Raw genomic sequence first — 72,089 nt, 5'->3', positions numbered from 1 at the left:
CATACTCGGGGACATCCAAGCTCTCCAAATCTATATCAGGGATTTGAATTGCAATGTTGTGTAACATACAGCATATAAGGAAAATCAAAGAGACTTTTGAGGGGGTGTACTGAAGAACCTTGCGGGAGATGTCCAAACATCGGAAACGGCTCTTCAATAAGCCAAAGGTGCGCTCAATCACTAATCGTGTGGCTATGTGGGCCTCGTTGTAGCGCACCTATTTCACTCTGTTGGGGTAAATGACGGGTGTGAACAGCCACGGAAGACAAGAATATCCAGAATCACCTGCATAAAAGAAATAGAGCATTGATATAAACAATCCAAATTACTAAAATCTATAATATACATACAGTATGTGTAAAAATATAAGAGATATTTACCTATGAGGATTCCCTCAGGCATTTGATTCTCCTGGAGCTGATCATATATGGCAGAATTCCGGAGGATGAAGGAATTGTGGTTAGAACCAGGCAATCCAGAGCGGACACTCATTATCCTCAACCTGGTGTCACAGATGACCTGGATATTCAGTGAGTGGATATGCTTCCTGTCCCGGTATGGCTCTTATCTTCCCCTGGGAGGCTGCAACAATATATGCGTGCAATCTATGGCCCCCAATACTCTTGGCAACCCAACAAGATGATAAAACTGGAGCTTGACAGCATGCCACTCCTCAGGTGTATTGGGGAAGTGGACATGATAGACTAGGCATTGGTGCTAGGCATTAAGGACAACCTTCAGATGACGGGAGAAGGTTGTCTGGCTCATACCTATGCCTAGACCTGTCACAGCCTGGAACGATCCAGTTGCCAAAAAATAGAGAATAATGAAATGAAGTGTGTCAATTGAAACCTCTTTTTATAGTGCCCAGTTAAGTTCTCCAGGTGTAAATGATTGCAGTAATTGATTGAATAACTTATGCACCACGCATTACATAACAGACAAATTAATGACAGGTTTTCTGTACTTTTGCGTCATTATACGAGCACAAAGTGGTTTTTAAAAAACTAAAAAATATGGAAGCACCTCCCAGCTGACAAGTTCACCAGCTGAAAATGTATGCAAGCACATCCCACATGACAAGTTAACCAGCTGAAAATCAGCTGTGGGCGATTGATATATGATTGATGAGATTAACTGAATTACTTCTGCGACACACAGTATCTAACATGACAAGTTTACATGATTTTTTCATGTATGCGTCATTGTATGAGCACAAAATTGTTGTTTAGAAGGTAAATGCGTATGGAAGCACCTTCCAGGTGAGTTCACCTGCTGTAAATGCAGGTGTATGCTTGATATTGATTGTGCAATTAACTAAATTACTTATGCGCAATACATGAGTATTTAGCTATAGATAAAATCATTACTCTGGTTTTCTGTTTTTGGTTGGCAGCATCGTGGAGGCTTAAAAGGTCAATGATTATGGTGTTTTCAGACTCCCATATTAAAGAACAATGTGGTTTATTAACAATGCCAAACATGACTTAGAAAGAGAATCCAATTTTGAACATATTTAAATGTAATTAGGGTGCAATAGTTTTCAGTCTCTTGCTATCCTTTGTGGGAAGAGAATGCCATTTTAAAGACATTTTCATGTATTTTGTTTGCAACAGTTTTCATTGTCTTTGCTATCCTTTGTTGGAAAATATTTGCAGAGTTAATTGAGGAATAATGTGGTGTATTAACACCGCCAAACATGACTTAGAACGAGAATGCAATGTTGAACATATTTAAATGTAATTAGCGTGCAACAGTTTTCAGTCTCTCGCTATCCTTAGTGGGAAGGAGAATGCCATTTTAAATGTGTTTTGCATGTATTTGGTATGCAACAGTTTTCATTGTCTTGCTATGCTTTGTTTGAAAATATTTGCAGAGTGAATTGTGGAATAATGTGGTGTTTTAACATTGCCAAACATGACTTAGAAAGACAATGCTATTTAAAAACTTTTCATTGGTTATATTTGTCTTAGCGTCTAAAAAAGATCACAAACCTTTCAAATTTTTCAAACCCATTGATTTCTATGGCATCCGCGGCCTCAGAGGTGGCGGTTTGAACGATAGGTACGCTGTAAGAGGTTCAAATAGAGTAGATTAGGAGGGCGAATGATCAGAATTTCACTGGAATACCACAGTTTTACACTCGAATAACACAAGCATTGATCTGCATCATATTGAGATCGAGGGAGCGTATATTACGTCACACATTTCAACATTGGACGATCTTGACGCTTTGTTAACTATGGCAGATCAATCTAGCGTCAAATTCGATGCGGGATTCCAGCATATTATCAGTTGACGCTTTGATAAATATACCCCTTAGACTTGACTGATGTGTTATTCTATAGCAAAACAACAGAAATGTCTTGTAATTACATGGTGTTTTAATGTCCCTTTAAGTATGATGGAGTTTCCTCTCTGGAGACAGTAGAAAAAAGCACATTTTGTCCAAAGGTTTTACAGCAAAAGCCAACAAAATAAATGTATACTGCAATATTGTTTTATTTTATTTTCACGGTTTCTATGTTATACTAGACAGCTTTTCCACTAAACATCCCTCATCTGTATATCGTTTAGTGAATAGAATCTAATGTTGTAGTGCTTGATGAAAGCGGAGAGTATATTTTAAGTCTTAGTGAATCTAGGTGAGCAGAACAAGACTAGATTCATAGATGCTTGTTAGGCTGCCATGGGGCCTCATAATTAAAGGGAAAGTCTACTCCATAAATTGTATTATTTAAAAAGATAGATAATCCCTTTATTATCCATTCCCCAGTTTTGCATAACCAACACGGTTATATTAATGTACTTTTTTACCTCAGTGATTACATTGTATCTAAGCCTCTGCAGACTGCCCCTTATTTCAGTTCTTTTGACAGACTTGCATTTTAGAAAATTAGTGCTGACTCGTAGGTAATGCCACGTTATCTATATGGCATACATTAACTAGCACTGCCTTGTTATAAAAATGCTTAGAGATAAGAGGCAGCTTTCAAGGGTTTAGAAATTAGCATATGAGACTACCTAGGTTTAGCTTTCAACAAAAAATACCAAGATATCAAAGCAAATTTGATGATCAAAGTAAATTGAAAGTTTTTGTAAAATTGCATGCCCTATCTGAATCATGAAAGTTTAATTTTGACTAGGCTGTCCCTTTAAGGCCAGATCATGTATGAAATTCATTGAGCTTTACCTCACATCACTTTATTGAGCATTACATTAGTGGTTGTTCCTGTTATTAATGTGTTAAGTGCCACAATACTTGATATATCCAAAATGAGGCACTTGCCACTCTAGGCTTCAAACTGCACTCACACTGCACATCCACAAGGATAAATATTGAACTACAACACCCATAATTCCACAGGGTGCAAGCGAGAGGATATCAGTTTGGCCTGACCAGGCCAAAACAATGCTCAATATCCAAAAATCCTGGCACAGGAGTTATTAGAAAATATAGACAAAAATGTTCTATTTGGAAAACAGTAATTACAAGTGCATCACTTTGGAAACATAATTGTTAAATGGGTTAAGTAAAAGTTTGTTATTGTAAAATATTAATATTTCTGGTTTATTAGTGTAATATAGTCTCACTAGATACAATGAGAGACTGGCTTTGCAAAGGTGAAGGGGAGCCTGGCTGTGGGCATTTCAACATCCTAAAGGCATGGTCTTGGCTATTCAACAAAACCTTGATCAAGCAAGGAAAACTGATAATACATTACTGCCCCTGTATCTTGTCTCGCACTTTCAGAGCTGATGAGGTTTTCTGGGTTTCATTTCTTTTAAAACTGTTCTCAAGATTTCTTTTTTTTCATACGTTAGAGTGATCTGTTTATACAGGAATTGTCTTAAATCACAGATTACGAGTTTTGCGCTAAACAGGGTGCGAAACTAACGCCAAAAAAGTTGCGTTATTTCACTTTCCATAGAGCTGCCATTACGAGTAACTGAAAAGCCTACTTGTGTGTGCGATATGGTGACGTTAAGCACCATACCGCACAAAATCCAAGGGCTGCTTTGACGTGCTCATGCACGCTTTCCCCCATAGACATCAATGGGGAGAGAGTGTTAGAAAAAAAACGAACACATGAAGTGAGAATGAAAAATCTCTGTAATGCAAACCCATTGATGTCTATGGTTAAAAAAAAGTTACGTTTAAACCTAACACCCTGTCTAAACCCCTCGTCTAAACACCCCTAATCCGCTGCCCCTGACATCGCTGACACTATAATAAAGTTATTAACCCCTAATCCACTCCCTAGCATACAATAAACTACCAATAGCCCTTAAACAGCTCTTTTACCTGTAACCCCCCAACAGTAAAACCCACCACCCAACCAACCCCCCAAAATAAAAAAAAACTAACTCTAAAAAAAAACCTAAGCTACCTATTGCCCCTAAAGGGGCATTTGTATGGGCATTGCCCTTTAAAGGGCATTCAGCTCTTTTTCATTGCTCTTAAAAAGGCATTCAGCTCTTTTAAAAAAAACAAAGCCCTAATCAAAAAAAAACAAAAAACAAAAAAAGAAATAAAAAGCCCTAACACTAACCCCAGAATATCTACTCATGGTTCCTGAAGTCCAGACATCCATCTCCATCCAGGCAGCGAGAAGTCTTCATCCAGGAGGCGATATCTTCATCCATCCCGGGGGCATCTTCTATCTTCATCCCGGCGGCGGGGAGCGGAGCCATCCTGGAAGCCGAAGACATCCTGCGCAGAGCATCCTCTTCATACAGTCCCCATCGTACACTGAAGTTGAATGCAAGGTAGCCATTTCAAAATGGTGTACCTTGCATTCCTATTGGCTAATTGGATTCTTCAAATTCAAATCAGCCAATAGGATGAGAGCTTCTGAAATCCTATTGGCTGTTCAAATCAGCCAATAGGATTTCAGAAGCTCTCATCCTATTGGTTTGATTTGAATTTAAAGAATCAAATCAGCCAATAGGAATGCAAGGTACACCATTTTGAAACGGCTACCTTGTATTCCACTTCAGTGTACGGCGGGGACCGTATGAAGAGGACTCTCCGCACAGGATGTCATTGGCTTCCAAGATGGATCCGCTCTACGCCACAGGGATAAAGATAGAAGACGCCCCAGGGATAGATGAATATTTTGCCGCCTGGATGAAGACTTCTCGCCGCCTGGCAATAGCAATAATGCAGAAAGCAATAACAATAATGTACATGCTGCTCTGTATAGTGATTTTGAGGATAGACAGCTATATAGAGTATTGCTTCTTTTCCATTGTTACATCCCTTTTGTAATAAAATCTCAAATTCCGCCCCTGGTTTTTGTGATACTGGAGTTTTTTTTTTATAGTGGTTCTATGTGAAGAGAAGTTAACTGTTATTGATTATAACTGCGCTGATCTTGAAACTCATTGATGTGTTATGAGGGGCAGGTTCATATATGTATATAGCATTGTTATGGCAAGTCAGATTTCATACGGTTTATGTCTAGAAAACGTGACTATGACTGTGGAGTGAATTAAATGAATGTTACAATTAATTCAATTATTTATTTATTTTTTTAGACTAAGTAATTGCTTTGTTATAGCAAGTACTGAACATAACAATACTACAGAAGCAATGTAATTGGCTTGTGAAAAGTAGATATGCGCATTAGGCAGTTTTGCTCTCTGCTGAATGCGGAAAATGGTAGCCCCTTAAGGCTTGCGGCTCTATTTTGATCCAAAATTATTCTTGTGAAAGTGAAAAAAACTAAGATCTGGATTTAGTGTATAGCATCAGAAGAATAATTTTGGCTCCGAAATTGGCCGAAAGCTGCAAGAGGCTGTTTTCTTCCACATTCGGCAGTGAACAAAACTGCCTAATGCTCATATCTAGTGACAACTGCCACCAGGTCCATTTATAAACTCTAGTGCTTAAAAATTAAAGGCTAGAAACAGATATGCAACCCTAGAAAACAGTTTGTCACTGTAGTTAATGCGCTTTCTTCTGATACTGAGCAAGAAACATGACATCTGTTTGGTCAACAAAGAGGAAGTTTTTTTCTCTTTGTTAAATATCCTTGTGTTTTTACCATTATTTAAAATCTATTTATTTTAAAATGTTTACTTAGCTACAACTAGACTAAAACGGTTGTGTTTGCAAGTGCCAGAAAGTGATGACAGTACAAAGACCACATTACATCAGCAATCCACAAAAACAAGTTGCACGGATGTGAAAAGCAAGCGTATTATGCTGTATCTAGGGATTTACTTCCTATTTGCTTTCTATAATGAATAGCATTATATAAGATGATTTTTCAAGCCTAAATACGCATTACTTGGGAGCCATCTATTGATATATGTTGCATTATAAGTAGCAAGTTTTAGCTAGATCACATTTCAGTTGTAAACTTAGCAACTGATAATACCAGCAACATTCTCCTTTAAAGGCTCTGAACATATTTAGCAATCCATGGTTTTCCCTTTTTGATATTGGGAAAAAATAAGATGTATGTTAATGTTGAAAAGAAGTTGGTAATGTCAATGTATTGTTCTATGTTAATGTGAAAATTAGAGAAAGATATAAACCTCAATAGAAACACATAATTTTGAAAACTAATAGAAGCACTAGGCTTGTGTTGTCAGCAAGATTTAATGAGGACTATTTGTCATGTGATAGAAAGAATCATGATGAGAGACAGGGGCAAAAGCTATTTAACAAAATACATTAACTTCTTACAAACTTTATAGAATACAGTTTATATCACATTGCAGTTAATTAAAAATGGACAGTAAACACCTGTCTAAACGTAACAGCCAAGTCTAAACATATGTTTTAAATAACAAATCAACATCTGCATGTGTTTTTCAATAGCTAAACTCCACCACCATTTGCCTTATATGGAGGAGACAATAAGCTTGAGTTTGCAGACGACAAGGCTATCCATTGTCATATTGTTAGCATAAAGTGCATTTTCTCTGTAGTTTTCTGGTAAAGCTAATAAGTGAAATACACATAGCAGAAGTTTGAAGTGTGCTTTAACCCCTTTTCCCGCTGTTAGGACATTCCATGCCGTCCTAACTGCGCTTGGCTTTAGCGCCGCTAGGACAGCATGGAACATCCTAGCTCTTTGGCTTGAAGCCATAGCCGCTTCATAAATGGGATCATGAGCTGGAGGACGAGCCTAGCATCATAGTCACTCTCCCCTGACCTAATCCCATCATTGAAATCATGCGATCGCATGAACGATCACGTGATTTAATTTTTTCTTATTTGTTTATAGTTCCGATGTAGACAAATAAGTCCCAGTGGGAAAGGATTAAAAGGTCTGAGAACTAGAAAAGCCACAATTTCCAGAGGTATATTACATGAAAAGGTGGCAAATAAACAATAACAATACATTGCAAAGTTGTTTTACTATGCATAACTAAACATTTTATTCAAGATGTTTACAGTCCCTTTAACAAAAAGCAGTCACAAATCCTCCTTTGAATATTTGTTGTTGTCACTATTAGATGTTAATGCAACAATGTATTTTAATAATGGCTGCATATTTATCAAAATTGATATTGTTATTGTTATTCTTTTTAGTTATGTGTCCTTTTATTGACAAATAAATATAAGAGATCATTGATAAGAGGTATCATTTTAAAATAGTGCTAATTCTTCATTATTTAGAATTCCTGTGAAAAACATCCTACTTTTTCATAAGTTTAAAAGGGGAGAGGAAACACCTTGGGCGCGATCCGATATACGGCATAGTTTTCTGCGCAAGCGAGGGAACCCGCGCCACCCGTAATTTCACCTCGCACATCGGGGTATTACATATACCCCACCGGCAGTTCCTAAAGTGCCGTAAGTTGGATAAACTAGCGATGTCCAGAAATAAGCGTAAATACAAATTTCTGGAGTTGCCAGTGACTTACGGCACTTTAGAAACTGCCGGCGCCTAAGAAAAGTTAAAACATTTTTTTAAATCTCCCGTAACTGTCTAACACGCCTCCCAAAAATAAGCCCGATACGTATACACTTATATCCGCAATCCCCCCTCTCACTCCTAATAATAAATGTATTAACCCCTAGACCGACAACCCCCCACAACGCAATAAGCCTAATTATTAACCCCTAAACCGCCATAGCCCACACCGCAATAAACCTATCCTAGTATTAACCCCTAAACCGCCACTCCTGGAGCCCACCGCCACTTACATTATATGTATTAACCCCTAAACCGCCGCTCCCGGAGCCCACCACCACCTACATTATATGTATTAACCCCTAAACCGCTGCTCCCGGAGCCCACCGCCACCTACATTATATGTATTAACCCCTAAACAGCCGCTCCCGGACCCCGCCGCACCTAAATAAAGTGTTTAACCCCTAAACCGCCGCTCCCGGAGCCCACTGCCACCTACATTATATGTATTTACCCCTAAACCGCCGCTCCCGGAGCCCACCACACCTAAATAAAGTGTTTAACCCCTAAACCGCCGCTCCCGGACCCCGCCGCCACCTACATTAAATTTATTAACCCCTAATCTGACCCCCCTACACTGCCGCCACCTACATTAAATTTATTACCCCCTAAACCTAAGTCTAACCCTAACACCCCCCTAACTTAATTATTATTTAAATAAATCTAAATAATATTACTATTATTAACTAAATTATTCCTATTTAAAACTAAATACTTGCCTATAAAATAAACCCTAAGATAGCTACAATATAATTAATAATTACATTGTAGCTATTTTATGATTTATTTTTATTTTACAGGCAACTTTGTATTTATTTTAACTAGGTACAATAGCTATTAAATAGTTAATAACTATTTAATAGCTACCTAGTTAAAATAATTACAAAATTACCTGTAAAATAAATCCTAACCTAAGTTACAAATACACCTAACACTACACTATCAATAAATTAATTAAAGGTTACAGTCAAGTATAAATTAAACTTTCATTATTCAGATAGGACTTTTAATTTTAATTGACTTTCCAATTTACTTTTATCATCAAATTTGCTTTTTTCTCTTGGTATTCTTAGTTTAAACTAAACATAGTTAGACTCATATGCTAATTTCTAAGCCTTTGAGGGCTGCCTCTTATCACAGGCTTTTTAAATCTCTTTTCAACACAAAGAGACAGAAAGTACACGTGGGCTATATAGATAACACTGTGTTCAGGCACAGAGAGTTATTTAAGATCTAGCACAATACAATGCTAAATTTAAGACAATAGATAATAAACAGTCACAGTCATGTGATCAAGGGGCTGGAAGAAGGTTCCTAGATACAAGGTAATCACAAAGGTAAAAAGTACATTAATATAACTGTGTTGGTTATGCAAAACTGGGGAATGAGTAATAAAGGGATTATCTATCTTTTAAAACAATAACAATTCTATGGTTGACTGTCCCTTTAAATTAATTAACTACAATTATCTAAAATAAAATACAATTAAATTATATAAACTATATTACAAAAAAAACAAACACTAAATTACAGAAAATAAAAAAAATTACAAGAACTTTAAACTAATTACACCTAATCTAAGCCCCCTAATAAAATAAAAAAGCCCCCCAAAATAATAAATGCCCTACCCTATACTAAATTACAAATAGCTCTTAATAGGGCCTTTTGCGGGGCATTGCCCCAAAGTAATCAGCTCTTTTACCTGTAAAAAAAAAGAACAATCCCCCCCCCAACATTAAAACCCACCACCCACACATCCCTACTCTAAAACCCACCCGATCCCCCTTAAAAAATCTGATTGGCTAATTGGATCAGCCAATAGAATTGACCTTGCATTCTATTGGCTGATCCAATCAGCCAATCGGATTGAACTTCAATCCGATTGGCTGATTAAATCAACCAATCGGATTTTCCTACCTTAATTCCGATTGGCTGATAGAATCCTATCAGCCAATCGGAATTCGAGGGACGCCATCTTGGATGACGTCATTTAAAGGAACCATCATTCGTTGTTAGTCCGTTGGCCAGGAAGGATGCTCCGCGCTGGATGTCTTCAAGATGGAGCCGATCCTCATCGGATGGATGAAGATAGAAGATGCCGCTTGGATGAAGATGTCTGCCGGTCCGGATGTCCTCTTCTGCCCGGATAGGATGAAGACTTTTGCCGGTCTGGATGTCCTCTTCTGCCCCATCGGATGAAGACTTCGGCCCGGCTGGGTGAAGACGGCTCAAGGTAGGGTGTTAGGTTAGTTGTTAGGTTTTTTTAAGGGGGGATCGGGTGGGTTTTAGATTAGGGGTGTGTGGGTGGTGGGTTGTAATGTTGGGGGGGATTGTTGTTTTTTTTACAGTTAAAAGAGCTTATTACTTTGGGGCAATGCCCAGCAAAAAGCCCCTTTAAGGGCTATTTTGTAATTTAGTATAGGGTAAGGCATTTTATTATTTAGGGGGCTTAGATTAGGTGTAATTAGTTTAAACTTTTGTAATTTTTTATTATTTTTTGTAATTTAGTGTTTGTTTTTTTGTACTATAGTTTAGTTTATTTAATTGTATTTAATTTTAGATAATTGTAGTTAATTTATTTAATTAATTTATTGATAGTGTAGTGTTAGTTGTATTTGTAACTTAGGTTATGATTTATTTTACAGGTAATTTTGTAATTATTTTAACTAGGTAGCTATTAAATAGTTATTAACTATTTAATAGCTATTGTACCTAGTTAAAATAAATACAAAGTTGCCTGTAAAATAAAAATAAATCATAAAATAGCTACAATGTAATTATTAATTATATTGTAGCTATCTTAGGGTTTATTTTATAGGTAAGTATTTAGTTTTAAATAGGAATAATTTAGTTAATAATAGTTATATTATTTAGATTTATTTAAATAATAATTAAGTTAGGGGGATGTTAGGGTTAGACTTAGGTTTAGGGGTTAATAAATGTAATATAGTGGCGGCGACATTGGGGGCGGGAGATTAGGGGTTAATACATTTAATGTAGGTGGCGGCAGTGTAGGGGGGTCAGATTAGGGGTTAATAAATTTAATGTAGGTGGCGGCGGTGTAGGGGGGTCAGATTCGGGGTTAATAAATTTAATGTAGGTGGTGGCGGGGTCCGGGAGCGGCGGTTTAGGGGTTAAACACTTTATTTAGGTGCGGCGGGGTCCGGGAGCAGCGGTTTAGGGGTTAAACACTTTATTAGTTATTGCGGTGGGGGATTGCGGTTGACAGGTAGATAGACATTGCGCATGCGTTAGGTGTTAGGTTTTTTTTGGAAGGCAGTTTAGGGAGTTACGGTGCTCCCATACTCAGCGCAAGGCCTGCTACGGCTGCATTTTATGGCGAGGTGAAAATGGAGTAAGATTTCTCCATTTTCGCCACGTAAGGCCTTGCGCTGGATATTGGATACCGATTTACGACGCGGTCCCATGTTAGCCTATGGGAGTAAGAATTGCAGGCGACGGGTGAAATATACGGACGTAGGTTGTATGATACGCCGTATATGTGATACCAAACTCGCCGGCTTTTGCGGGTGACGCTGCATATCGGATGGGGCCCCTTGTATCAACCAAGTCTAATCAAGCTTCAAGTGCTCCCTGAAGACTCTACTATTCAGGGAAGTATACAACCTACACTAACCTTCCTATCTCCACTGCTATCCCCTTAAACCCCATAGCATGTAAGCCTATGAGCCCAGCATTTTGCAGTCCACCTTCATAACAGCTGACTACAACAGTGCAAATCTCGGCAGGACCCTCTACCCACTTAATCCCTGTAATTGCTTTTTTATATACCACCTATATTCATAGTGCTGCTGTACCTGTTGGCGCTCTACAAATATCTGATAATAAAATAATAAAGAGTGCCTAGATGCAGCCCAGATCATGATGTCATCAGTGGGTGGAGCTTGGCAGACATTTCAAAATAGCCAGAAACAATATATTCATTTTAAAATAAAAATGTTACTGTTCCTGCTGTCTGATATAGAAAGGGGTGCAGGAGGCTATTTGCAGCTTAATCTAAGGTAAGACTTTAAGATGAATAAGGTGTAGACTATCCCTTAAAATAGAAAAACACTATTTTTTAGATATAATGTAAAGTAAAAATCCAATAGGAAACATTAAGGTGCAGAACTCTTAGGAACAATTGTAACTATTTGTCTCCAAGACAATATTTGATGCAAAAAAATATAAATTACTCCATGTCTAAGGGACAGACTGTAACCTGCTGCCCATAGTCTCTTTTGCACAAGTATTTCCTTATGTAACACCTTACCCTGCTCTCGTTCACCCAGAACAAGTAAGTTTGGGGGGATTTATCTCCACCACCTCAGATACAACCACAACTTTATAACCTGTTCTAAGCAGGCTCCCATGACTAACTCTGCACCGCAAGGACTCAAAAGCAGCCTCCACTGTTTAGTACATAAAGATTAAAGAAAGATAATAATTGAGTAATTATATAAAATGTAATGTGTGATATAATTGATTATGTAGGTGAAGGATACAAATCACTAATGATGATATTGATGATGTCATCTATGAAGTCGTTAATGGTCATTGAAGAAGTGGCACAATTATCTCAGGGGATTGGAGTTATATTTTTGATTTCCTGACTTTAGAACATGAACTTAAACTTTGTAATTAATACAAGCTTTTTAAGTATGAATTCTTTAGAGACTAAGCATTTTACTGAAAAACATAATAACCAGAAGGTTAGTGGCATCAGTAAAACATTTTAACACAAAACACTTCCTTTTCTGGTTTCATATTTGACTCTATTCAAATCAATTAGAAAACCCATTTTCAGGTGTTTTTTAAATTTTTTTTTTACTTTGCACCACGATTATTTGTCATATATTTCCTTTTAAATGTGTAAAGTCCGCCCATTCTCTTGCGTGACCAATCGCGTGAGAGAAGGAACTGTCAATCACCCCGAGTGAGCAAGCTCTCTGTGATTTCTCTCTGTGATTTCTCTTCAACACCGCTGAGGTGGCGAAGAGTAAGAGCAGCAGCGGGGGGATGACAACTGCTTCTTACATTGCATCAAGCAGTGTCCCATGTGCTTACGCTGCTTTGTATATGGAGCCCCTTTGCATTGATTTTAATTTTCCTTCCAAAACTACAACTTCAAAAATAAAGTTAAAATGATTAAAAGGGACAGTCTACACCAGAATTGTTATTGTTTAAAAAGAAAGATAATCCCTTTATTACCCATCCCCAAGTTTTGCACAACCAACACCGTTATATTAATATACTTGACACCTCTGTGATTACCTTGTATCTAAGCCTCTGCAGACTGCCCCTTATTTCAGTTCTTTTGACAGACTTGCATTTTAGCCAATCAGTGCTGACTCCTAGGTAACTCCACGTGCGTGAGCACAATGTTATCTATATGGCACACGTGAACTAACACCCTCTAGTTGTGAAACATTGTCAAAATGCATTCAGATAAGAGGCGGCCTTCAAGGGCTAAAACATTTGCATATGACCTACCTAAGTTTAGCTTTCAACTAAGAATACCGAGAGAACAAAGCACATTTGATGATAATAGTAAATTGGAAAGTTGTTTAAAATGACATGACCTATCTGAATCATGAAAGTTTATTGTTGACTAGATTGTCCCTTTAACTCATAAAATGCTTCTTAGCATCCTGCAATGCAAATATGTGAAGCAGATAAAAAAACATAATTGTTTTTGTTTTTCTGCATAACTGACAGCCTGTATATTGCTGCTAAAAAAATCATTAAGGACTATAGAATTCTTAGCACATGCAGCACATATTATATTTTAGTACGTATCATAAACTAATGAATAACTCATTTAAAGCAACCAAAGCAATACCTACATATCATGTAAATAATATTGTGCAAATAAACAGAACAGTGTTTTGCTGTTTCCTACAATCCTGTTTGTAATTTAACTCAAGATGGTGATTTCAATACTTTATAAGGATACATGATTTAATTAACTTGTGCCCAGGAAGAAACATCTCTATTATATTAAACTAAGCAGTGCTGCCATAACTCATTATATTATGACTTGCTGGTTTTGCAATAAAGTATAGTTATTAAGGCATTCTTATTACACCCTTCCAGAAGCCTAAGTGGCAAATCATAATGCAGTAAAGAGCCAAGATAGAGTAGGACAAGTGGTAAAGTACAGTAAATTAACCATAAAAAAAGAAAAATAAGGGTTAAAAAGGGTGCGTGATCTTAAATCAGGAAAAAGACTGAGTAGGTGGTCCAGTCCACTTATTTTTGTCCCCAAGTTCTAGTCTTTAAATTGGCATCAGCTGGTCACAATGTTTCTTACTTTCTGTAAAAATCTTTTTTATTAGAATTTTAAATTGAAGTAACTATTCAAAGGCAAAAAAGCTAAAATTGTCAAATTAAAGGGACACTAAAGTCAAAATTAAAGGGACACTAAAGTCAAAATTAAAGCGACACTGAACACACATTTTTTCTTTCGTGATTCAGATAGAGCATGCAATTTTAAGCAACTTTCTAATTTACTCCTATCATCAATTTTACTTCGTTCTCTTGTTATCTTTATTCGAAAAAAGAATGCAGCTAAGGTTTTTTTTGGTTCAGGACTCTGGACAGCACTTTTTAATTAGTGGATGAACTTATCCACCAATCAGCAAGAACAACCCAGGTTGTTCACAAAAAATGGTCTGACACCTAAACTTACAATCTTGCATTTCAAATAAAGATAGCAAGAGAATGAAGAAAATCTGATAATAGGAGTAAATTAGAAAGCTGCTTAACATTTTATGCTCTGAATCACGAAAGAAAAAAATTGGCTTCAGTGTCCCTTTAAACTTTCATGATTCAGATAGAGCATACAGAGTTCACAGTGTATACTTATATTAGTCTGTGATTAGTAGATGGCTGTCACATGATACAGGGGACCGGAAAATTGAAATACATTTTGAAATTAGTCCAAAAAAAACCTATGTTCAGTTAAAATTTAGAGTAAGTGCTATTGCAATGTCTTTTATTATACACTTGTTTATGCAAAACTACTGTATTTAAAGGTTCTTTAAACTAAGCATATTAGGGCAAGTCTCAAAAAAATGCTTTTATGTATCAAAAGCTAGTTTATATTTACAAAGAACAGATTAAAGCAATGTATTCAAAAGTATATATAAGCAGCACAAAGCCCAAGCTGAGAGCTCACTTTGTGATGCTACAGCATTCACAAATCATTGTAAAGGAATATTTAACTCATATATGTCAGCAATTAGTCACTCCATTGAATAAAAAGCTATAAAACCATTTATCAGTGTAATTTTGCTAGCACAATTTTCAATCACCTAGATTACGAGATTTGCGCTAAACTAATGCCAAAAAAGTTGCGTTATTTCACCCTCCATAGCGCTCGCCGCTGCCACTACGAGTTACTGAAAAGCCTCCTTGTGCGTGCGATATGGTGGCGTTAAGTTCCATACCACACAAAAGCCAAGGGCTGCTTTGACATGCATGTGCACGCTTTCTCCCATAGACATCAATTGGGAGAGAGTGTTCGAAAAAAACCTGAAGTGCGGAATGAAAATTCTCCGTAACACAACCCCATTGATGACTATGGGAGGAAAAAAAGTTAAGTTTAAACCTAACATCCTAACATAAACCCAAAGTCTAAACACCCCTAATCCGCCACCCCCGACATCGCCAACACCTAAATAAAGTTATTAACCCCCATTCCGCCGCTGCCCGACATCACCGCCACTATAATAAAGTTATTAACCCCTACTCCGCCGCTCCCCGACATCGCCAACACTATAATAAGCCTATTTACCCCTAAACCTCCGGCCTCCCACATGTCCGCAAACAAATAAACCTATTAACCCCTAAACCTCCGGCCTTCCACATTTCCGCCACTAAATAAACCTGTTAACCCCTAAACTGCCGCCCCCCCCCACAAAGCAAAACACTAAATTAAACTATTAACCCCTAACTTTAAATTAAAATTACAATATAACTATATTTAAATAAAAAATAACTTACCTGTGAAATAAAAATAAACCTAACATGAAACTATAAATCAACCTAACCTTATTATTCTAATAAAATAAAAAATACTACCAATTAAAAAATCTAAATTACAAATTTAAAAAAACCTAACACTACGAGAAAAATGTAAAAATCTAAAATTACAAAAATAAACACTAAATTACAGAAAAAAAACTAAGCTTGCAAAAATAATAAACGAAATTATCAAAAATATAAACAATTACACCTAATCTAATAGCCCTATAAAAATAACAAAAAAAAACAAATAAAAACACCCCCTAACCTACAATAAACTACCAATAGCCCTTAGAAGGGCATTGCCCTAAATTAAACATCTCTTTTACCTGTAAAAAAAATACAAAGTCCCCCAACAGTAAAACCCTCCAACCAACCCCCCAAAATAAAAAAACCTAAGTACCCATTGCCCTTAAAAGGGCATTTAGCTCTTTTTCATTGCCCTTAAAAAGGCATTTAGTTCTTTTTCAAAAGCCCAAACCCTAATCTGAAAAAAAAAACACCCCAAACAATGAAAAAAAATACCTGACACTAACTCCAGAATATATACTTACAGTTACTAAAGTCCGGACATCCAGGCCGCGAGAAGTCTTCATCCAGACGGCGACATCTTCATCCATTGCGGGGGCGTCTTCTATCTTGATCCCGGTGGCGTGGAGCGGAGTGGCGAAGACATTCAGCGCGGAGAGTCCTCTTCATATGGTCCCCGCCGTACACTGAAGCTTCAATGCAAGGTAGCCGTTTCAAAATGGTGTACCTTGCATTCCTATTGGCTGATTTGATTCTTCAAATTAAAAGCAGCCAAAAGGATGAGAGCTTCTAAAATCCTATTGGCTGTTCAAAACAGCCAAGAGGATGAGAGCTACTGAAATCCTATTGGCTGATTTGAACAGAGGAATAGAGGACGCTCTGCGCTGGATGCCTTCGCCGCTCCGCTTTGCGCCGGCGGGATGAAGATAGAAGACGCCCCTGCGATGGATGAAGATGTCGCCTCCTGGATGAAGACTTCTCGCTGCCTGGAGGGATTTTTTTTAGATTAGGGTTTGGGCTTTTAAAAAAGAACTAAATGCCCTTTTAAGGGAAATGAAAAAGAGCTGAATTCCCTTTTAAGGGCAATGCCCATACAAATGCCCCTTTAGGGGCAATGGGTAGCTTAGGTTTTTTTAGAGTTAGGTTTTTTATTTTGGGGGGTTGGTTGGGTGGTAGGTTTTACTGTTGGGGGGACTTTATATTTTTTTTTATAGGTAAAAGAGCTGTTTAACTTAGGGCAATGCCCTACAAAAGGCCCTTTTAAGGGCTATTGGTAGTTTATTGTAGGCTAGGGGGTGTTTTTATTTTGGGAGGCTTTTTTATTTTTATAGGGCTATTAGATTAGGTGAAATTGTTTTTATTTTTGATAATTTCGTTTATTATTTTTTGTAAGCTTAGTGTTTTTTATTTTTCATAATTTAGTGTTTATTATTTTTTAATTTTTTTTTCATAGTGTTAGGTTTTTAAAATTTGTAATTTAGATGTTTTAATTGGTAGTATCTTTATTTTATTAGAATAGTAAGGTTAGTTATAGTTTAATGGTAGGTTTATTTTTATTTCACAGGTAAGTTTTTTGTATTTATTTACATATAGTTATATTGTAATTTTAATTTAAAGTTAGGGGGTGTTAGGTTTAGGGGTTAATAGTTTAATTTAGTGTTTTGCGATGTGGGGGGGCGGTGGTTTAGGGGTTAATAGGTTAATTTAGTGGCGGAGATGTGGGAGACCGGAGGTTAGGGGTTAATAGGTTTATTTAGTTGCGGATATGTGGGTGTAACGCTCGTGGGATACTCTATCAGACCAAACTCGGCCAGTAGTCTTGTTATCCCGGCGTCGAGCCGGAATGATAGGGAATATCCCAGAGCAGAGAAAGTTAGTGAGATGAGGAAGGCGGCACTCACCACAGGCAGGAAAGTCCCCAGCGGCAACAGCAGAGCAGTCCAACGATGAACCACTAAAGTGGTCAGGCAGGCAGGGTCTGGCAACAGCAAAGCAGTCCAAGGATAAACCACTAGTATGGTCAGGCAGGCAGGGTTTGGCAACAGTAAAGCAGTTCAAGGATAAACCACTAGTATGGTCAGACAGGCAAGGTTTGGCAACAGTAGAGCAGTCCAGCAGTTTAAGGGTTAAGGCAGGTAGAGTAGTCAGACAGGCTGGTTCAGCAACAGTGATCAATCCAGCAGTGTAAGGGTTAAGGCAGGAAGAGTAGTCAGACAGGCAGGTTCAGCAACCGTAATGAATCCAGCAGTTTAAGGGTTAAGGCAGGTAGAGTAGTCAGGCAAGCAGGTTCAGTAACAATATTAGGCACAAGAAAGAACGATGTGTCACACCCAGGAGCACACAAAGTAACACCTATACTTGGGCAGTGGCAGATTGCTCTAAAAACATTTAAATAGGTGCAGAATTGTGCCACTGAGCTCTGACCGGCATCCGGAGCCGACACTGCCCCTGACAATGAGCAGGGAAGCAGACACCGCGCCCCTAGAAATGGCTAGAGTGACGTGGCATGACAGTGGGAGGCCAGAGGTTTAGGGGTTAATAACTTTATTATAGTGGTGACGATGTCGGGAAATGGCAGAATAGGGATTAATAACTTTATTATAGTGGCGGTGATGTTCGGGGAGCGGCGGAATAGGGCTTAATAATTTTTATTAGTGTCGGCGATGTCGGGAGCGGCAGATTAGGGGTTAATAAATGTATTTAATAGTCGCGATGTGGGTGGGCGGCAAATTAGGAGTTTTAATTAGGTTTAAAGGGCCACTAAACCCAAAATCTTTCTTTCATGATTCAGATAGAGAATAGAAATTTAAACAACATTACAATTTACTTCTATTATTTATTTTGCTTCATTTTTTAGATATCCTTAGTTGAAGAAAAAGCAATGAACATGGTAAGCCAATCACACAAGGCTTCTATGTGCAGCAACCAATCAGCAGCTACTGAGCATATCTAGATATGCTTTTCAGCAAAGAATATCAAGAGAATAAAACAAATTAGATAATATAAGTAAATTAGAAAGATGTTTAAAATTGCATTCTCTTTCTAAATCATGAAAGAAAAAATGTGTGTTTCATGTCCCTTTAATATAGTGTTTGCGAAGCGGAAGGGCGGCGGTTTAGAGGTTAATAGGTAGTTTATGGGTGTTAGTGTACTTTGTAACACTTTAGTTATGCCTTTTGGGAAACATTTTTGTGGGGCAAAACTCATAACTACTGCTTTCAGATGGTGGTATGGATCCTGTCAGTATAGGCTGTAACGCAAGCTTTTTAGCCTCACCGCACAACCTGTAATACGCTATGAAAATCCCACGCAAAAACATTTTTTTGAGTGCAGAATGGACATTGCGTTACAGGCTAACATACTTGCTGTATAGCTATACCGACACGACTCTTAATATGTGTTCCTGGCCATTACACTGGAATTGGCATTTTCTCAGTGTTAAAAGCCTTAACGCAAAACTCGTAATCTACCTGATTGTTTGCAAATTAATAGCACTTTAAGAATGCAGCTCTTGAAAACCTGATGGAATCCATGTTAAATTGCTGTGGACAAGTAATATTAGATGTAAATAAGCTTGTGCTCTGAGCTATCCAATTGCAGTGTAGAATGTTGCAGGGTTAGTATGTCACCACACTTAAAGGGACAGGGAACACTTTGAGACTGTAATATAGAAAGTTTGAATAAATGTAATAAAAACAAATTGCAATATACATTCATTATTTTCTTTGCTCCCTTTCCCAGGCTTCACAATTAGCCAAACGTTGCACCATATCTATGGCTCCAGCTGAGGTTATTATATAACAACTGTAAAACTATAGACAGTTTGCTAGCATTATGGCTAGTCTTGTCTCCTCTAGTAACAAGTCCTGATTGGCTCCTCCAAATAAGACAAATAGTGGGTGGAGTTTGGTGATTGACAAATAATTGCAGCAAACAAGGTGATGATGCATTCATTGCATTTTCAAACTCTCCCAGTGTACTGTCCTCATTAACTGATAACTAGACAGCTAGTTAACAAACCAGACAGAAATTGCTTTGTGTTTATTCCAAACTGATTTTACTTCTGAATAGTTATTTTGTAAAACTGCAATACAATAAGATAAGTTGAAATTACAATATGTAGTTACACGTGGTGCTTGCAATACATACAATAATACATGTTTCTAACACAGAGAGCTTACATTTAATGCTTACAGCAAATAGCAATGCAATTCAAATGTACAATGAGCTCTTAGCAAACAATAACTTACAGGCATATGTATATTTAGAGGCAAATGTTTAAGAGCTGATTTCCATGCTTCTTGAAGCTAAGATGGCTGCTGAGAAACTGAAAGTAAACTTTTTATTAACAACTTTATTAACACTTCGTGTTTTATTCTTGAGAGGAACTAAGCTGTAATTGCAACATGAAACCACCAGATGTCATCAACATGAACATAATAAGCATATAATAGACAGAACACCCAGTATGTTTGTTTATTGCAAGACTGCAGACAAATAGTTTAATTACAAGTTGGTTGCCACCTGTCCCTTAAAATACAGAACACTTATAAGTTACACATGCTGCAGGGTGTGCAGGGAGGAATATGAATAGTGCTGTCCAGAAACACATTACATGTTCCTCCCTGCACACCCTGCAGCATGTGTAACTCATAAGTGTCCAGGAAAACATGGCTGAGGTGGCAACCCTAGTTATGACACCTTTAAGAATAATGGAGGCTCACCAGCCTCACTGGAGGGGCTGAGACAAGCACAGAGGCATTTTACAAAAAAGGCAAAAGAAATCATGAATACATAATGCAATGTTGTATTATTTTTCTTAAAGGTACATACAACCCAAACATTTTCTTTCATGATTTAGGTAGAATATACCATTCCCTTGAGTGCTAATGACGGCTCAGAGCCGGCATTAGCACTCAACTACCTTTTTTGCAATCTGGGGGCCCCCACCCCGGCAATCGGGCCTGCATAGTGACAGGCATTGCCTGGGTTTCCCGTTACGTGTGGTGATGTCACGCACAATAACGTGATGACGTCACTGTGCAACTTTATTTAAAATTGTCAATACAAAGTATAGGGAAAGGGGGCATGCTGCTTAGAACCTGTATCTCAGGGATCTAAGCAGCTACAGACCCACCATTGGAAAGGTAATCGCCTAACCGTTCCAATGGTATACGTCTTGGAGATCTGAGGGAAAAAATAAAAAAGTAAAAATGTTTTTTTTTTAAAGTAGTAAAAAATAGAAAAATATTAAATTCAGCTTAGCACTCAAACGGTTAAACATCTTTCCAATTTATTTCTATTATTTAATTTGCATAATTCCCATAGTATCATTTGTTAAAGGAGCAGCAGTGCACTACTGGTTTCTAACTGAACACATGGGTGAGCCAATTACAATAGGTATATATATGCAGCCACCAATCTGCAGCTAGAACCTAGGTTCTTTGCTGCTTCTGAACTCTCATAGATAAACCTGTCAGCAAAGGATAACAAGAGAAGGAAGCAAACTAAATAATATAAGCAAAATTGAAAGTTTTGTATAATTGTATGCTCTGTCTAAATCATGAAAGAAAAATTTTGGGTTTCATGTCCCTTTAATTAAATATGTTTTATGGGGAGAATGTTGTGTTGAATGCCCCTTTAATTGTTCACTCTTTTGTTTATGTTTTTTTTTTTTACTATGTATGGATGTTGATTTGTATTCTCTTGAGTGCAGAGCTTAACATAACCTAATATGTTTCATATAAGAGAAAAATGCCCCCATGCAAATGGACAAGATACAAAAAAACTCACTGCCTTTAAAGGGATACTAATCCCAAATTTTTTTCTTTCATGTTTCGAATAGAGCATGCAATTTTAAGTAGCTTTCCAATTTACTTCTATTTTCTTAGTTCTCTTGCTATCTTTATTTGAAAAAAACAGGAATAAAAGCTTTGGAGCCGGCCCATGTTAGGTTGAGAACCTGGTCTGTGCTTGCTGATTGGATGGCTAAATGCAGGCACCAATAAGCAAGCCCTATCCAGGGTACTGAACAAAAAATAGGCTGGCTCCAAAGTTTTCATTCCTGCCTTTTCAAATATAGATAGCAAGAGAACAAAGAAAAATTGATAGTTGGAATAAATTAGAAAGTTGCTTAAAATTGCATGCTCTATCTGAATCATGAAAGAAACAAATAGGGTTCAGTATCCCTTTAAGAGTGACTCGTAAAGTAACTTCAAACATATTCCAGGAATCTCCATATTGCTGTACACTATAAAAATACCATATTTTTGTTTCCATGATGTTTCCGATAAATGTAAACTGCGGACAATTTTAAAAAAAATGGTAACAGATATATACATGTCTCTTGTTTCTTAAGTATGTGCCTAAATTTCTTTGAGACATGTGTCACTGGAGTCTAAGTAAAGAAATAATCATTAAATCATTTTCCATTCTAAGCATAGCTATAGCCATCATTAGAGATTTTTCCAAATATGTGGTTTACTTTGTATAATTTTCTGAGTCATTATCGGTTATTGGAACAGATGGTTCAATCTGTTGACACTGGATTCAGAACCTTTCACCTACAGGTCACTACTGAAATCCAGACAAAATCAGCCATGAACATAAATCAATAGGTTAAAATAAAATATTTTGCAGCCATTTAATGATGTGAGCTCAATTAACTATTTTCTCAATATAATTCACATTGTTTTTCAACTTCAGCTTATTGAGAAAAACTAATGGTGATTTATATATCTTTTAGCCATATAATATGCAGAACTTGTCAGTACCTTTCCTTAGTGTAGAAACAGTGCATTGGTGAATAATATTCTTATAAAGACATTAATCATTGAGAACTGTTGTTGTAATATTAATAATAATTTCTATTATTGTTATTATTATTTGTATTGTTATTATTATTATTTGTATACTACTATGATGGATATTTCATAACAAATCTGAAATATTTCAGATACTGCTGTAGTGCAATGATAAATTGGTATTTAATTGTCTAATATATAATTTACTGGAAACTGACTCTCTTCCCTAGATGCACTAAGACAGTTTTACAACTTATCTGCAACCTTTCAGCCAACTTCACCCATCTCTTCCTTTTTAGGCAAGATAAATTACCTTGAGAGAGAGGTTTAATAGGCTTTTTGGTATTAGTGAATCTAGTTTTCATTAGGTTACAATTTGTCTATAATAAAATTGATTTAAATGTTTTTATTTTTTTTAAAGATACAGAAGTTTTCCAAATAGAAATTTATTCAACCAAAGTCAATAATAACTTTGGAAATAATATTATGAACTCAAAATCCTTAATGCAAGTAATTACAATTCAATTAATCTGTAGCTATAATAACTATTAGCAATAGCCACTGATCTATAATAAGTAGTAAAAAAGGTTTCTTCAATGTATTGGCTAATTTTTACAAAATAACCTTCAAACATGCATAAAACACTTTCGGTTAGATAACGAGTTTTGCGTTATGAGTGAAAAAGCTTCATAACGCTGCTTTTTCACTACCGCTGGTATTACGAGTCTTGCAAGTATAGCTGTACCGCACACTTTTTTGGCAGTAACGCAACGTAACTACCGCAGCTTTCAAAAAGTCCTTTTTCAAAGGGACTTCCATAGCGCCGGTATTACGAGTTTGCCTGTCCGGCCAAAAAGTGAGCGGTACAGCCTATAACTACAAGATCCATACCGTGAACTGAAAGTCAGTAGTTATGGCTTTTATGTTACAAATCCATAACATAAAACGCATAACTAAAGTGCTAAAAAGTACACTAACACCCATAAACGACCTATTAACCCCTAAACCGAGGCCCTCCCGCATCGCAAACACTAAAATAAAATTATTAACCCCTAATCTGCCGATCCGGACATCGCCGCCACTAAACACATAAGCATATTAACCCTAAACCGCCGCACTTCCACATCGCAAACACTAGTTAAATATTATTAACCCCTAATCTGCTGTCCCTAACATTGATGCAACTTACATTACTGTTATTAACCCCTAATCTGCTGCCCCCAAAATCGCTGTCACTATACTAAAGTTATTAAACCCTAAACCTAACCCTAAGTGTAACCCTAACACCCCCTAACTTTAATATAGTTAAAATAAATCTAAATAAAAATTACTATCATTAACTAAATAATTCCTATTTAAAATGAAAAACTTACCTATAAACCCTAAGCTAGCTACAATATAACTAATAGTTACATTGTAGCTATCTTAGTTTTTATTTTTATTTCACAGGTAAGTTTGTATTTATTTTAACTAGGTAGACTAGTTAGTAAATAGTTATTAACTATTTACTATCTAGTTAAAATAAATACAAATTTACCTGTAAAATAAAACCTAACCTGTCTTACACTAACACCTAACCTTACACTACAATTAAATAAATTACATTAATTAAATACAATTAACTAAATTACAAAAAAACAAACGCTAAATTACAGAAAATAAAAAAGAAATTATCAAATATTTAAACTAATTACACCTAATCTAATAGCCCTATCAAAATAAAAAAATCCCCCCAAAATAAAAAAATCCCAAGCCTAAACTAAACTGCCAATAGCCCTTAAAAGGGCCTTTTGGGGGGCATTGCCCCAAATAAATCAGTTCTTTTACCTGTAAAAAAAACAAATACAAACAATCCCCCAACAGTAAAACTTACCACACACACAACCAAACCCTCTAAATAAAATCCTAACTAAAAAACCTAAGCTCCCCATTGCCCTGAAAAGGGTATTTGTAAGGGCATTGCTCTTAAAAGGGCATCTAGCTCTTTTTCAGCCCAAATCCTAAGCTAAAAATAAAACCCACCCAATAAACCCTTAAAAAAACCTAACACTAACCCCCGAAAATCCACTTACAGTTTTTGAAGACCGGACATCCATCCTCAAAGAAGCTGGGAGAAGTCTTCATCCAAGCGGCAAGAAGTCCTCAACGAAGCCGAGAGAAGTCTTCATCCAAGCGGAAAGAAGTGATCCTCCAGGCGGGCAGAAGTCTTCATCCAGACGGCATCTTCTATCTTCATCCTTCTGAGCAGAGAGGCTCCATCTTCAAGACATCCGGCGCAGAGCATCCTCTTCATATGGTCCCAGCCATACACTAAACGTTCCTTTAAATGACGTCTTCCAAGATGGCTTCCCTTGAATTCCGATTGGCTGATAGAATTCTATCAGCCAATCGGAATTAAAGGTAAAAAAATCCTATTGGCTGATGCAATCAGCCAATAGGATTGAGCTTGAATCCTATTGGCTGATCCAATTAGCCAATACGATTGAGCTCACATTCTATTGGCTGATTAGAACAGCCAATAGAATGCAAGCTCAATCCTATTGGCTGATTGGATCAGCCAATAGGATTTTTTCAACTTTAATTCTGATTGGCTGATAGAATTCTATCAGCCAATCGGAATTCAAGGGACGCCATCTTTATTCTTTTTATTATACACCTTTATTCTTCAGTAGCAGTTAACAGAAGAGGATGCTCCACGCCGGATGTCTTGAAGATGGAGCCGCTCCGCGTTGGAAGGATGAAGATAGAAGATGCCGTCTGGATGAAGACTTCTGCCTGCCTGGAGGACCACTTCTTTCCACTTGGATGAAGACTTCTCCCGGCTTCATTGAGGACTTCTTGCCACTTGGATGAAGACTTCTCCTGGCTTCGATGTGGATGGATGTCCGGTCTTCAAAAACTGTAAGTGGATCTTCGGGGGTTAGTGTTAGGTTTTTTTAAGGGTTTATTGGGTGGGTTTTATTTTTAGCTTAGGGTTTGGGCTGAAAAATTGCTAAATGCCCTTTTAAGGGCAATGCCCATCCAAATGCCCTTTTCAGGGCAATAGGGAACTTAGGTTTTTTAGATAGGATTTTATTTGGGGGGTTTAGTTGTGTGGGTTTTTTTTACAGGTAAAAGAGCTGATTTCTTTGGGGCAATGCCCCGCAAAAGGCCCTTTTAAGGGCTATTGGCAGTTTAGTTTAGGCTAGGGTTTTTTTTTTATTTTCGGGGGCTTTTTTATTTTGATAGGGCTATTAGATTAGGTGTAATTAGTTTAAATATTTGATAATTTCTTTTTTATTTTGTGTAATTTAGTGTTTGTTTGTTTTTGTAATTTAGTTAATTGTATTTAATTAATGTAATTTATTTAATTGTAGTGTAAGGTTAGGTGTTAGTGTAAGACAGGTTAGGTTTTATTTTACAGGTAAATTTGTATTTATTTTAGCTAGGTAGTTAGTAAATAGTTAATAACTATTTACTAACTAGTCTACCTAGTTAAAATAAATGCAAACTTGCCTGTGAAATAAAAATAAAACCTAAGATAGCTACAATGTAACTATTAGTTATATTGTAGCTAGATTAGAGTTTATTTTATAGGTATTTCGTTTTAAATAGGAATTATTTAGTTAATGATAGTAATTTTTATTTAGATTTATTTTAATTATATGAAAGTTAGGGGTGTTAGGGTTAGACTTAGGGTTAGGTTTAGGGGTTAATAACTTTAGTATAGTGGCGGCGACGTTGGGGGCGGAAGATTAGGGGTTAATAAGTGTAGGTAGGTGGCGGCGATGTCGGGCCGGCAGATTAGGGGTTAATAAGTATAATGTAGGTGTCTGCGATGTTGGGGCTGGCAGATTAGGGGTTAATAAGTGTAATGTAGGTGGCAGCGATGTGGGGGGTGGCAGATTAGGGGTTAATAAGTGTAGGTAGGTGGCGGCGATGTCGGGGGTGGCAGATTAGGGGTTAATAAGTGTAATGTAGGTGTCTGCAATGTCAGGGGCAGCAGATTAGGGGTGTTTAGACTCAGGGTTTATGTTAGGGTGTTAGCAGTAAACATAACTTTTATTTCCCCATAGGAATCAATGGGGCTGCGTTACGGAGCTTTACGCTCCTTTATTGCAGGTGTTAGGCTTTTTTTTAGCCGGCTCTCCCCATTGATGTCTATGGTGAAATCGTGCACAAGCACGTAAAACCAGCTCAAGGCAGCGCTGGTATTTGAGTGCAGTATGGAGCTCAACGCTGACATATTGCCTGCTAACGCTGGGTTTTTGAAAACCTGTAATAGCAGCGCTATAGGGAGGTGAGCGGTGGAAGTAACTTGGAAGTTAGTACCGACTCCGAGCCACACATAACGCAAAACTCGTAATCTAGGCATTTGTTTTGAGACCGATTTTCCCATATCTGGAAAGTTTTAAGCCCTTAATCATAAATGCTATATATTCTGCAAAGCTTTACATCAACTATAACTGTGAATGGTGATTTATTTACATTATTTGCAAATATCCATAGTTAAGTATGTATTAAGTTTTGTTGTACAAGGGCTGGCTCTACCACAAATAAATAGTATACACTACTAAATAGCAAACTATAAAATTAGGCAGTTTGAATCAAAGCTCACTTAAAGGGACAGCACTGTATAACTGGTTTCCCATTAATGTGTTTACAATAACCTTTTATACCAGCTGTACAGTTTAAAATAGGTGTGTCTGATAATTGAAACCACAACCCAATTTAAGGGCCAGATTACAATAGGCATGCTAATTAGCTCTTTCCCTCAAACATAAACATCGCTAGAAGTAAGATTTTTTGAGCACGTTAAGTTCCACACGTATTACAAGTTGAAAGTAAAAAGTTTGCGCACAAGCGAAACCCGACTAACGCTAACCAAATATCCCAACCGTGTTAATAACGTATTTTCCCCAAGTCAACTAACATAAACATAAAATCTTTACTCTTACTTTTAAAGCTCTCAATAACACTGCTCCATCTCTGACCTAGTCTCCAGATACTCGCCATCCCGTCCCCTTAGCTCTGCTCATGACCTCCTTCTCTCCTCCTCTCTTGTTAACTCCTCACATTCCCGTCTACATTACTTCTCCAGACTGACCCCTATTTTGTGGAACTCTCTGCCTCGGTCTACACAACCCTTACTAGTTTTCAAAATTTCAAGCGCTCCTTAAAGACTCTACTGTTTAGGGATGCATAAAATATACACTAACATTTTCCTATTTTAGTTCCTCTCCTCCTTTAGCTATCCCCTTGAACCACCTTAGCTTATAAGCCTACGAGACTAGCTGTTTGTAGATCACTTTCATGAGAGATGATTTACAACAGTGAAACTCTTGGCAGGGCCCTCTATTCTCTCATAACTGTCACCTTGCAATTTAGAGCTATGTCCTTAGCGCTGCAGAACCTGTTGACACTCTACAAATAACTGATGATCATAATAATAATAACACGTATGCTCCCACACTAACCCGACAAGGGTTAAAGGGACATTAAACACGAAATAAATGCTAAATAGAATGATGGATTCAAAGAAAAGATTATTCGGTGAATAACATGTAGATGTATTTTTTAAAGTATCATTAGCTGTTTAAATATTGACAAAATAAGTGTAAAGTTTTACACCTAGATTACGAGTCTTGCGTTAGCCTTAAAAAGCAGCGTTGAGCGGCCCCAACGCTGCTTTTTAACGCCCGCTGGTATTACGAGTCTGGCAGGTGCAGGTGTACCGCTCACTTTTCTTCTGCGACTCGATCATACCGATAAATCCCCTTACGTCAATTGCGTATCCTATCTTTTTAATGAGATTTGCCTAACGCCGGTATTATGAGTTTTGGAAAAAGTGAGTGGTACACCCTCTCCTGTCAAGACTCATACCGCATTTAAAAGTCAGAGTTTTATGGGCTAACGGCGTAACATAAAACTCTTAACTAAAGTGCTAAAAAGTACACTAACACCCATAAACTACCTATTAACCTCTAAACCGAGCCCCCACATTGCAAACACTTTTTTTTTAAGTTTTTAACCACTAATCTGCCGACCGGACATCACCACCACTTAAATAAATATATTAACCCCTAAACCGCTGTACTCACGCCTCACAAACACTAGTTTAATTTTATTAACCCCTAATCTACCGTCCCCAATGTCACTGCAACTATATTAAAGGTATTAACCCCTAAACCTAAGTCTAACGCTAACCCTAACACCCCCTAACTTAAATATAATTTAAATAAATATAAATAAAATTACTACAATTAACTAAATTATTCCTATTTAAAATTAAATACTTACCTATAAAATAAACCCTAAGCTAGCTACAATGTAACTAATAGTTACATTGTAGCTAGCTTAGGATTTATTTTTATTTTACAGGCAACTTTGTATTTATTTTAACTTGGTAGAATAGTTATTAAATAGTTATTAACTATTTAATAACTACCTAGTTAAAATAAATACAAATGTACCTGTAAAATAAAACCTAACCTAAGTTACAATTACACCTAACACTACACTATAGTTAATTTAATTCACTAAACTAACTACAATTAATTACAATTAAATTAAATAAACTAAAGTACAAAAAACAACAAAACACTAAATTACAGAAAATAAAAAAATAATTACAATTTTTTAAAACTAATTACACCTACTCTAATCCCTCTAATAAAATAAAAAATACCCCCAAAATAATAAAATTCCCTACCCTATACTAAATTACAAATAGCCCTTAAAAGGGCCTTTAGCGGGGCATTGCCCCAAAGTAATCAGCTCTTTAACCTGTAAAAAAAAATACAATATCCCCCCAACATTAAAACCCACCAACCACACACCCAACCCTACTCTAAAACCCACCCAATCCCCCCTTAATAAAACCTAACACTAACCCCTTGAAGATTACCCTACCCTGAGACGTCTTCACTCAGCCGGGCACAAGTGGTCCTTCAGAGGGGCCAAAGTCTTCATCCGATCCGGGCAGAAGAGGACATCCAGACGGCCAGAAGTCTTCATCCAGACGACATCTTCTATCTTCATCCATCCGGAGCGGAGCGGGTCAATCTTCAATCCAGCCGACGCGGAGCATCCTCTTCAAACGAAGTCCAAATGAAGAATGAAGGTTCCTTTAAATGACGTCATCCAAGATGGCGTCCCTTCAATTCTGATTGGCTGAGAGGATTCTATCAGCCAATCTGAATTAAGGTAGGAAAAATCCTATTGGCTGATGCAATCAGCCAATAGAATTGAGCTCGCATTCTATTGGCTGATTGGAACAGCCAATAGAATGCGAGCTCAATCCTATTGGCTGATTGGATCAGCCAATAGGATTGAGCTCGCATTCTATTGGCTGATTGCATCAGCCAATAGGATTTTTCCTACCTTAATTCCGATTGGCTGATAGAATCCTCTCAGCCAATTGGAATTGAAGGGACGCCATCTTGGATGATGTCATTTAAAGGAACCTTCATTCTTCAGTGGACTTCGTTTGAAGAGGATGCTCCGCGTTGGCTGGATTGAAGATGGACCCACTCCGCTCCGGATGGATGAAGATAGAAGATGCCGTCTGGATGAAGACTTCTAGCCGTCTGGAGGTCCTCTTCTGTCCGGATCGGATAAGGACTTCGGCCCCTCTGGAGGACCACTTGTGCCAGGCTGGGTGAAGATGTCTCAAGGTAGGGTGATCTTCAAGGGGTTAGTGTTAGGTTTTATTAAGGGGGTATTGGGTGGGTTTTAGAGTAGGGTTGGGTGTGTGGGTGGTGGGTTTTAATGTTGGGGGTATTGTATTTTTTTTTTACAGGTAAAAGAGCTGATTACTTTGGGGTAATGCCCCGCAAAAGGCCCTTTTAAGGGCTATTTGTAATTTAGTATAGGGTAGGGAATTTTATTATTTTGGGGGTATTTTTTATTTTATTAGGGGGATTAGAGTAGGAGTAATTAGTTTAAAAAAAATTGTAATTATTTTTTTATTTCCTGTAATTTAGTGTTTGTTGTTTTTCGTACTTTAGTTTATTTTATTTAATTGTAGTTAGTTTAGGGCAGAGCTTTCCAAACTTTTCATGTTGGTGACACACTTTTTAGACCTACATTATTTCGCAACACAGTAATTCAGTTATACTAGCAAACAGGAGGTAAAACTAACTTGTTTTAAGAGATACGGACACATACATAAATTATATAACATTTATTTACAAGTAACAGTATGTATGTGCAAGAATTAAAAAAAGTTTAATAACACAATAGCTACTTAATATTTTAATGGGATGTATGAGGTTGATCAAGCAGCTGTTCCACTCACTGACTACACATGCAATCACGAGCCGATTGAGGAGACTACACCTGCAGTCAGGAGCCAATGTGCCATCAAAGCCGCCAGTGGGAATAGTTTCAGTTCCCGCTGAGCTGCACCAATAGGTTAAGATGATTTGTGACCCACTAGGTATCAACCATGTGCCAACCATGTGATATGCGTAGCAGGCAGGAGGAAAGCTGGAAAAAAAAAAAAAATTAAATTTAAATTAAAAAAAATTTGGGCTGAAGCAGGGAGACACCTACACACTACCGGCGACACACTAATATGTCACGACACACAGTTCGGAAAGCACTGGTTTAGGGAATTAATTTAATTAGAGTGTAGTGTTAGGTGTAATTGTAACTTAGGTTAGGGTTTATTTTACAGATAAATTTGTATTTATTTTAGCTAGGTAGTTATTAAATAGTTAATAACTATTTAATAACTATTGTACCTAGTTAAAATAAATACAAACTTGCCTGTAAAATAAAAATAAATCCTGAGATAGCTACAATGTAACTATTAGTTATATTGTAGCTAGCTTAGGGTTTATTTTATAGGTAAGTATTTAGTTTTAAATAGGATTAATTTATTTAATTGTAGTAATTTTATTAAGATTATTTTAAATTATATTTAAATTAGGGGGGTGTTAGGGTTAGGATTAGACTTAGGTTTGGGGTTAATATATTTTTTATAGTGTCGGCGACGTTGGGGCGGCAGATTAGGGGTTAATAATTGCAGATAGGTTGCGGCGACATTGGGGGCGGCAGAGTAGTGGTTAATAAATATAATGTAGGTGTCGGCGATGTTGGGGGCAGAAAATTAGGGGTTCATTAGTATAATGTAGGTGGCGGCAGATTAGGGGTTAATAATATAATGTAGGTGGCGGCGGTGTCGGGGGCGGCAGATTAGGGGTTAATAAGTGTAAGATTAGAGGTGTTTAGACTAAGGGTTCATGTTAGGGTGTTAGGTGTAGACATAAAAAGTATTTCCCCATAGGAAACAATGGGGCTGCGTTAGGAGCTGAACGCTGCTTTTTTGCAGGTGTTAATTTTTTTTTCAGCCAGCTCAGCCCCATTGTTTCCTATGGGGAAATCGTGCACGAGCACGTTTAGCCAGCTCACCGCTAACTTAAGCAACGCTGGTATTGAGGTGAGATGTGGAGCTAAATTTTGCTCTCCGCTCACTTTTAGAGGCTAACGCCAGGTTGAAAAAAACCTGTAATACCAGCGTTGTCTTAAGTGAGCGGTGAGAAAAAAAGGCTTGTTAGCACCGCAAGCCTTACCGACAAAAACTCGTAATCTAGCCGTTAGTGTCTATAAAACAATGGGAGCTGCCATGTTGTAACTTAGGTTACCTTGTCTGCTGTAGCCAATTAGAGACAGTTATAAATAGGTCACTAGAGTGTGCAGCCAATGTCTGTGTGGAATATAAAAGTGTTCTGCACTTCCATTTCTAACAGGAACTTAAAAGCGCACAATTTCAGAATGGAATTATAGGACAAGGGGACAAAATAGATAATGAAAGTATACTGCGGATTTTTTATATATATATGATTTATTATTTTATATTACTATCTCAAAATGTTAAGAATATTTCAAATTCCAATGTTCTTCCCTTACAGAGCAATGCTATTTTTATTGTAAATAAATATTTCTTTCTATCTATCTATCTATCTATCTATCTATCTATCTATCTATCTATCTATCTATCTATCTATCTATCATCTATATACATATATATATATATATACCTGTATATAGAAGTATATATTTAATAATAAAAAATACATTATTTTCTATATGAAAAACATAGGAATTCAAACTATCCATATTGTGCTTTGCGTTTTGCGATTTAGGTCTAACGGGGTGTTTGCTTAGATAGCAAGGCATTTGACTGGAAAGGGCTATAATGTATATATATATATATATATATATATATATATATATATATATATATATATATATATATATATGTGTGTGTATGTTTGTATATATATATATATATATATATATATATATATATGCTGTATATATATATGTGGGTATATAATTGTAAATACATATGTATTTATGTGTGTATATGTCTAAATATAAAAAACATACATATAAATACATATATACACCTTCTGTACATACATATATAGACACACACACACACATATATATATATATATATATACAAAAAAGAGAGGAATGTCTGCGCTCAGGGTTTTATGCTGGATGATAGAAGTAGTATCTAACTGTAAATAAACCTCAATTTGTATTACTCTTATATAAGTATATACAGCTTGTTATACAGTATTACAATATATCTGTAGTAATACAATTTATATGTCAAATGATCGGTGCAAGCCCAATTCAAAACTCATTTCAGATACAACCTTAATCCAGCACCAGGTATATTATAAGTCAATGGGTTGCATACAATACAGTCAATTGAAGACTACTGTTGTATCGGTTCCCCAGTGCTTCTGACGAAGAAACCAATTGTGTTTCGAAACGCAAACCATACTGTGGTAATACAGTTCCGGAGGGACTACAGGGGACAACTGGGAATAAGGGAAAACAGAAGGAGAGATCGTCTGTACCAACTTATACCGGTGTCTTATCTATACCTCATATTGATTGAGGTCAAATCACGTGAGTGGTTCTATTTACTTTGTTTTGCTTAACACATTAGTACAAACAGGCTTCACTAGGGGTGCCTTTCTTGTGCGCTTCTCTACGCTCTATTGTTTCATATATATATATATATATATATATATATATATATATATATATACCTTGAAACATGAAAATCCTTTTTAATAAATTTTAATATTACAATGTGTTTTACTGTGTTTTGAATAGAAACATTTTACATTCCAATGTTCTTTAATATTTAATTAGATATGTCTATATATATATATATATATATATGTATATCTGTATATACAGGGAGTGCAGAATTATTAGGCAAGTTGTATTTTTGAGGATTAAGTTTATTATTGAACAACAACCATGTTCTCAATGAACCCAAAAAACTCATTAATATCAAAGCTGAATATTTTTGGAAGTAGTTTTTAGTTTGTTTTTAGTTATAGCTATTATAGGGGGATATCTGTGTGTGCAGGTGACTATTACTGTGCATAATTATTAGGCAACTTAACAAAAAACAAATATATACCCATTTCAATTATTTATTTTTACCAGTGAAACCAATATAACATCTCAACATTCACAAATATACATTTCTGACATTCAAAAACAAAACAAAAACAAATCAGTGACCAATATAGCCACCTTTCTTTGCAAGGACACTCAAAAGCCTGCCATCCATGGATTCTGTCAGTGTTTTGATCTGTTCACCATCAACATTGCGTGCAGCAGCAACCACAGCCTCCCAGACACTGTTCAGAGAGGTGTACTGTTTTCCCTCCTTGTAAATCTCACATTTGATGATGGACCACAGGTTCTCAATGGGGTTCAGATCAGGTGAACAAGGAGGCCATGTCATTAGATTTTCTTCTTTTATACCCTTTCTTGCCAGCCACGCTGTGGAGTACTTGGACGCGTGTGATGGAGCATTGTCCTGCATGAAAATCATGTTTTTCTTGAAGGATGCAGACTTCTTCCTGTACCACTGCTTGAAGAAGGTGTCTACTGGCAGTAGGACTGGGAGTTGAGCTTGACTCCATCCTCAACCCGAAAAGGCCCCACAAGCTCATCTTTGATGATACCAGTCCAAACCAGTACTCCACCTCCACCTTGCTGGCGTCTGAGTTGGACTGGAGCTCTCTGCCCTTTACCAATCCAGCCACGGGCCCATCCATCTGGCCCATCAAGACTCACTCTCATTTCATCAGTCCATAAAACCTTAGAAAAATCAGTCTTGAGATATTTCTTGGCCCAGTCTTGACGTTTCAGCTTGTGTGTCTTGTTCAGTGGTGGTCGTCTTTCAGCCTTTCTTACCTTGGCCATGTCTCTGAGTATTGCACACCTTGCGCTTTTGGGCACTCCAGTGATGTTGCAGCTCTAAAATATGGCCAAACTGGTGGCAAGTGGCATCTTGGCAGCTGCACGCTTGACTTTTCTCAGTTCATGGGCAGTTATTTTGCGCCTTGGTTTTTCCACACGCTTCTTGCGACCCTGTTGACTATTTTGAATGAAACGCTTGATTGTTCGATGATCACGCTTCAGAAGCTTTGCAATTTTAAAAGTGCTGCATCCCTCTGCAAGATATCTCACTATTTTTGACTTTTCTGAGCCTGTCAAGTCCTTCTTTTGACCCATTTTGCCAAAGGAAAGGAAGTTGCCTAATAATTATGCACACCTGATATAGGGTGTTGATGTCATTAGACCACACCCCTTCTCATTACAGAGATGCACATCACCTAATATGCTTAATTGGTAGTAGGCTTTCGAGCCTATACAGCTTGGAGTAAGACAACATGCATAAAGAGGATGATGTGGTCAAAATACTAATTTGCCTAATAATTCTGCACTTCCTGTATATCTAAACCTGTATATATTCATATAGATATATAGGTATAGATATATATTTACAAACAAATTATATATATATATGTGAAGATCATTGGAATGTAAAATATTTATAGCTACCTTTGGCTTTAGCACTGTTGAGCTAATGCGGTGTCGGGTTAGCCCGAGAGCAATAAGTGTTATTTTTTTATTTTTTTAAAACTGCGTGTCCTATTGAAGTCTATGGGGAGAAGAAGTTAACGCAGTTACAATATCTGAAGTACTTTCAACTTGTAATATGTGCACTAACCAGCCCACATTAAAAGTTTACTTTGAGTGCAGTTAGCGAGCGAAATAAAAAGTTAGAGCGCCACTTATAATTAGGCCCAAACACAGCTATTTCAAATAACAAAATAAAAGTAAATGAGCTATTTTGTAAACAATTTAAAATAGTCCATCAGGTAAATTGGATCATTGGGAACACATTAAAGGAGAGGAAAAAATAAATAAATCATGGTACGTTGTCCATTTAAAGGGACATGGGAGTGTAATAATAAACTATTATAATCTGTAATATTATTTAATTATTGACAAAATGCTTTCAGTTAACTTCTCCATAAAGAAGTAAAATATAAAATTATATTTGAGTACAGGGAATTCTACCAATCCAAATCTAAGTAGAAAACAGCTGGTGATTGGTGATGACTTGCGTATGTTGCACCTGGGGCGCGATCCGATATATGGCGCAGGTTTCGGCGCAAGCGTGGAAACCTGCGCCACCCGTAGTTTCAGCTCGCACAGCGAGCTATCTCATATACGGCGCCGGCAGTTGCTAAAGTGCCTTAAGTCTGACAAACTAGCAATGTCCAGAAATCTGCATAAGTACAAATTTCTGGAGTCGCCAGTGACTTACGGCACTTTAGAAACTGCCGCTGCATAAAAAAACTTACTAAAGTATACAATCTGACTTTACTGTCTAACACACCTCCCAAACATAGCCCGACACGTATACCCCTCTATCCGCAATCCCCACTCTCACTCCTAACAATAAATATATTAACCCCTAAACCGCCGCTCCCGGACCCCGCCGCCAGCTACATTAACTATATTACCCCCTAATGTGAGCCCCCTAACCCGCCGCCACCTACATTAACTATATTACCCCCTAATATGATCCCCCTACACCGCCGCCACCTATTTTAACTATATTACCCCCTAATGTGAACCCCCTACCCCGCCGCCACCTACATTAACTATATTACCCCCTAATATGATCCCCCTACACTGCCGCCACCTATTTTAACTATATTACCCCCTAATGTGAGCCCCCTACCCCGCCGCCACCTACATTAACTATATTACCCCCTAATATGATCCCCCTACACCGCCGCCACCTATTTTAACTATATTACCCCCTAATGTGAACCCCCTACCCCGCCGCCACCTACATTAACTATATTACCCCCTAATATGATTCCCCTACACTGCCGCCACCTATTTTAACTATAATACCCCCTAATGTGAGCCCCCTACCCCGCTGCCACCTACATTAACTATATTACCCCCTAATATGATCCCCCTACACTGCCGCCACCTATTTTAACTATATTAACCCCTAATGTGATCCCTCTACCCCGCCGCCACATATTTTAACTACATTACCCCCTAATCTAATCCCCCTACCCCGCCGCAACCTATATTAAAATGATTAACCCCTAATCTAATCCCCCTACAACGCTGCCACCTATAACAAATGTATTACCCCCTAAAATACTAAAATGTCCCTACCCTAAACTAAATTACAAATAGCCCTGAAAAGGGCCTTTTGCGGGGCATTGCCCCAAAGTAATCAGCTCTATTACCAGGGCCTTTTGCGGGGCATTACCCCAAAGTAATCAGCTCTTTTACCTGTAATCTGACCCCCCTACACCGCGGCCACCTATATTAAATATATTAACCCCTAATCTAATCCCCCTTCACCGCCGCCACCTATATTAACTATATTAACCCTAATTATATTAGGGTTAATATAGTTAATATAGTTATTATATTATATATATTATTAATATAGTTAATAATTTATTTAGTTATTATATTATATATTAACTATATTAACCCTATCTAACCCTAACACCCCTAGTTTAATTATTATTGCAATAAATCTAAATAATATTAATATTATTAACTAAAATATTCCTATTTAAAACTAAATACTTACCTATAAAATAAACCCTAAGATAGCTACAATATAATTAATAATTACATTGTAGCTATTTTAGGGTTTATATTTATTTTACAGGTAACTTGGTATTTATTTTAACTAGGTACAATAGCTATTAAATAGTTAATAACTATTTAATAGCTACCTAGTTAAAATAATTACCAATTTACCTGTAAAATAAATCATAACCTAAGTTACAAATACACCTACACTATCAATAAATTAATTAAATAAACTGCAATTATCTAAACTAAAATATAATTAAATACACTAAACTAAATTACAAAAAAACAAACACTAAATTGCAAAAAATAAAAAAAGATTACAAGAATTTTAAGCTAATTACACTTAATCTAAGCCCCCTAATAAAATAACAAAGCCCCCAAAAATAAAAAAATGTCCCTACCCTAAACTAAATTACAAAAAGTAATCAGCTCTATTACCAGCCCTTAAAAGGGCCTTTTGTGGGGCATTGCCCCAAAGTAATCAGCTCTTTTACCTGTGAAAAAAAGAACAACCCTCCCCCCCATTACAACCCACCACCCACAAACCCCTACTCTAAAACCCACCCTATCCCCCCTTAAAAAAAACCTAAGTCTAACCCCCAAGTGGACCTTACCTGTCCTGAAGACCGGCGGAGAAGGTCCTGTTCCAGGCGGAGAAGTCTTCTTCCAGGCGGCGACCTCTTCTTCTTCCAGGAACCAGCCGGCGTGGAGCGGAGGAGTTGAAGACCGATGACCGTCCTCTCTGGAACTGAAGACCGGCGATGCAGGAACTGAAGATCGGCAACGCTGGAACTGAAGACCGGAGCCATGGAGAGTGGAGGATCCTCTTCATACGATCGCCGCCGTACACTGAATCGGAATTCAAGGTACGCGATTAAAAATGGCGTTCCTTGAATTCCTATTGGTTGATTTGAGCCTTCAAATTCAAATCAGCCAATCGGATGAGGGCTACTTTAATTCTATTGGCTGATTTGATTAGCCAATAGAATAAGAGCTACTGTAATTATATTGGCTATTCTAATCAGCGTTAACACCCTGCCCTGATACTATCATTGCCGCACAAAATAACGGAGATGGAAAGCACTCCTCTCTGTTCAATATATGTTCTCTCTGTTGAAGAGGGGTCCTAATTGTTGTCAATTTGACACTGTGACTGCTGGTGGGCAAAAAATATTATAGGCTGGAGGTGATTCAAGATGTGTATGAGCTAATAGGGTATACACTGGTTAAAACAGAGGCTTTGAGTACACCTTAAAAATGGAGAGATGTCCTTTGGAACTCTGTTTAAAGGTACAGACACACCTATATTAATTAAAAACTACCACTCTGCATATTATTCTCAGCAACTAGTGGGAAGAACTGACAGATGAAACTAAATAAGTGGGCAATCACCCTCACCATTGAAGCAGTGTATTGGAGCAGAGATAATGGCAGCTAGGAAGATGAACAAACCCTCTGCAACAGGAAAATCAGCAGCAGCAGCCAGTTTATTTTTTAAATCTTCCAAAGGGGAGAAAGTAATAGAGCCCCAAGAAGCAGAACAAGAAGGGGAGTCAGATGCAGAATCAGGAACGCAGGTCTGCACTGATGATACCATACCGGTCACGAGAGCTGATATTCTGGCCCTAGTTTCAAAGAAGGATATAGATAAGAACTTTGAGAAAATGTGGAACAAAATGTATTCCTTTCAAACCACCATCACCAACAGTCTGGCGGAAATAAAGCATGATATGCTTGATTTAGGTACCAGAGTATCTGCTTTAGAAGACAACGAGAACAACGTGGAGGAAGTGGTATCCACCTTAACACAGCAGTCACAGGATCATCAACAAGAACTAGATACTCTCCAGGACAAACTGGAGGATCTAGAGAACCGCTCACGCCAAAGCAACCTAAGAATCAAAGGAGTTCCGGAAACTATAACGCAATCTGACTTGCAGAACTACCTAAAGCAATTATTTCGGGCAATTACATGATGCACAGAGGAAGATTATTTTCAAATAGAATGGGCACACCGGCCCCTTAAAGCAAAACTGAAGGGGGATTACCCCCCCCGCCCCCCCCCCCCCCCGTGATGTGATAGTTAAATTACTTTGATTTCCGGAAAAAGAAGCAATTCTTCAAGCTGCAAGAAAAAGTCCTACTTTTAAATACCAAGGTGTAGTGGTTCAATTCTATCAAGATCTATGTGTACGAACTTTACAACGGAGAAGCACACTAAGACCACTCACCTCGTTGCTCAGAAAAAATCAAATAAATTATCGTTGGGGATTCCCTTTTGCCCTACACATCCTTCATGAGGGTAAAACTCTGACGATAAAGGAAAGGCAAGACATCCCAGAAATCTGCACATATTTTGGATTAGACACACCAGACCTACCAAAAGACCACAGCGACCCCGAAGTAGAACAACATCCCCGAACAGAGGACAATAATAAAAGAGCTAAATGGACCAAAGTATCTAAGAAGAAACCAAAATGACTTCAGGAGGGAAAATGAACTGCTACTTCGCCTATTGTCGTATCCTTAGGCCTTTCGGAGTGACAAGTAACAGATGAGTACTTAAAGTTGTATATTAAGATGATATTCTCGTTACAATCTCTCCTATGTAGGGGATATGGTATCACTGCCAGGGTGGGACAGCTCGCCTTGGGATGGTTTGATAAAATCTAAAAAGCTCTTTTTCCAATATAACAGAGACAAATGTTGTTTGGTAAATACATGTATAGTCCTAGAATGCTGAGATATGGTTACAGGACTCTGGAAATCTAATAAGAGAGATTAAGTAAATTAGGATGCTGCAATACTGGACACTAAGAGATGTTTTCAGGAATTACACCCTAAATGAGTTAGGTTGGGATAACCTTTGTTACTATAGCTTAAATTACATAATTTTATTAGCCTGCACGTATTATCTAATTGTTTTTTATTTTCTTTTATTTTTTGTATTTGTAAGGTATATATGGAAATTAAGTGTTGTACTCAGGCGTTAAGCCTGAATAGTTATTGTTATATGTTCAAAATGTTCAAAATATTTTATGTGTTGTTCTTTATATGTGGTCAACTGGGTTGGGTTACTCAATATTTACGACTTAAAGCTAAGATTATTTTCCTCCAGGAAACTCATTTCACACAAACTTTTACTCCAAAATTCTGGCATAAGAATTTCCCCACAAACTTTCATTCTACCACAGATCAAAAAAAGAGAGGGGTTACTATTCTCATTCATTCCTCCCTGGGTTTTTAAAAAGAAGAAGTCATAACTGACCCAGAAGGTAGATTCCTTATAGTAAGGGGAAGGATACACAACATGAAGGATACACTTTGCAATGTTTATGCCCTGAATGAGCAATAACACTCGTTTTTTAAGACGATCTCACATCACCTCACTCAATGGTCTCAATCTAGAACAATCCTAGCAGGAGACTTCAATATTTCTCTGCCATCACATAAAAGAAACGCAGCGCATACATTTACAAAGAAACAACAGAGACAAAACTTGATTGCCAAATCAGTAAGGGAATCATTAGACCTACATAACTTGGTAGATACTTGGGAGACACTTTACGGTCTAACGACAGATCACACTTTTTACTCACATGCACACAAAACGTATACTAGACTGGATTATGTAACAATAAGCAGGGCCGCCATCAGGGGGTGACAGAGGGGGACTCCTGTCAGGGGCCCAATGGGCTAGTGGGGCCCCATGAGGCAAGAACTTAAAAAAAAAAAAAATATTTTGGCAGCCACCAGTGGGTACTACAGCAGAGTGCTAATTGAGCATGGGAAATGTTATTACAATGAGTAAAGTATTAGCATTTGAGAGGATTTCTGAGTGTGCACTAAACCACAATGCACAGTGTGAGACAGACTTGGCACTTTGTTTGTACAGTGTGTGCCTGAGTCAGACGGCAGATCACTTTCATTTGCAGAGGAGGTAGGAATTACTTAGCAAATGTTTTTTATTTCTTTGTGCAATTATAGGCCTAGATTTGGAGTTTGGCGGTAGAAGGGCTGTTAACGCTCCGCGGGCTTTTTTCTGGCCGCACCATAAAATTAACTCTGGTATCAAGAGTTCAAACAAATGCTGCGTTAGGCTCCAAAAAAGGAGCGTAGAGCATTTTTACCACAAATGCAACTCTCGATACCAGAGTTGCTTACGGACGCGGCCAGCCTCAAAAACGTGCTCGTGCACGATTCTCCCATAGGAAACAATGGGGCTGTTTGAGCTGAAAAAAAAACTAACACCTGCAAAAAAGCAGCGTTCAGCTCCTAACGCAGCCCCATTGTTTCCTATGGGGAAACACTTCCTACGTCTGCACCTAACACTCTAACATGTACCCCGAGTCTAAACACCCCTACCCTTACACGTATTAACCCCTAATCTGCCGCCCCCGCTATCGCTGACACCTGCATTATATTATTAACCCCTAATCTTCCGCTCCGTAAACCGCCGCAACTTACATTATCCCTATGTACCCCTAATCTGCTGCCCCTAACACCGCCGACCTCTATATTATATTTATTAACCCCTAACCTGCCCCCCACAACGTCGCCGACACCTGCCTACACTTATTAACCCCTAATCTGCCGAGCGGACCTGAGCGCTACTATAATAAAGTTATTAACCCCTAATCCGCCTCACTATCCCTATCATAAATAGTATTAACCCCTAATCTGCCCTCCCTAACATCGCCGACACCTAACTTCAATTATTAACCCCTAATCTGACGACCGGAGCTCATCGCTATTCTAATAAATGTATTAACCCCTAAAGCTAAGTCTAACCCTAACACTAACACCCCCCTAAGTTAAATATAATTTACATCTAACGAAATTAATTATCTCTTATTAAATAAATTATTCCTATTTAAAGCTAAATACTTACCTGTAAAATACATCCTAATATAGCTACAATATAAATTATAATTATATTGTAGCTATTTTAGGATTAATATTTATTTTACAGGCAACTTGGTAATTATTTTAACCAGGTACAATAGCTATTAAATAGTTAAGAACTATTTAATAGTTACCTAGTTAAAATAATAACAAAATTACCTGTAAAAGAAATCCTAACCTAAGTTATAATTAAACCTAACACTACCCTATCAATAAATTAATTAAATAAACTACCTACAATTGCCTACAATTAACCTAACACTACACTATCAATAAATACATTAAATACAATTGCTACAAATAACTACAATTACATAAACTAACTAAAGTACAAAAAATAAAAAAGAACTAAGTTACAAAAAATAAAAAAATATTTACCAACATTAGAAAAATATTACAACAATTTTAAACTAATTACACCTACTCTAAGCCCCCTAATAAAATAACAAAGCCCCCCAAAATAAAAAAATGCCCTACCCTATTCTAAATTAATACATTTAAAAGCTCTTTTACCTTACCAGCCCTGAACAGGGCCCTTTGCGGGGCATGCCCCAAGAAATACAGCTCTTTTGCCTGTAAAAAAAAACATACAATACCCCCCCCAACATTACAACCCACCACCCACATACCCCTAATCTAACCCAAACCCCCCTTAAATAAACCTAACACTAAGCCCCTGAAGATCTTCCTACCTTGTCTTCACCATACCAGGTTCACCGATCGGTCCAGAAGAGCTCCTCCGATGTCCTGATCCAAGCCCAAGCGGGGGGCTGAAGAGGTCCATGATCCAGCTGAAGTCTTCATCCAAGCGGGGCAGAAGAGTTCTTCCATCCGATTGAAGTCTTCATCCAAGCGGCATCCATCCGGAGTGAAGCGGCAGCATCCTGAAGACCTCCACCGCGGAACATCCATCCTGGCCGACGACTGAACGACGAATGACGGTTCCTTTAAATGACGTCATCCAAGATGGCGTCCCTCGAATTCCGATTGGCTGATAGGATTCTATCAGCCAATCGGAATTAAGGTAGGAATATTCTGATTGGCTGATGGAATCAGCCAATCAGAATCAAGTTCAATCCGATTGGCTGATCCAATCAGCCAATCAGATTGAGCTCGCATTCTATTGGCTGATCGGAACAGCCAATAGAATGCGAGCTCAATCTGATTGGCTGATTGGATCAGCCAATCGGATTGAACTTGATTCTGATTGGCTGATTCCATCAGCCAATCAGAATATTCCTACCTTAATTCCGATTGGCTGATAGAATCCTATCAGCCAATCGGAATTCGAGGGACGCCATCTTGGATGACGTCCCTTAAAGGAACCGTCATTCGTCGGGAGACAACGGAAGAAGAGGATGGATCCGCGTCGGCTGCTTCAAGATGGACCCGCTCCGCACCGGATGGAAGAAGATCGAAGATGCCGCTTGGAGAAGATGTTTGCCGGTCCGGATGTCCTCTTCTTGCCGGATAGGAGGAAGACTTTGGAGCCTCTTCTGGACCTCTTCAGCACCGGATGCCAGGACGGATCGGTGATACCTGGATGGTGAAGACAAGGTAGGAAGATCTTCAGGGGCTTAGTGTTAGGTTTATTTAAGGGGGTTTGGGTTAGATTAGGGGTATGTGGGTGGTGGGTTGTAATGTTGGGGGGGGGTATTGTATGTTTTTTTTTACAGGCAAAAGAGCTGATTTTCTTGGGGCATGCCCCGCAAAGGGCCCTGTTCAGGGCTGGTAAGGTAAAAGAGCTTTTACATTTATTAATTTAGAATAGGGTAGGGAATTTTTTATTTTGGGGGTCTTTGTTATTTTATTAGGGGGCTTAGAGTAGGTGTAATTAGTTTAAAATTGTTGTAATATTTTTCTAATGTTGGTAAATATTTTTTTATTTTTTGTAACTTAGTTCTTTTTTATTTTTTGTACTTTAGTTAGTTTATGTAATTGTAGTTATTTGTAGCAATTGCATTTAATTTATTTATTGATAGTGTAGTGTTAGGTTAATTGTAGGTAATTGTAGGTAGTTTATTTAATTAATTTATTGATAGGGTAGTGTTAGGTTTAATTATAACTTAGGTTAGGATTTATTTTACAGGTAAATTTGTTATTATTTTAACTAGGTAACTATTAAATAGTTCTTAACTATTTAATAGCTATTGTACCTGGTTAAAATAATTAAAAAGTTACCTGTAAAATAAATATTAATCCTAAAATAGCTATAATATAATTATAATTTATATTGTAGCTATATTAGGATGTATTTTACAGGTAAGTATTTAGCTTTAAATAGGAATAATTTATTTAATAAGAGTTAATTAATTTCGTTAGATTTAAATTATATTTAAGTTAGGGGGGTGTTAGTGTTAGGGTTAGACTTAGCTTTAGGGGTTAATCCATTTATTATAGTAGCGATGAGCTCCGGTCGTCAGATTAGGGGTTAATAATTGAAGGTAGGTGTCGGCGATGTTAGGGAGGGCAGATTAGGGGTTAATACTATTTATGATAGGGTTAGTGAGGCGGGTTAGGGGTTAATACATTTATTATAGTAGCGCTCAGGTCCGGTCGGCAGATTAGGGGTTAATAAGTGTAGGCAGGTGTCGGCGGTGTTAGGGGCAGCAGATTAGGGGTACATAAGGATAACGTAGGTGGCGGCGCTTTGCGGTCGGCAGATTAGGGGTTAATTATTGTAAGTAGCTGGCGGCGACGTTGTGGGGGGCAGGTTAGGGGTTAATAAATATAATACAGGGGTCGGCGGGGTTAGGGGCAGCAGATTAGGGGTACATAAGTATAACGTAGGTGGCGGTCGGCAGATTAGGGGTTAAAAAATTTTAATCGAGTGGCGGCGATGTGGGGGGACCTCGGTTTAGGGGTACATAGGTAGGTTATGGGTGTTAGTGTACTTTAGGGTACAGTAGTTAAGAGCTTTATGAACCGGCGTTAGCCCAGAAAGCTCTTAACTCCTGCTATTTTCCTGCGGCTGGAGTTTTGTCGTTAGAGCTCTAACGCTCACTTCAGAAACGACTCTAAATACCAGCGTTAGAAAGATCCCATTGAAAAGATAGGATACGCAATTGACGTAAGGGGATCTGCGGTATGGAAAAGTTGCGGCTGAAAAGTGAGCGTTAGACCCTTTAATCACTGACTCCAAATACCGGCGGCAGCCTAAAACCAGCGTTAGGAGCCTATAACACTGGTTTTCATGGCTACCGCCGAACTCTAAATCTAGCCATAAGATTGTAACTTCAGTGTGGTAGTAGTTGTATGGTGGGGCGAGGGGTCCATAAAAACACATTTTTTAGCAGCAGTGTATTTATGATTATTTGACAATGCTGTAGAAATTCTATATTTAAAACCATGCAGAAATGTTTCCTCCTCAATACACAAATGATATATATTACATTCCAGTTTACTGCCCCTTTATACAAGGACTTTCCAGATCCAAGGAGGCATTTTATCTAAGATTTTTACATCTGCATAACATGTTATACTCTCAGACTAAGATTGCTCAGTGTTGGAAATGAGACAGGTTAACTTAAAACTGTTCAGTTTACTCTACAGCTGACTTAATTTTGAAATGCATACCAACAATCTTAAATCCTGCATTTAACCAGATCTAATGGCATGAGTACCACAGCTTATGGTTCCACCAAGACCATATAGAGTACAGCATTTTTCACTATATTTGAAGTGGTGCTCTTGGTTGGGGAAAATGGAGAAAATATCAAACAAACATATGTCAACCTTTTAAAAATACTTTTCTTCATCTAGCCATCTACCCAGATCATTAATGTACAATTTTGAATTCACAGAATTATTTTTGTTTGCACATTTACAAATATGATTCTTTAAAAAGTGATCTCTTAATTTCTGCATTTTTTTTTATCATGCATGTCACACACTGTTGATTTAGGGGATGCAAGGTGCATAAATGGCATAAATGTTTCCTACTGTGAGTGTTTCTGTGGGTGTCTGTGTTTATGTCTTTGTGCTTTTGTTTGTGTCTCTATGAGTGTATATGTATTTTTTTTCTATTGGTATCTCTGTGAGGGTGGGTGTGTATGTCTTTGAGCTTTTTCTATCGGTGTCTCTGTGAGGGTGGGCGTGTGTTTGTCTTTGTGTATTTTCTCTGGATGCCTCTGTGAGGGTGGGTGTGTATGTCTGTGTTTTCTGTGGATGTCTCTGTGAGGGTGTGTGTGTGTGTGTGTATGTATGTCTGTGTTTTCTGTGGATGTCTCTGTGAGGGTGTGTATTTTCTGTGGGTGTCTCTGTGAGGGTGTGTGTATGTCTTTGTGTGTTTTCTGTGGATGTCTCAGTGAGGGTGTGTATGTATGTCTTTCTGTGTTTTTGTGGGTGTCTGTGTGTGTGTGTGTGTGTGTGTGTGTGTGTATGTCTTTGTGTGTTTTCTGAGGCTGTCTCTGTTGGTGTTTCCTTCGGTGTATGTGCAAGTTTGAGTTTGTGTGTGTCCATTGTTTGTTCATTTTTAGGACATTTTGATCTTATTACTGATTATTCACATCTTTCTACAGACTTTGAGACTAATGAGACCTTTCCGGAAGTCACCAATCTACCATTTAACCTTTAAATTATTGTTTAGGCAGTTCAGGGCCCTTCCTTTCAGCCACTGCATGCTGTTGTCATCATTTACTTGGTATCTTTTTTTACAAAAAGATAATCAGAACTCCATATTTTGTTTTCTAAATCTCCTTTTTTTTTTTTTACAAAACTGTAGTTTACCTCATTACTAAAAATTGCACATGTCAAAGGAGGTGGGGGCCCTGATCAATGGTTAAGTCAGGGGCCCCAAAATTTCTAGTGGCGGCCCTAACAATAAGCCAGATCATGATCCCTAATATCATAAGCTCGTTCATACACCCATGTGTATGGTCGGATAACTCTGTGGTGCAGGTAGATCTAACAGGCATAATTAATATTTACAGACAGAGATCGTGGACATATGATCCAAACATACTTAATAACGAACATACACTTAACCAAACAATTAAATCTATGGGGGAATATTGGCAAATTAATAAGCATTCTACTAATAACCCGCTATCTTCCTGGGCTGCACATAAACCTTATGTAAGAGGGATTCTCATACAGGAAAAATCAAAGCTCATTAGACTTTCTAACAAAACTATAGACCAGCTACAAGCGGAAATACACACATTGGAGGCATTGCATAAACAAAATCTGTCTGGAACCACTTTTAAACAACTTCAGACTAAATGAACGCTTCTTGCAAAGGTCTTAAATGATTCGGCACTGAGAGCAATCCAGAGACTGAAAACAGTTTACTTTATACACTCAAACAAACCTGACAAGTATTTGGCCAACAAACTCAGGGAGAGAACAAAAATGCATTCTATCCCATGTATACAGATCCAGGGGGGGCAACAGACATCAAACCCACAAGAGATAGCAGACACGTTTGCAAATTTTTATGAAACATTATATGATGGTGGGAAAGTTGTGAGATCAGCTCAGACACAGGAACTGATGACGATATTTTTACAACAAGCTAAAGGAAAGGTTATTAGTGTCACTGATAGGGAAGGACTGAATGCAGAGATATCAGAGCAGAAAATTGTTAATGTGATTAAAGAGTGTAAGATAGGAAAGGCAGCAGGACCCGATGGCCTACCCAGCAAATACTACAAATTATTTAGGATGGCATTAGTTCCGCATTTTAAGAAGTTCTGTAATGACATTATGAAAGGGGCGGAGATCCCAATAGATATTCTACGGGCTAAGATAGTAGTTATCCCCAAACCAGGGAAAGACCCCACACAGTGCAAGAATTATAGACCAATTTCCTTGATTAATCAAGATATAAAAATTGTTATGAAAATATTGGCCAATAGACTCAAGTTAGTACTCCCAGACATCATACACCCTGACCAGGTGGGGTTCATTCGGGGGAGAGAGGCCCCGGATAACATCCGAAGAACAATAGATTTAACAGAGTACTTGAGGGATACGGGAATGCCTTCTCTGCTCCTATCGTTGGATGTGGAGAAGGCGTTCGATAGAATAGATTGGACATACATGTTTACAGTTTTATCGCAATATGGTTTTAAGGGAGAGTTCATGCAGGCAGTCAGGGGAATTTACTCTGCACCTGTAAGGTGTTGCAGCGCACCTCTACTGTCCCTTTAAGTTTGGCTCTTCCCCCTATTTAAGGCTGCCATCCAGACACACTATTGCTGGTTTATTGCAGACCTACCTGCGAACAAGCTCTCTGTTCCCAGTTTCCTGCAATCTGTCAGCTCCTCGTTAGACTGCTGCTGCAGTCAGACCTTCAGTTCCTGTATCCTCTGCTGACGTCATCAGCTGCTGACGAGACTGCCTCTCACTTCCACACGCTGTCTGCCTGCTCACTTCTCAGCTTGTCCTGCTGTTCAGCGTATTTGCAGTTCCACTGAATTACTAACCTGCTTGATTTTCCAGACCGGACCGGACTTCCACATTCACCAACTTGAATTACCTTCCGGTCTGTGAGTACTCGCTTTACTGAGCAGCTTCTAATTCTTGTGAGTACTAACTTTCTATTTTGCTGCATCCACTGCACATCCATTGCCTGCTTGTCATTAGTGTGATAAATTTCTATGTTACCACACTGTGCTTCCAGCTTTGGCATATAGTAAGTCACGGACTTAACCCATACAGCATCTTTAGTGGTTAAGTCTGTGACACAAAACAACCTTTTTTTTGTCAATACCACAAGCAACTTTAAACTGTGACTACTTGCTTTTTCAACTGAACTGTGAAACTGTTTATCGTAACTTAGCAGTCCAGAACTCCACATTACACTAGAAACAATTTGTTACATAATAAACCAGCACAAAGTGAATTAACACACTGGTGTGTGTTGTATATCCTGATTGCTTCATTGATTCCTATATATATTTTGTTTGCACAGTTAGTGTTTTTTTTTTTCTTCTCATTATGGATCCTACTCAGGTTGCTGGTCAGATTCAGAGTCTGTCTGACAGGATGGACATTTTAACTAATTCCTTCCATGAGCTCCAGGTAGAAAATCAAGCTTTAAAAGCCTGTCTCAGGGAGGTACTCTCCTCAAAAAATCCTTCTACTGATACTCATCCTGAGCCTTTAGTCTCTGCACCTGAAAAATTTTCTGGAGATCGCTCCCAATTCAGGGAGTTTAGGAATTCTTGTAACTTATTGTTTGAGCTAAAGCCAAAGACCTATCCCACGGATAGAATTAGGGTGCTGACAGTAATATCCTATCTCAGAGGAGAACCCAGGGCTTGGGCTGACTCCTTTTATGAACAGCAGTCCTATATCCTGGGTTCCCTGGATGGGTTTTTCACTGAGATGTCAGTGCTTTATGACGACCCTTACAAGCAGATTTCTGCTGAGAATACTCTCAGGTCTTTAAGACAACTGAAGAATCCTGTAGAGACATATATCACGCAATTTAAGATTGCAGCCACGGATTCCCTTTGGAACCAAGTCTCGCTAAAAAACCAATTCAGGTTAGGTTTGTCTGAGGACATAAAGGACGAGCTTTCTCGTACAGGCATACCTGATACCCTTGAAGATTTATACAGTCTTTCAATAAGCATTGACAGACGTCTAAGGGAGAGATGTTCTGAAAAGGCTTGCACCCCTAAAAAATATCTCTCTTCACCTACTTACATCAACAAGGAGGTTGGGCAACCAATGGATATAGGATTCATTAGAGGTCCTCTAAGTCCTCAAGAGAAGACTAGAAGGAAGAATCTAAATTTATGCATGTATTGTGCTTCCCCTGCACATGTCGTTAAGGAATGCCCAGTCCTCTCTAAGCAAAAAATGGGTAAGGAATTCATCCTCCATCTTGATCCTCTGGTACCTCGTTCCACGAACCCCTACATAACTTTATCTCTTCTCTTGCAGTGGGATCATCAGAAGATTAATGCCACTGCCATCATCGACACTGGGTCCTATGGGAATTTCATGCACTGGGGTTTTGTGAGAAAAAATAAAATACCACTTGTCACCAAGAAAAAACCAGTCTCAGTTAAAGTCATTGATGGTACTTTACTTGATGTCACACATCACACTTCTAATATTCATATCACCACACATTCTGGTTTTAGTGACCAGTTGTCATTTGATGTTATACACTCACCTATGTTTGATGTCATCTTAGGCATAAACTGGTTACACACACATAAACCGGTAATTAACTGGGAAAACCTTAGCTTACACTTCTCACCTTCTCTGCACCCAGATTCTTGTAATTTTAACGCTTCTATTTCCCAGGTTTCTGACAATACCCTGCCTGCCCATTATAGTCAGTTCTCTGATGTATTTAATAAAAAAGAAGCAGAGACTTTACCTCCCCACAGGGCCTACGACTGCCCTATCGACCTTTTGCCTGGTGTCTCTATACCTTTCGGGCATATATATCCCCTCTCTAAGCCTGAGTTAGAACACCTGAAAGGCTATATAGATGAGAACCTGAGGAAAGGTTTTATAAGACCTAGTACCTCTCCCGCAGGTGCGGGCATTTTTTTCGTTACTAACAAGGATGGTTCTCTACGCCCTATTGTGGATTACAGAGAGCTCAATAAACGCACTCGCAAAAATAGATATCCGCTTCCCCTTATACCAGAGTTGATAGAACGATTACGTGGCTCCTCTGTATTCACCAAATTGGATCTCAGGGGAGCATACAATCTAATCAGAGTAAGAGCAGGTGACGAATGGCTTACTGCATTTAGGACCAGATATGGCCTGTTTGAGTATACAGTAATGCCATTCGGGTTATGCAATGCACCTGCTACATTTCAGTGTCTCATCAATGACATCTTCAGAGACATTTTGGATGTATACGTTGTCGTATATTTAGACGATATTTTGATTTTCTCCCAAAACCTCGATGATCATAAAATTCATGTGGCTAATGTTTTAAAGCGGTTGCGACAACATCAGTTGTATGCCAAGTTAGAAAAATGTATTTTCGATTCCCAAGATATCACATTTTTAGGTTACCATATCACTCCCCTTGGTATTGGAATGGAAAACAATAAAGTTCAAGCAATAAAGGATTGGCCTATTCCTCGTTCAAAAAAAGATGTTCAACGATTTTTAGGTTTTTCTAATTTTTATCGAAAATTTATCCCAGGCTTTGCTGCTATTACAAAACCGCTATCTGATTTAACCAAACTCAATTCCACTTTCCATTGGACAGAAGCTACTCAAACTGTTTTTGATTTACTGAAATTGAAATTTTCATCCGCCCCCATTCTAGATCCCCCAGATCTTAACAAACAATTTATTCTGGAAGTAGATGCGTCGGATTACGCCATAGGTGCCATTCTTTCACAAAGGAAATCTTTCAAGGACCCCATACATCCTGTGGCATATTTCTCAAGGATCATGCAACCAGCTGAACTGAATTATCCAGTCGGAGAGAAGGAACTACTGGCTATTAAATCCTCCTTTGATCAGTGGCGTCATCTGTTGGAGGGAGCCTCTCATCCTACCATCATATATACTGATCACAAAAACCTCCAGTATCTTCAATCCAACAGGACTCTTTCATCCAGACAGCTCCGTTGGAGTTTGTACTTCTCTAGATTCCAATTCACCATCTGCTACAGACCTGGCATAAAGAATGGAAAGGCTGATGCTCTCACTCGTAAGGATACCAGAGTTTCCTTGGATAGGACCCCTTCTACAGTCATACCTAAGCATAACTTTATGGGCTTACTGACAGATTCCACTGTAGACTTGAGAAAACAAATTTAGACTGCACAGTCCTTGGATGATTCCAAACCCATAGACATCCTTGTCCAACAAGACGATGGTCTCCTTTACATGAATGACAAACTCTATATTCCTCCACCTCTAAGACATTCCATATTTAAATTGACACATGACTCCCCCCTGGCAGGACATATGGGTACCGATAAAACCTTAAACTTAATCAGTAGGTATTATTGGTGGCCCTCCTTATCCAAATCTGTGAAGAATTACGTCTCTCAGTGTGATGTTTGCGCCACTTCAAAACATTCCCGTCAACACTCAATGGGTCTACTCCAACCTCTTCCAGTTCCTCATCATCCCTGGCAGTCACTTTCAATGGATTTTATAGTTGACCTTCCACCTTCTCACTCTTACACTACCATATACGTGGTCACAGACTTATTTTCCAAAATGGCACATTTCATCCCAGTTTCAGGTGTACCCACCTCTAAAGTCACATCCGAATTATTCATTAAAGACATTGTACGCCTTCATGGACTACCAACATCTGTGTTGAGTGACAGAGGGACACAATTTACGTCTAAATTCTGGAAACATCTCTGCGAAGCCTTACATATGGATCAGAAATTGAGCACCTCATTCCACCCACAAACTAATGGACAGACCGAGCGTGTTAACCAGTGGATTGAGCAGTACCTACGTTGCTTCTGCTCTCAACATCAAGATTCATGGGTTCCATACTTACCCCTTGCCGAATTCGCTTACAATAACCATGTTAACTCATCCACTGGTTACACCCCCTTCTATGTCAATTACGGTATCCATCCCCGCTTCAACCTTCTGCCTAGAGTTGACACGCAATCTCCTCAGGTTAACGACCTTGTTAACGATATCTCTAGGATATTCACATCTGTGAGAGAACATATACTTGAGGCTCAATCCTCACAACGAAAGTACTACAACCTCCGCCATAGAAAGCCTCCAGACTATAAGGTTGGACAATTGGTATGGTTATCAACAAAGAACCTTAAACTACATTACCCGAGCAGAAAATTGGGGAAACTGTTCATCGGACCTTACCCTATCATTTCCATAAAAAACCCACTTACTGTCACTTTACAACTTCCTTCAAATATTAAGGTTCATCCCACCTTCCATGTTTCCTTGGTCAAACCATGTACCTCCAATACACCTTCTGCTGCCGCTCGTGATGCCACCTATGGTACCCTTCCTGATGTCCAATATGAAGTACACAGTATTGTTGATTCATGTATCCGTTCCGGCAGCTTGTTCTACCTCGTCCATTGGAAAGGTTACAGTCATGAGGAGGACTCATGGGAGCCTGCTGCTAACATCACTGCTCCTCGACTCCTGTCTCTTTTCCACCGCAGGAACCCAGATCGCCCTTGGCCTTGAAACCTCGCTGTGGTTTCCTTGGGGGGGGGTCTGTGTAAGGTGTTGCAGCGCACCTCTACTGTTCCTTTAAGTTTGGCTCTTCCCCCTATTTAAGGCTGCCATCCAGACACACTATTGCTGGTTTATTGCAGACCTACCTGCGAACAAGCTCTCTGTTCCCAGTTTCCTGCAACCTGTCAGTTCCTCGTTAGACTGCTGCTGCAGTCAGACCTTCAGTTCCTGTATCCTCTGCTGACGTCATCAGCTGCTGACGAGACTGCCTCTCACTTCCACACGCTGTCTGCCTGCTCACTTCTCAGCTTGTCCTGCTGTTCAGCGTATTTGCAGTTCCACTGAATTACTAACCTGCTTGATTTTCCAGACCGGACCGGACTTCCACATTCACCAACTTGAATTACCTTCCGGTCTGTGAGTACTCGCTTTACTGAGCAGCTTCTAATTCTTGTGAGTACTAACTTTCTATTTTGCTGCATCCACTGCACATCCATTGCCTGCTTGTCATTAGTGTGATAAATTTCTATGTTACCACACTGTGCTTCCAGCTTTGGCATATAGTAAGTCACGGACTTAACCCATACAGCATCTTTAGTGGTTAAGTCTGTGACACAAAACAACCTTTTATTTGTCAATACCACAAGCAACTTTAAACTGTGACTACTTGCTTTTTCAACTGAACTGTGAAACTGTTTATCGTAACTTAGCAGTCCAGAACTCCACATTACACTAGAAACGATTTGTTACAGCACCTTCAGCAACAGTTAGTGCTGCTGGCTATTAATCCTGATCCATACGTATATTAAATGGCACTCGAAAGGGCTGTCCCTTGTCCCCACTGTTGTTTGCATTATGCATCGAACCGTTGGCGGCCCGAATTAGACAGTCGGAAGACATTAGAGGAGTTAGAATAGGGGGGTCTGAATATAAGTTTTCGCTGTGTGCGGATGATATTTTGCTGACATTAACTAAGCCTTTAGATTCTTTAACGCATTTATATCAGATTTTGCAGGAATTTTCTGAAATATCAGGATACAAGGTTAATTTGGACAAATGCGAGGCCTTGCCGTTTTCGATCCCCTCCCACACAAAAAAACTAATAGAGACTAATTTTGATATCACATGGGCCAAACACTCCCTTCCATATCTGGGAACCAAATTAGCGGACTCAATGGATAAATTATATAAACTTAATTACATCCCATTATATAAACATATTAGACAGGATCTACAAAAATGGAAGAAGGGCAATTTTTCATGGTATGGCCGTTTGTCAACTATTAAAATGAACATATTGACCAGGCTGCTGTTCAGGGCTTTACCGATTAAAGTAACCCCCCTTGGATCTGCAGAAATTACAATCCGACCTCCACTCCTTTTTGAGAGGAGATAGAGGGGCGAGAATAGCATCACATGTTCTGGCCCAACACAGACAGCTAGGGGGAGTTGGTGTGCCAAATCTACCGGATTACTACCATGCCTCAAGGATAGCTCAAGCCTCGCTTTTAAGCAAACAGACACATAATGTGGTCTGGACAATAATAGAGAAAGAGCTGTTTGGCCAAGAAAACTCAGATGGTATCTTATGGGACTCAGGTCAGAGACCGAGACATGATTATAGTAGGACTCCCATCATTCTAGACACCATATCCTTATTGAAATCAGTCACTAAGACCCAAGGGCTCTTACCTACACACACATGGGTTAAACCCTTGAGATATCTTCTACCCAAAGAAACACAGAGACATATAGGTAAATGGATAAATAAGGGGCTACATAGAGTAGCGGATTTTATGATAAGTGGCCGCATAGTCACGTTTAATCAGCTACAAGATATCCTACAACCAGATAAATTGCACTGGTACATATATTTACAACTCTCATCAGCCCTAAGTAAATACATTAAACATTATAAACGACAACCAAGTACAAATCTTGAAAAGGCATGCAAGTCAATAGATAGAGAAAAACATACGATATCCAAACTCTACATTGACATACAGGAAGGCAAACATAAAACTAAGTCCAACATAGTTTTAAAATGGGAAGAGGATCTGGGAATTACACTCCCGGAAGAGGAGTGGTGCCAGAATTTCCATGAATCCTGTAGAGGCTTAATAAGTGCTGATCTTAGGGGAAATGCCATCAAAACGATATTCAGATGGTACCTGACTCCGTTACATACATCCCATTTTTCAAATAACAAAACCAAGTTATGTTATAGAGGTTGTGGAGAGAGGGGCTCATTTAGGCATATGTGGTGGGATTGCAGTATAATTAGAACCACGTGGAATAGGCTTAATGATTTACTGAGACAACTACTTGAGGAGAATGTAACCTTGACCATGTCCCAGGCGCTTCTGAATCGGGATTTCCAAAGTTTATTCCACCAATTAATACATTTATTAAAATTATATGTAATATAACTAGGGTTTGTATAGCTTGGTATTGGAAAGAGGGCGCTACTACATGGAAGGAGGTAAGGGATAAGATTCAAGATGTTTATACTTTATCAGAAGGAGCCTCAAGGATTCAGGGCACCGCAGATCAGTTCCAGAAGATCTGGTATTATTGGAGCCTAAATAGTGCCTCAAGGAACAGGTGAAGTAGGAATTAGATAGGAAGGCATAACTCAGCAAGACAGATAGACAGACACGTGAATCATGTTACTTGTGTAGAGACCCAGCAGAAGCTGTTCATAAGATACTGTAAGAGAGACAATCACATAAAATAGTTTTATTAGTTTTATTGGTTTTATTAATTAATAAAGTTTATTTGTTAACTTGTTAGAATTTGGATAATAATCCTAAAGTATGATCCCGAGTATACTGAGAGGGCACAATCCCAATTATAATGTATGTTACATTAGAAACGTTAGGGTATTAAAGGTATTTATGTGTGTTAACTCCAACTATTATCGACACGACCCTAAAGAAAAACTGAAAGGAGCTTCAACATACATAATTATTGTACTGTTTCACTATGTTTTGGTAATGCAATCTGTATGAGGTTAAAGATAATATTATGATTGTACCTGAATGTAAAATGTATATGCCTTATGGTTTGAAATAAAAATCTCTTTTAACATAAAATAAATATAAACCCTAAAATAGCTACAATGTAATTATTAATTATATTGTAGCTATCTTAGGGTTTATTTTATAGGTAAGTATTTAGTTTTAAATAGAAATATTTTAGTTAATAATATTAATATTATTTAGATTTATTGCAATAATAATTAAGTTAAGGGTGTTAGGGTAAGATAGGGTTAATATAGTTAATATATATAATATAATAACTATATTAATTATTAACTATATTAATAATATATAATATAATAACTATATTAACTATATTAACCCTAATATAATTAGGGTTAATATAGTTAATATAGGTGATGGCGGTGTAGGGGGATTAGATTAGGGGTTAATATATTTAATATAGGTGGCGGCGGTGTAGGGGGATTAGATTAAGGGTTAATATATTTAATATAGGTGGCGGCGGTGTAGGGGGATTAGATTAGGGGGTAATGTAGTTAAAATAGGTGGCGGCGGGGTAGGGGGCTCACATTAGGGGTAATAATTTTAATATAGGTGGCGGCGGTGTAGGGGGATTACATTAGGGGTTAATAATTTTAATGTAGGTGGCGGCGGTGCAGGGAGATCACATTAGGGGGTTAGACATTTAAGGTTGGTGGTGGCGGGGTCCGGGAGCGACGGTTTAGGGGTTAAGCCCTTTTTGTTAGGGATTGCGGCAGGGGATTGAGGTTGACAGGTAGATAGACATTGCGCATGCGTTAGGTGTTAGGTTTTATTTTGCTGGTAGTTTAGGGAGTTACAGGGCTCCAATTCTCAGCGTAAGGCTTACTACGCCTGCAATTTGTGGTGAGGTGAAAATAGAGTAAGATTTCTCCATTTTCGCCACGTAAGTCCTTACGCTGTATATTGGATACCAAACTGTGTGGGTTTGGTATACCTGTCTATGGGCCAAAAAACTACAGCCGAAGGCAGAAATATACGAGCGTAACTTCTATTTTACGCCGTATATGTGATACCAAACCCGTGCAAAATTTGGCGTCGCCGGCTTTTGCGGGCGACGCTGCATATCGGATCGGGCCCCACATTGGCTCACTGAGTTGCCCTGCTCATAGGCAATGCATTGTGGCTAAACACAGTTACCTGAAAGCATGTCTGCATTAATAAAATGCTGTAACAAATGATAACATTTTATTTTTCCACTAACATTTCCTTTTAAGTAAAAAGCACAGCTGCAAGTTGTAGGAATTGATGTGTAAGAAATATATAATCAGAATTGCACTGTTTTAAAACACCACCCTCAGTTTTGTTTAAAACAAACAAGTTAAAATTATTTTTTTCATAAGGAAATATTTAGATTTATGGTGTGATACATGATTAGCTAATTTGTTACTAAACTTCTTTAATAACTCGGGCTGTAAAACGGGCAAATAGTTTTTAATCTGAAAAAAAAAAACATTTTCTTTTGATAAAATAACACCATTAAAGAGAATATACAATAGCACTTGCAGGTCCTCTAGTGGAATTTCCTGAAATGAATGAGTGATAATGTTATGATACCAAATTAACACACGCCTAGATTTAGAGTTCTGCGGTAGCCGTCAAAACCAGCGTTAAGGGGTCCTAACGCTGCTTTTGGCCGTCCGTTGGTATTTAGAGTCAGCCAGGAAAGGGTCTAACGCTCACTTTCCAGCCGCGACTTTTCCATACCACAGATCCCCTTACACCAATTGCGTATCCTATCTTGTCAATGGGATCTTCCTAATGCCGGTATTTAGAGTCTTGGCTGAAGTGAGCATTAGAACTCTAACGACAAAACTCCAGCCGCAGAAAAAAGTCAGGAGTTAAGAGCTTTCTGGGCTAACGCCGGTTCATAAAGCTCTTAACTACTGTGCTCTAAAGTACACTAACACCCATAAACTACCTATGTACCCCTAAACCGAGGTCCCCCCACATCGCCGCCACTCTAATAAAAAATTTTAACCCCTAATCTGCCGACTGTACACCGCCGCCATCTACATTATCCCTATGTACCCCTAATCTGCTGCCCCTAACATCGCCAACACCTGCATAATATTTATTAACCCCTAATCTGCCCCCCCCCAACGTCGCCGCTACCTTACCTACACTTATTAACCCCTAATCTGCCGACCGGACCTCACCGCTACTCTAATAAATGTATTAACCCCTAAAGTTAAGTCTAACCCTAACCCTAACACCCCCCTAAGTTAAATATAATTTAAATCTAACGAAATAAATGATTTCTTATTAAATAAATTAATCCTATTTAAAGCCAAATACCTGTAAAATAGACCCTAATATAGCTACAATATAACAAATAATTATATTGTAGTTATTTTAGCATTTATATTTATTTTACAGGCAACTTTGTATTTATTTTAACTAGGTACAATAGTTATTAAATAGTTATTTACTATTTAATAGCTACCTAGTTAAAATAATTACAAAATTACCTGTAAAATAAATCCTAACCTAAGTTACAATTAAACCTAACACTACACTATCAATAAATTAATTAAATAAACTACCTACAATTACCTACAATTAAATAAACTAAACTAAATTACAAAAAACCCCCACTAAATTACAAAAAAAACCCCACTAAATTACAAAAAATAAAAAAAGATTACAAGAATTTTAAACTAATGACACCTACTCTAAGCCCCCTAAAAAAATTACAAAGCCCCCCAAAATAAAAAAAATGCCCTACCCTATTCTAAAATAAAAAGTTAAGAGCTCTATTACCTTACCAGCCCTTAAACGGGCCTTTTGCGGGGCATGCCTTGATTCAGCCAATCAGATTCAAGTTCAATCGGATTGGCTGATCCAATCAGCCAATCAGATTGAGCTTGCATTCTATTGGCTGATTGGAACAGCCAATAGAATACGAGCTCAATCTGATTGGCTGATCCAATCAGCCAATCGGATTGAACTTGAATCTGATTGGCTGATTCAATCAGCCAATCAGATTTTTCCTACCTTAATTCCGATTGGCTGATAGAATCCTATCAGCCAATCGGAATTCAAGGGACGCCATCTTGGATGACGTCATTTAAAGGAACCTTCATTTGTCGTTAGTCCGTTTGTGAGGAAGGATGGCTCCGCGTCGGCTGCTTCAAGATGGACCCGCTCCGCTCCGGATGGAAGAAGATAGAAGATGCCGCCTGGATGAAGACTTTGGACCCACTGGAGGACCTCTTCTTGCCGGATAGGATGAAGACTTTCGACCCTCTGGAGGACCTCTTCTTGCCGGATAGGATGAAGACTTCGGACCCTCTACTGGACGGATCGGTGATACCCGGCTGGGTGAATACAAGGTAGGGAGTGTTAGGTTTTTTAAGGGGGGTTTGGGTGGGTTAGATTAGGGGTATGTGGGTGGTGGGTTGTAATGTTGCGGGGGGTATTGTATGTTTTTTATTCAGGCAAAAGAGCTGATTTCTTAGGGGCATGCCCCGAAAAAGGCCATTTTAAGGGCTGGTAAGGTAATAGAGCTGTTAACTTTTTATTTTAGAATAGGGTAGGGCATTTTTTTATTTTGGGGGCTATGTTATTTTTTTAGGGGGCTTAGAGTAGGTGTAATTAGTTTAAAATTCTTGTAATCTTTTTTTATTTTTTATAATTTAGTGGGGGGGTTTTTTGTAATTTAGTGTTTGGTTTTTTTTGTAATTTAGTTTAGTTGATTTAATTGTAGGTAATTGTAGGCAGTTTAGTTAATTAATTTATTGATAGTGTACTGTTAGGTTTAATTGTAACTTAGGTTAGGATTTATTTTACAGGTAATTTTGTAATTATTTTAACTAGGTAGCTATTAAATAGTAAATAACTATTTAATAACTATTGTACCTAGTTAAAATAAATACAAAGTTGCCTGTAAAATAAATATAAATGCTAAAATAGCTACAATATAATTATTCGTTATATTGTAGCTATATTAGGGTTTATTTTACAGGTAAGTATTTAGCTTTAAATAGGATTAATTTATTTAATAAGAAATAATTTATTTTGTTAGATTTAAATTTAACTTAGGGGGGTGTTAGGGTTAGGGTTAGACTTTAGGTCTTTAGGGGTTAATACATTTATTAGAGTAGCGGTGAGGTCCGGTCGGCAGATTAGGTGTTAATAAGTGTAGGTAAGGTAGCGGCGACGTTGGGGGGGGCAGATTAGGGTTTAATAAATATAATGTAGGTGTCTGCGACGTTGGGGCAGCAGATTAGGGGTTCATAGGGATAATGTAGGTTGCGGCGGTGTCCGGAGCAGAAGATTAGGGGTTAATAATAAAATGCAGGGGTCAGCGATAGTGGGGGCAGCAGATTAGGGGATAATAAGTGTAAGGTTAGGGGTGTTTAGACTCGGGGTACATGTTAGGGTGTTAGGTGCAGACTTAGAAACTGTTTCCCCATAGGAAACAATGGGGCTGCGTTAGGAGCTGAACGCTGCTTTTTTGCAGGTGTTAGGTTTTTTTTCAGCTCAAACTTCCCCATTGTTTCCTATGGGGAAATCGTGCACGAGCACGTTTTTCAAGCTGGCCGCTACCGTAAGCAACGCTGGTATTGAGAGTTGAAGTGGCAGTAAATTATGCTCTACGCTCCCTTTTTGGAGCCTAACGGAGCCCTTCAGACAACTCTAAATACCAGCGTTATTTAAAAGGTGCGGGGGAAAAAAAACACGCGTAGCTAACGCACCCCTTTTGCCGCAAAACTCTAAATCTAGCCGATAGATTTTAAATGTTACAAATATATTTGCTTAATTCTTTCAAAGGGATGCTAGGAGCTTATATAGGCATTTCATATGCTCTCATTAACTACTTTAAAGGGACATGAAACCAAACATTTTTATTTAATGATTTATATAGAGCATGTGATTTTAAACATATTTCCAAAGCATTTCTATTATCAAATTTTGCTTCATTCTCTTTGTATCTTTTATTGAACTACTGGGAGCTAGCAGAACATGTCAAGGGCCCGATTCTCTAAAGCTCTCTGGTCTGGTGAGATAATAAAAGCCGGTTCATCAGCATTGTGAGGATTGTTTTTAAAACAATTTTTATCATGATATCTTGTTAAGGCAAGTTCAGTATTATGCTATGTTAAGTCTCAATGCCTGTTAGTATTTTGAGAATTGTGCCCTAAATTAGAAAATATAAGTAAAATTGCATGCTCTATCATAAAAGTTTAATTTTGACTTTTCTGTCCCTTTAAGGTTATTCATATCCCTCCAATAAAATATATATATATATATATTTACACAGCTCCTATAAAAAACATAGGGCAAGATTACAAGTCGCGCGGCAAATCTGTTGCGAAAACACTGCGCGTGTTATGGCTTTTTCACATTTAGGGTTGCACAATTATAACAAGTTGCAAAACAACTTATTTTGCGCGTGTGTTAACCTGTGTAATGCAAACATCCAAATCACGTGTTCATGTATTCCTCCATAGAAATCAATGGATAAGACAAATAGAAAAATAAAACATACAAAAAACCTGATATGTTGCGCAAAGCCCATGACATATTCGCCTTGAAAAGTTTACATGAAAATGCAATCATTTCACATTGCGAAAATGTTTTCGTAACGGAATATGTTCTATTTATTTATAAATAAATATTTCACTATATTTGTGATGATATTTGGACTGATATATCTATTTATAGCGAGATATGTATATGAATATATGTCTAGATATCTTGAGATCTATATGCGAATATCACTTTGAAAATCCCTCTGAGATATTATTTAATGTGCATAAGATTGTAATGTGAAATATTTTCATTATCTCCATAGTTAAACATATCTCTATACATATAAATCCATGTTTCTTAATGTAGGTGTATTTATGTCAATGTAAAATTCCTGCATCTGCTTTTATTTTCTAGCACCTGAGATCTTGTTTCTTTTAGCCCCTATAACTTTAGTGTGCAATATTTTTTTTAAATATTTTTTTATTAGACAGTGTTAATATGAGTGTAACTGCACTTTGTAATGTATTTTTGAAGTGTTTCATGAAAATTTTATGTTGCGCAAAACTGTTAACTACAGCTCTTTGAGCTCGGAAAGGACTGTTGCATAAAAGGCAAATGCGCGTGCGCAATCATGATTTTTCAAGACTTTTAATACCTTGCAATTGATTGTGAAAAGACCACATAGTGCGTGGAGAACTCATAACGTGCTACTTGTAATCTTGCCCATAAGCTGTTAAGGCATTTTCATTTATAAATCACACATAAACATTTTTACATACACTTCTAGCTCTTGAAAATCACAAAGGACCATCTGTAAGTATTACAAGTTATTAGATAACATGATTTTATATTTAGGAATATTATTTTTATTGCTTAATGCATTTTGTATTGTTATTTTAACATTTATTTTATGTGCTTTTTCAGGTGTTAAATGAATAATTCACAAAATAAAAAGTGTTAGAAAGGGGTAAAATGATGAACACAGCTGTTCATAATATTTGTGTTATATTATGTAATGAATTCTAGCTCCTGATGGGTTGCTTGAGGTTATTTAACATATTCTAAAAAAAAGCATTGCACAGACACAAAACACAACTGAACAATTCACAATTTCAATGAGTTGACAATATACTTTTTATTAATTAACTCCTGAGTCTTGCAATTTGTTTCTCTTGACTGCTTATTGAGGTAGTTCAGTTCACTGCTGAGACTTCAGCACCCCACTGGCTTCTGGGAATTGTAGGCATTGATAGACTATCCAATTTCATGGAAGTTGGTCTGTTGGAGTGAAACACTGACGCTGTGTGTCCTTGAGCAGCAATTTTTCATTGTGTATAGGAAGGAATAAAAGCTGACTTCTTACCTACCTGCTCAGGAGCGTGCATGTGTGCAGCACTATATGGCAGCAGTTATGCTAGAATGTCATACATTAGCAAGAGCACTAGATGGCAACACTATATCCTGTTATGCAGTGCTCTACACCTGAGCAAGCTAGCTTGCTATATAGCTCTTCAACAAAAAATACTATGAGAAGGAAGCCAATTTAATAACAAGTAAATTAGAAACTATATGCTCTGTCTGAATCATAAAAGAAAAAAAAATGTGTTTCATGTCCCTTTAAACAATGTCACCCACAAGATAAGATTTGTATGTACATGATGTATGTAATGCCAAATAATCTAGATATGTCCATATACCTGACCTTTATTTTCAAGATGGGTTACTGTTATATTTTTGCTTTCTATGGCCTAGATTTGGAGTTTTGTCGGTAACGACCCGAAAAACTAACGCCGGCTTTTTTCTGGCCGCACCATAAAAATAACTCTGGTATCGAGAGTCCACATAAATGCTGCGTTAGGCTCCAAAAAAGGAGCGTAGAGCATTTTTAACGCAGCTTCAACTCTCGATACCAGAGTTGCTTACGGACGCGGCCAGCCTCAAAAACGTGCTCGTGCACGATTCCCCCATAGGAAACAATGGGGCTGTTTGAGCTGAAAAAAAACCAAACACCTGCAAAAAAGCCGCGTTCAGCTCCTAACGCAGCCCCATTGTTTGCTATGCGGTAACCCTTCCTACGTCTGCACTTAACACTCTAACATGTACCCCGAGTCTAAACACCCCTAACCTTACACTTATTAACCCCTAATCTGCCGCCCCCACTATCGCTGACCCCTGCATATTATTATTAACCCCTAATCTGCTGCTCCGTAAACCGCCGCTACTTACATTATCCCTATGTACCCCTAATCTGCTGCCCCTAACACCGCCGACCCCTATATTATATTTATTAACCCCTAATCTGCCCCCCACAACGTCGCCTCCACCTGCCTACACTTTTTAACCCCTAATCTGCCGAACGGACCTGAGCGCTACTATAATAAAGTTATTAACCCCTAACCCGCCTCACTAACCCTATCATAAATAGTATTAACCCCTAATCTGCCCTCCCTAACATCGCCGACACCTAACTTCAATTATTAACCCCTAATCTGCCGACCGAATCTCGCTGCTATTCTAATAAATGTATTAACCCCTAAAGCTAAGTCTAACCCTAATACTAACACCCCCCTAAGTTAAATATAATTTAAATCTAACGAAATTAATTAACTCTTATTAAATAAATTATTCCTATTTAAAGCTAAATACTTACCTGTAAAATAAATCCTAATATAGCTACAATATAAATTATAATTATATTAGAGCTATTTTAGGATTTATATTTATTTTACAGGTAACTTTGTATTTATTTTAACCAGGTACAATAGCTATTAAATAGTTAAGAACTATTTAATAGCTAAAATAGTTAAAATAATTACAAATTTACCTGTAAAAGAAATCCTAACCTAAGTTACAAATAAACCTAACACTAGACTATCAATAAATTAATTAAATAAACTACCTACAATTACCTACAATTAACCTAACACTACACTATCAATAAATTAATTAAATACAATTGCTACAAATAAATACAATTAAATAAACTAGCTAAAGTACAAAAAATAAAAAAGAACTAAGTTACAAAAAATAAAAAAATATTTACAAACATAAGAAAAATATTACAACAATTTTAAACTAATTACACCTACTCTAAGCCCCCTAATAAAATAACAAAGCCCCCCAAAATAAAAAAATGCCCTACCCTATTCTAAATTACTAAAGTTCAAAGCTCTTTTACCTTACCAGCCCTGAACAGGGCCCTTTGTGGGGCATGCCCCAAGAAATTCAGCTCTTTTGCCTGTAAAAAAAAACATACAATACCCCCCCCCAACATTACAACCCACCACCCACATACCCCTAATCTAACCCAAACCCCCCTTAAATAAACCTAACACTAAGCCCCTGCAGATCATCCTACCTTGTCTTCACCATACCAGGTTCACCGATCGGTCCAGAAGAGCTCCTCCGATGTCCTGATCCAAGCCCAAGCGGGGGGCTGAAGAAGTCCATGATCCGGCTGAAGTCTTCATCCAAGCGGGCCAGAAGAGGTCTTCCATCCGATTGAAGTCTTCATCCAAGCGGCATCCATCTGGAGCGAAGTGTCAGCATCCTGAAGACCTCCACCGCGGAACATCCATCCTGGCCGACGACTGAACGACGAATGACGGTTCCTTTAAATGACGTCACCCAAGATGGCGTCCCTCGAATTCCGATTGGCTGATAGGATTCTATCAGCCAATCGGAATTAAGGTAGGAATATTCTGATTGGCTGATGGAATCAGCCAATCAGAATCAAGTTCAATCCGATTGGCTGATCCGATCAGCCAATCAGATTGAGCTCGCATTCTATTGGCTGTTCCGATCAGCCAATAGAATGCGAGCTCAATCTGATTGGCTGATTGGATCAGCCAATCGGATTGAACTTGATTCTGATTGGCTGATTCCATCAGCCAATCAGAATATTCCTACCTTAATTCCGATTGGCTGATAGAATCCTATCAGCCAATCGGAATTCGAGGGATGCCATCTTGGGTGACGTCATTTAAAGGAACCGTCATTCGTCGTTCAGTCGTCGGCCAGGATGGATGTTCCGCGGTGGAGGTCTTCAGGATGCTGACACTTCGCTCCGGATGGATGCCGCTTGGATGAAGACTTCAATCGGATGGAAGACCTCTTCTGGCCCGCTTGGATGAAGACTTCAGCCGGATCATGGACCTCTTCAGCCCCCCGCTTGGGCTTGGATCAGGACATCGGAGGAGCTCTTCTGGACCGATCGGTGAACCTGGTATGGTGAAGACAAGGTAGGATGATCTGCAGGGGCTTAGTGTTAGGTTTATTTAAGGGGGGTTTGGGTTAGATTAGGGGTATGTGGGTGGTGGGTTGTAATGTTGGGGGGGGGGTATTGTATGTTTTTTTTTTACAGGCAAAAGAGCTGAATTTCTTGGGGCATGCCCCACAAAGGGCCCTGTTCAGGGCTGGTAAGGTAAAAGAGCTTTGAACTTTAGTAATTTAGAATAGGGTAGGGCATTTTTTTATTTTGGGGGGCTTTGTTATTTTATTAGGGGGCTTAGAGTAGGTGTAATTAGTTTAAAATTGTTGTAATATTTTTCTTATGTTTGTAAATATTTTTTTATTTTTTGTAACTTAGTTCTTTTTTATTTTTTGTACTTTAGCTAGTTTATTTAATTGTATTTATTTGTAGCAATTGTATTTAATTAATTTATTGATAGTGTAGTGTTAGGTTAATTGTAGGTAATTGTAGGTAGTTTATTTAATTAATTTATTGATAGTCTAGTGTTAGGTTTATTTGTAACTTAGGTTAGGATTTCTTTTACAGGTAAATTTGTAATTATTTTAACTATTTTAGCTATTAAATAGTTCTTAACTATTTAATAGCTATTGTACCTGGTTAAAATAAATACAAAGTTACCTGTAAAATAAATATAAATCCTAAAATAGCTCTAATATAATTATAATTTATATTGTAGCTATATTAGGATTTATTTTACAGGTAAGTATTTAGCTTTAAATAGGAATAATTTATATAATAAGAGTTAATTAATTTCATTAGATTTAAATTATATTTAACTTAGGGGGGTGTTAGTGTTAGGGTTAGACTTAGCTTTAGGGGTTAATACATTTATTAGAATAGCGGCGAGATTCGGTCGGCAGATTAGGGGTTAATAATTGAAGTTAGGTGTCGGCGATGTTAGGGAGGGCAGATTAGGGGTTAATACTATTTATGATAGGGTTAGTGAGGCGGATTAGGGGTTAATAACTTTATTATAGTAGAGCTCAGGTCCGCTCGGCAGATTAGGGGTTAATAAGTGTAGGCAGGTGGAGGCGACGTTGTGGGGGGCAGATTAGGGGTTAATAAATATAATATAGGGGTCGGCGGTGTTAGGGGCAGCAGATTAGGGGTACATAAGGATAACGTAGGTGGCGGCGCTTTGCGGTTGGCAGATTAGGGGTTAATAAGTGTAGGCAGGTGGAGGCGACGTTGAGGGGGGCAGATTAGGGGTTAATAAATATAATACAGGGGTCGGCGGTGTTAGGGGCAGCAGATTAGGGGTACATAAGGATAACGTAGGTGGCGGTCGGCAGATTAGGGGTTAAAAAATTTTTTTCGAGTGTCGGCGATGTGGGGGGACCTCGGTTTAGGGGTACATAGGTAGTTTATGGGTGTTAGTGTACTTTAGAGCACAGTAGTTAAGAGCTTTATAAACCGGCGTTAGCCCAGAAAGCTCTTAACTACTGACTTTTTTCCTGCGGCTGGAGTTTTGTCGTTAGATGTCTAACGCTCACTTCAGACACGACTCTAAATACCGGAGTTAGAGAAATCCCATTGAAAAGATAGGATACGCAATTGACGTAAGGGGATCTGCGGTATGGAAAAGTCGCGGCTGAAAAGTGAGCGTTAGACCCTATTTTGAGTGACTCCAAATACCGGCGGTAGCCTAAAACCAGCGTTAGGAGCCTCTAACCCTGGTTTTCACGGCTAACGCCAAACTCTAAATCTAGGCCTAAGTTTTTTGTTTGTTACCATTGTTTCATCTAAAGTAAAACACACTGTTTGATCATCTTATCTGGTTGCCATAGACAATGATTCTTCATGAGAAAGTGCTGAGCACCTATAACTCTGTGTCCTTAGAATAGTTAAAGAACTGATACTGAAGAAAGTAGAAGACTTATAAGGTTGGGACAATACAGTAATTGCATTAGGCATATTAAAGGGTATTAAATAAAGATTTTAAAATATGTTTGCATGACTAAGTTAAAGCTGTTTAACTTATAATTTAAGTAACAAGAAATGAAAAGTTGTGCACAACAGATTCCAAGGAATTAGTTATCACTGGCTGATAATGAAATATCCCACATTTCTATTAATGTTACATGTATAGGGATATACATCTACAAGTATAACAAAAAACAAGTAGTTTTACTCAGGAAAAGATGATACCTTTAAAAACAAAAATGGAATTTGCATTTTAAAATAAAGTCTTACAAAGACAACAACAAGGAAAAATTATTGTAATGTGCCTTAAAGGGACAGTCTACTCCAAAATTGTTATTGTTTAAAAAGATAGATAATCCCTTTATAACACATTCCCTAGTTTTGCACAACCAACACAATTATATTAATATACTTATTATCTTGTATCTAAGCCTCTGAAGACTGCCACCTTATTTCAGTTTTATTTACAGACTTGCATTTTAGCTAATAAGTCCTGACTCATGAATAACTCCATGGGAGTGAGCACAATGCTATCTATATGGCACACATGAACGAGCAGTGTCTTGTTGTGGAAAGATATAAAAATGCCCATAGATAAAGGCGGCCCATGGGGGGGTTAGAAAGAGGCAGACATTTAGAGGTTTAACCCCTTAACGACCAAGGACGTACGCCACACGTCCTCAAAAAAAATACAGTTAATGACCGAGGACATGTGGCGTACGTCCTTGGTCTGGAAAGGGTTCTGGAAGGGGTGGGTGGTTGGTCTTGGGGGGGGGGGGGGAGCTACACTACAGAAAAGGGCAATAAAAAAAACAAAAAACATACTTTTTGTTACTAAACTGGGTACTGGCAGACAGCTGCCAGTACCTAAGATGGCGCCCATTAAGGCAGAGGGGGAGGGTTAGAAAGCTGTTTGGTGGGGGATCAGTGAGGTTGGGGGCTAAGGGGGGATCCTACACAGCAGCATATGTAAATATGCCACACACAAAAAGCCCAAATATAGCTTTTATTTTAGTTCTGCCAGTACTTAAGATGGCGGGGACAATTGTGGGGTGGGGGAGGGAAGAGAGCTGTTTGGGAGGGATCAGGGGGTCTGATGTTTTAGGTGGGAGGCTGAGCTCTACACTAAAGCTAAAATTAACCCTGCAAGCTCCCTACAAGCTACATAATTAACCCCATCACTGCTAGCCATAATACACGTGTGATGCGCAGCGGCATTTGGCGGCCTTCTAATTACCACAAAGTAACGCCAAAGCCATATATGTCTGCTATTTCTGAATAAAGGGGATACCAGAGAAGCATTTACACTTTTTTTTTAATTTGATCGCATTTGGCGGTGAAATGGTGGCATGAAATATACCAAAATTGGCCTAGATCAATACTTTGGGTTGTCTACTACACTACACTAAATCTAAAATTACCCCTAAAAGCTCCCTACATGCTCCCTAATTAACCCCTTCACTACTGGGCATAATACACGTGTAGTGCGCAGTGGCATTTAGCAGCCTTCTAATTACCAAAAAGCAACGCCAAAGCCATATATGTCTGCTATTTCTGAACAAAGGGGATCCCAGAGAATAATTTACAATAATTTAAGCCATAATTGCACAAGCTGTTTGTAAATAATTTCAGTGAGAAACCAAAAGTTTGTGAAAAAATTAGTGAAAAAGTGAACAATTTTTTGTATTTAATCGCATTTGGCGGTGAAATAGTGGCATGAAATATACCAAAATGGGCCTAGATCAATACTTTGGGATGTCTACTAAAAAAATATATATACATGTCAATGGATATTCAGAGATTCCTGAAAGATATTAGTGTTCTAATGTAACTAGCGCTAATTTTGAAAAATAATGGTTTGGAAATAGCAAAGTGCTACTTGTATTTATGGCCCTATAACTTACAAAAAAAGCAAAGAAGATGTAAACATTGGGTATTTCTAAACTCAGGACAAAATTTAGAAACTATTTAGTATGGGTGTTTTTTGGTGGTTGTAGATGTGTAACAGATTTTGGGGGTCAAAGTTAGAAAAAGTGTGTTTTTTTCCATTTTTCCTCATATTTTATAAATTTTTTTATAGTAAATTATAAGATATGAAAATAATGGTATTTTTAGAAAGTCCATTTAATGGCGAGAAAAACGGTATATAATATGTATGGGTACAGTAAATGAGTAAGAGGAAAATTACAGCTAAACACAAACACTGCAGAAATGTAAAAATAGCCTTGGTCCCAAACGGACAAAAAATGGAAAAGTGCTGTGGTCATTAAGGGGTTAAAGGTTATAAAGTATAGTAATATATCAATATTGGTTGTGCAAAGCTGGGAAAAGGTAGTAAAGGTGCTATCTATCTTTTTAAACAATAAATATTTTGGAGTAGACTGTCCCTTTAAGAAGAATTTCCACTGAAGACACTGCCTAATCTGGAGTTAATATTTTATAGAATGAAGATGGAGTGACTGCTCAAATCATCCAAAAGGAAACAGACCTGTGGCTATTTGCAATGTTCTCAGAGTTTTGGCCCAAACATGCCTCTTACTACAACAATATCATTATATTTTACTGAAATCCAGAAGAAGGTATTATAATTTAAATGTATTTCAGTTCCAATAAAATTATGTTGCCATACTCTTGCATTCATTTAAACGGTTAGCATGGAATGTGCCAATCTAATACAATCACCATGTTATACTCTGCTAATATGTTCTCAGTGTATGAAAAGTATGTTAAATATATCATCAGCACTTTGTTATCAACTCAGATATGTCATCACATTGTCCAAATCAGGCTAAGTGTAAAAGAACATGCACTTAACATAGTAACTTGTTAAATGAAATCTTATCAATCAGTCAGTTATCTAATTTCAGCCCCACGTGTGCTACAATAAAACATTCACAGGCACACTGATTTATTCACCTCCGGAGCAACAAGTCATTGTATATTACTATTAATGCAAAACAACAGGGAGTGAATTCTACCAAAGCAATTATATTTGTGAAACCAGACTATTCAGTAACCTAAGCAAACTGACAAAACAGAACCATATGTTACATTATTACATAGTTACCCACATGATACCAATTTGGATTCTGGTGATGTTTTACATTATGTCAACAAGTTCTAAATGCAATGCAGCTGTGATATATTTTGTTACGGCAAAGCGTCATTCTATTCAGCAGTTGTTGAGAGTTGGATAACATGAAGCAAACAAAAAACAAATACATAAATCGTTGCCTATTAAAGCTTAACAAAGAAAGGCGCGTCTTTGGATAAGTGAAATTTTGGAATACCAAAGTTGGGACAAGAAAAGATAGCTCCTAAAAGCACTGTCTGTAAAAGCACCGGCCTACTGGAATATGTAGGGTGCAAATGAATTATGCTCAGACATCAGTTTGGTATATTGTTTTTTCCATCTATAGAAGGCTTATTGAAGCGGTGATGTCCATCAGAGTGCTGCATTATGTATAAAAGAGCAAGGAAGTTGCATTGAAAATGACCCAAGAGTGTCTAGTCCATTTTAAAGCACTCAGACCTGCCCCTTGACCTGTTATATTTTCCATTCAGTATATTAATACTTGAAAGGATGTATAGGAACTTCTGCATGCAACAAAGT

The sequence above is a fragment of the Bombina bombina genome, chromosome 5 (assembly GCF_027579735.1).
Source record: "Bombina bombina isolate aBomBom1 chromosome 5, aBomBom1.pri, whole genome shotgun sequence".
NCBI classification, from domain to species: Eukaryota; Metazoa; Chordata; class Amphibia; order Anura; family Bombinatoridae; genus Bombina; species Bombina bombina.
This window is presented reverse-complemented; position numbering follows the sequence as displayed.